The sequence below is a fragment of the Nyctereutes procyonoides genome, unplaced genomic scaffold, assembly GCF_905146905.1.
Source record: "Nyctereutes procyonoides isolate TBG_1078 unplaced genomic scaffold, NYPRO_anot_genome, whole genome shotgun sequence".
Taxonomy (NCBI): domain Eukaryota; kingdom Metazoa; phylum Chordata; class Mammalia; order Carnivora; family Canidae; genus Nyctereutes; species Nyctereutes procyonoides.
In genome coordinates, this window is record NW_026575125.1 from 75,536,973 (window position 1) to 75,609,061 (window position 72,089).

Below are 72,089 nucleotides of genomic sequence, written 5' to 3' on the forward strand. Positions count from 1 at the left end.
TCCCGGGGTCCTGGGATTGAGTCCCACATCAGGCTCCTTGCAGGGAGCCTGCTTTTCCCCCTGCCTATGTCTCTGCCTCTCTCTGTCTCTCATGAATAAATAAATAAAATATTTTTAAATGACCAGATTTTTAAAATTTACATTTGCAGAGATGCAAATTCCATAACATCTGGCATCTTGTTCATTTTATTTCTAATATCTATATCTATAGATATAGATATAGATATATCTCCTATTAAGTATCCCTTGTATAGCCACCAATGCCGACTAAATCCACTCTACTGGCTTAAAAAAAAAGTCCCAAGACAGTAATTTTCACTGGAATTATCTTCACAATTAACTTCCACCTAAATTAGGACCCAAATGTGTGTGAAAACCATTATCTGTGTATATTTGAATACATTCCTTTCGGTGTGACTTCTCATAATTAATTCCCTTTTATTTATTATTTTTATTTATATACATATATCTATATATAATTTATTATTTTAATTATTTTTCATTTTTTATTTAGCAAGATATATTGATCATGTCTTCACTCTAAAAAGTTTAAATTATGGAGGATCTTTTAAATGGTTGCCTTTGATTTGGTAACTGAAATAAACATCCCATTTTGTAAGTAGAAAATCACTAATTAAAAATTTCTACTGATCTGAGAAATGTTTGTCGTTTCTGAAAAGCAATTTCTACATTAGTTTAATAAATCTCAATATTTATAGGTCTTGTATAATACTTTAGTTGTGTGGAAGATTTGCAATATAGCATAGGAAAGAATGCTACACTTAACTTTCTTAACTGACATATATTGAGGAGGAGATGTGACAATTATATGTGAGCAACTATGTAAATATTATTATTATAGTCCCTTTGTGGGTATTTCTCAAAATATTTCTGACCATTAAATCTTAAGGGTTTCCATGATTGCATATGATTAATATTACATCATCCATTTCTTTTTTTTAATAAAAATTGAATAAATTTATTTTTATTGGTGTTCAATTTGTCAATATACAGAATAACACCCAGTGCTCATCCCGTCAAGTGCCCACCTCAGTGCCTGCCACCCAGTTACCCCCACCCCCCACCCACCTCCCCTTCCACCACCCCTAGTTCGTTTCCCAGGGTTAGGAGTCTTTCATGTTCTGTCTCCCTTTTTGATATTTCCCACTTATTTTTTCTCCTTTCTTCTTTATTCCCTTTCATTATTTTTTATATTCCCCAAATGAATGAGACCATTTAGGACCTCATTGTGCAATGGTAGCGCATCTGACTCCATTTCTTTTTTTTTTAATATTTATTTATTTATTTTAGAGAAAGTGAGAATGTGGGGTTGAGGGGAGAAGGAAAGGGAGGGAGAGGGAAAGAATCTCAAGGAGACTCCACACTGAGCACAGAGCCTGATTTGGGGCTCAATCTCACGGCCCTGAGATCATGACCTGAGCCAAAACTAAGAGTTGGCCACTTAACCAACTGAGAGCCACCCAGGTACTCTTCACATTATCCGTCTTTAATCAAAATGTTTTCTAAGTCTATGATCTATCTTTCCAAATTCACCAGTTTCACCACAGAAATGATAATGAATTTCATTGTCACACTGTTTTATTTAAAATTCCCACCTTGGGGGGCCTGGATGCACAGCTATTCATATTCTAAAAGCCTAGGCCAAATATTACTACTTCTGCAAAGCCCTTCCCTATCTCCTCTCTCCCAGATAGAATTCATCCTTTCATTAAATGTGCGTTCATAAGTCCTTATAGATTCCTCTTTCAGATCTTATATTCTAAGGTATTACATGTTACATCAGTTAGGAATTATGTTTGGCTGTCATTGAGAAACCCATTATTTTTCTATATCATAAAAGAAATCCAAAGGTAGGCAGTTCAATGTTGTTATGGTGGCTGCTTTCATCTTTCTTCTCTATTTTCCAAGCTCAAGCTGTCCCTTCATAGCTTGAGGTTTCCTCAATGTAACAAAATGGTTGCTCTATCGCCAGCCATCAAATCCATGTCCTAGGCAAAGATGAGTAAGAAGGTAATGCAAATTGGCCTCCCACCTCAGCAGCCTCAAGACCACCATCACTCTTCCTCTCCAACCCCAGTGCATGCATATGCACACACACACACACACGGAGAAAATTATTAATCTTTATCAAAAGCCCTGAAAAATATCTTCAACTTCCATACCATTGGCCTGTATGTAGTTACATTGGGCACCCCTGTCTGAAAGGAAGGCTGAGAAATTATATTTTTTCCCCATTTTGAGTACATTGCTACTCCCAACAAATCAAGTTTTGTCATTTAGAATGAGGAGATAGGTTATGTGATAAACAACTAGCAATCTCTGTAACATTTTCCCACTTTTTAAAAACTGTATCTGTTTATTTACCTAGATTGTAAAATCTTGAAAGGTTTAGAGTATGTCACATTCATTTTCTATTCCTGGGGCCTAGCACAGTACAAGACACTCAGTGGTTTACTGTTTTTTCCTTCACCTACAATATGAAGGGTTATTTTGTGTAATCTTCCTAGATAGAAAAGATTCCATGTTTTACCAGAATAATTTTTTGTGCTTTATGTTGACTTTATTATGTCCTCAATTATTTAAGAAAACAAAGCTTCCTTACTTATGTAAGGGCCAAGATTCTTGATAATCATGTTACATTCTATATTTATCTTTAAATATTTTATTGTTCCCTTCATATGAATAGCCAAATATTCTTTCTTAGCACCAACTATCCTATTTTAAGTGTTCAAATCTCTTGATAACTTTTGGTTTTTTTCTTCCTAAAATTGAATCTGAAATAAAATAACTTTCAGGATATCTTTTGCACCTTATAATTATCTTTGACATTTTCCAGAGGGTCCCTGGACAATCAAAAACATGTTCCTTCACCTTATAAAAAGAGAGGTGCTAGAAACTGTTATGTTTATTCAGTGTTACTATTGATGAGTTGCATGGGAAGAGTTGTCCAATTAGAAGAAATGCTCAGAATTACCCAAGTTAAATTTAAATGGAGAAAATGTTATTAATATAAAAATTTCAGAAATTATATTCTTTATGGGAAGTACCTAGAGATTTCTCAATGCCCCTAGTCTCCATAATGTTTCTATTTATCAGAGTCCTGGTAGTGTTTTGCCTGAGAATATTAGGCAACAGCAATATAGTGTTATAATTTCAGTTATTATTATAAATGTTTACTTGGCCACATCTTACTTCCCATGAATTTAGCATTTTAAGGCCAGTGGTTTTCTTTAAAGATTTTATTTCGTTGAAAGAAAAAGAGCCGAGACAGAGCATGAGGGGCGGGGGTGGTGGTGGTGGTGGTGGTGGTGGTGGTGGTGGTGCAGGCAGCAGGAGAAGGAGAAGCAGGCTCCCAGATGAGCAGGGAGACCAAATACATGGGGCATGATCTCAGAACCCAGGATCCTGATGTGAGCTGAAGGCAGAAGCTTAATCGATTGAGCTGCCCTAGGTGCCCCGGAAGGCCAGTGGTTTTTAAATTTTTATTTTATTATTTTATTTTTATTTATTTATGATAGTTACAGAGAGAGAGAGAGAGAGAGAGAGAGAGAGAGAGAGAGATGCAGAGACATAGGCAGAGGGAGAAGCAGGCTCCATGCACCGGGAGCTCGATGTGGGATTCGATCCCGGGTCTCCAGGATCGCGCCCCGGGCCAAAGGCAGGCGCCAAACCGCTGCGCCACCCAGGGATCCCAGGCCAGTGGTTTTTAATTAAAGATTCACATCAGACAGTTATGGATTGTCCATTAAATCCATTAAAATATAGATTTTTGTACCTACTCCAGACTTACTGAATCTCTTTGATATTTTTCATATTCTACCAATATATATTCTTCTGTATGTTTGGTATATTCTTAGTATAGAAGGTACATTATATGTCTGTATTATTATATGTTATATCTTGTTTTTTCTTTTTTTAAAGATTCATTTTAATGAGCAAGAGAGCAGAAGTGGGAGGAGCAGAGGGAGAGGGAGAGAGAATCTGAAGCAGAGTCCAAGCAAAGTATGAAGCTGGACAAAAGGGCTCTATCCCACAACCCTGAGATTATAACCTCAGAAGAAACCAAGAGTCTGATGCTTAATAACCTGTGCCACCCAGACATCTCAAGTTTTTTCCTTTAAAAAAGTTGTTTTCATTAATTTTTTGTAAATCAGAGGTAATACTATCTTTGCTGAAAATAGGTTCAGTAATTAACCTTCTAGATATTTTGTCTAAACTTTGAGAATTGGCTTTATTACTGGGATTGTTTCTGATATCATATATTTGGGCCCACTGATTTTGTCCTCCAGCAAAAAGGATCAGCAAATAATTTGATTCAAGAAAGGAAAAGAAGTTAGGGGTCTCTGATTTGAGAATTGAAACCCTAACTACTTTAGAGGAATTGTCGATTTCTTTTTTCTCTCCTCAGCCTTCTTAATTTCATGTTTTATAAGAGGTCCAGAAAGCAGAGCAAATGCTACATGCTGTGGTTCAGAGCATAGCAAGCAGTTCAGACAATGCTACTGTGACAGGCTCAATGTTAGTCGCCTAATGATATTTCCACTTCCTCATCCCTGGAACATGTAACTATTATTTAATATGGCAAAATAGTGTCTGTAACTATATATGGCAAAAACAAAAAAAATGCGAATAAATTAAGGATTCTGAGAGAAGGACCTTATCCTGGATTACCTGAGTGGGCCCTATGTCCAAAGACAACTGTCCTTATAAATCAGAGCCTGGGTAATTTGGAGAACAACCTCATACCTGGTTACAGGCTCTTTGGATTGGGGCTGAGATCTATTATTCCCTTGGTTTAACATGGGCACATGGTTCCTGGCTGAAATGTGGACCACAAACTGATGAATAATACACTGAGGCATTGTTTTATCAGTAGGTTGTGTTGGTGATCTTTGGGGAGCTAATTTTATATATATAATAAGTATATTATATACAATAGACATATATTTCAACATAACTTTTATATATGAAATTTTATATATCTAGATGTAGATATAGCTACATACACACATCAATCACATGAAAAAATTAACAGAGGTTAGATCATTGGGTCAAGTCTAATATATTTCTATCCAATAGTAACCAAAATGACGAAGACTGTTTACCACCTCTTGTAGCCCATCACCATTCTGGGAGGTAAATTATGCATCAGAAGAAGGCAGATCATCCCAATGATTCTTTCCAGGCCCAGACCCTCAGAGAAGGTAGGGAACTACTATATCCATGTTTTCAGAGATAAAAATTAGGAAAGATCTTGGTGGAGAATGGAAGGGAGGGATAAATTGGGGAAATGCATTCAGAATAGGTATACTCAAGGGACAAACCAAACAAAGTGGGGCAAGGAAGAAGGATGTACAAAAGTCATCAACTCCTAGTGGCAAAGAGCTTGGTAAAAATGCATTAGTACATTATTACCTTATATTTAAGTGAACATACATACAGTGCACATACCCTGTTTACTGCTCTCAGTATCTAATTAGTGTTTCTCAACTGAGAAATATATTGGAGGGATCTCTCTTAAAGGAAAACAGTCTCTTAGGCTCAAGCATTTATGTAAATTCTTTTAATAATATTTCTTAAACGTAAACAAACATGAGACTAAATAGAAACTCTGCTGTTCATAAGGCTCTGTAGAAACTTAACATCAAAGTAAATTTACAAATTGTGCACAAATATTAATTTAATGTGGTACACGTTTGCTGAGACAAAACTACCCTTAGAAACCTGAACATACTACTGACTGGCCAGCATGTGTTCTTGGTTTTCAACATACTTGCTTGTATGTGAATCTTGTGAGGATCTTGGTTTCCCATCACTTTCCCTTTCCAAACTATTAGACAATATTCATCTGTACTAAGCCATGAAGTAGGAGGTACACCTAATTTATTTTTTTACCAGCTCATGACAATTAAAGTAGTATTGTTGCCAACTTGATTTTTAAAACAGGTTCAAATACATGTCCTAATTATGTGGCAGCTGTTAGTTACCATTGTCATCCAGATACTCCAGGATATGCTTAAAATTAAATGTCAAAGTAAAACATACCTGTAAAAAAGCTTGCAGATGCTGTCATTAGACTCCAGTTTGAACAACACTGTCCTGTTACAGTATGTGTAAATATATATATGTATATATGTACAGTATGTGTAAATACATATATATTTAATTATTATTAATTATATTTAAATTAGACTATTTTGTTAGCTTCTTACTAATAGTTTCTGGTGCAATTACCTGAGTACCTACATTATTATGTAGCACTTGACTTTTGTTTTGGGGACTAAGCCATTGCCCATTCAGGCTCACTGGGAATGGTGCATTGGGGACCACAAATCAAACCATCATCAACCTTACATCCATGATTTTTAAGTTAAATGAAAGAAGACAGGCACACTCAACAGTCAGGTCATCGAATAACTAAATTGAGATAATATATAAATTTTAAAGGAGTGGTTGAGTTGTTTTCATTATAAGTTGCATTGGTAGGACATATCACAGAGATTAAAACTGGGGCTTGTGTGTTCCCACTGTCCATTTCTCCCAACCTCCTTTCTCCTTCCCTTCCTCCTAGGTTCTTTCACTTTTCCTTTTTTCTACACCTACTTTAGTTTTATGTTTCTCTCAAAGTTTAATGTAGTGTGTTTTTCCATAAAGCTAAATGTATTTAATTTTTAATTAAGAGATTATTCCCTTATTTTATATGAAAATGTGCTTCATTTTATAAGTTGTAGCAGTTTAAAAAATTATCTTCATTTGGCAAAGTAAGAAATTGGAAATCTTGTGTTTTACTCCAAATATAAAAAAAGTGGGATCCCTGCGTGGAGCAACGGTTTGGCGCCTGTCTTTGGCCCAGGGCGCGATCCTGGAGACCCGGGATCGAATCCCACGTCGGGCTCCCGGTGCATGGAGCCTGCTTCTCCCTCTGCCTGTGTCTCTACTTCTCTCTCTCTCTCCCTGTGTGTGACTATCATAAATAAATAAAAATAAAAAAAAATCAATCATCCTCCTTCACTTTAAAAAAATATATATAAAAAAAGTGTTTATACGTGAAAGGTCTGCAACCACTTGTCTGTAAAACAGAGAAAAGAGAAAGAGGAGGAAATAATGGTGGTATTTGACACGTAGCAAGTTGACTTAAGTTGAACAAGTTAAAAGCGCTATAATATACTTTCCACTGGAGCACTGGTAGGAATACATAAGACTCATTCGGGAGTCAGGGAAGGCTTCACAGAGGAGGTAACATTTGAGCTGGGGCTTTAAGAATTAGCAGGGGAGAAAACCAGCAAGGCATTCTAAGCAGAATGAATAATGCAAGCAAGAGCACAGAGCACAAAAGAGCACTACGTGTCCAGCAGCTCTGAGTAGCCTGTTGGCTTTTGTGTAGAGTTCTCAGGGTTAGAAGATCAAGGGTAAAGCAGGGACTATTTTTTTCCTACTTGGCCCATCTTCCCTACAGCTCATTGCACAGTGCTGGGCACACACACTGCAGGGATCATTTAATTGGGACAGGGTGGTCTAGTACAGTGGGAACCAGGGCATCTGGACTCTTTCTCACGCACTCGCAGTGTGACCTTAGCCAAGTCCCTTTTCTCAGGGCTGCCGCTTCCTGCTTATTAATCAGCCCTGGGTGAGAAAACAGAGGTGGTTGGCCTGAAGCGCAGGGCCTTTCCAGCGCCAGAAATCCCACGCTCACGCGTGGAGGGCGGTTGGGCGGAGGTTCAGTTCCTCCTCCGCTCCAGCAGGGGGCATAGAGAGCAGCTTCCCACCGCCTTTTTCCTCCCGGCGGGCGTCGGCGGACTGCAGCAGTCGCAAGTGGCGAGCGCAGTGGGCGGGCCGGGCGCGGCAGCGGCGGTGGCGCTGCGGTCAGCGGCGCTGCGCTGCGCTGACTGGGCTGGGCCGGGCAGCGGCGGCGACGGAGACGGCTGCCGAGGCCACTGAGGCGCTGACTGGGTGGCCAGTGGGCTGCTGTGGCCTCTAGCAGCCTCTTAGCGCGGTCGGCATTCACCGAGCGGCATCTGGCTGTGGAGCTCAGCCTGCTGGTGAGCTGCGGTGGGCACACCCCGGCTCAGCAGAGGCGGACAGGTTAGAGTGGGGGAAGGGGCAGGCACAGAAGCAGCCCGGGCCAGGGAGGGAGCCCAAAGCCAGGCCATCTCCAGCCATGTCCGACGAGACGTCGGCCACCACTTCGTATGAGAAGTTTCTAACCCCCGAGGAGCCCTTCCCGCTCCTGGGACCCCCTCGCGGGGTGGGCACCTGCCCGAGCGAGGAGCCAGGCTGCCTGGACATCAGCGACTTCGGCTGCCAGCTGTCCTCTTGTCATCGCACGGATCCACTCCACCGTTTCCACACCAACAGGTACGAACTGCTGCTGAGGGCAGGGGCTAACTGCCCACACCCCTGACTCAAACTGGAGAACGCTGGCTCACTCCCGAACCTGGCGCTCCTCCTCGGGTCTGCGCTTCCATTCGTCCCCTCCCCCATCTTCTTGCGACCAGAGCTCCTTCCCTGTTCCCTCTCCCTATTTTCATCCTAGCCCTCCCGATTTTCCTTTGGTCTGGCATTTTACTTGCTCTCCTTTCCCCATTTATCATCTGATCATAGCGATTCCTCCCTTTCCCCTCCCACCCCATCTGTGCCCAGAGAATCCCAAATCTCCACCCTCAATTTTAAGATGCATCCCTACTCCATCGACCCCAAAAAGTTTAACCCCTTCCATCTCCCATACGCTCTAGAGTAGACTTTGGATGGCTCAAAACCAATCTATGTATGGATCTTTTGAAAGATGGCACTTTTATTTATTTATTTATTTATTTATTTTTAAGATGGCACTTTTAAAGGTAGAATCTTCCTTTTCCCGATTTTTAATCTGCCTCCCGGCCCAATTTACACTGCCCACCCCATTTTTTTTTTTTTGGTGAAGGTATAGGAAACAAGACCTCCTTATGAACTCTTTGCTTTACCATTTTAGGCCCTGCCAAAATGTATAACCTTAAATCTCGAAGATTCCTTCATGTAGCATATCCCTTGGTTTGCCCCCCCAGTGGAAGGACGAAGCTAAGCTTAGAATGGGCTTATACAAATTTACTCAGAGGGCACATTTCCTAACTGATTTTATTGGAAGCTAGAGTGTTCTGGAGAATTCTCTCATGTAAGCATTTAAGTGTTAATACCAAATGTGAAGATTGCGAAGATGGTGTACACGTAGCCCCAACCTGTACACAGAAGCCCCAAAGTGGATATTTGATAGATACATACCAAGGCTTGGGAGGGTGTATGTAGAACAAGGGAGGAGATGGGTTCAGCTATGGAAAGAAAATACTGGAATTGAATTAAGGAGTCTAGTTCTGATTTCTAGTTCACAATATCAGCATGAACAAATCCTTCCATCTTATAATGTCTTTTGCATGCCCTCCACCACCTCTTAAATCACTCTACAGATTTACTGAGCTTCTACCAGATGCAAAGAATGTATAAAACATGATTCTTACCTGAAAGAAAGAGTCTGGAAATGACATGTTAAACGGTCATGCAGAACATCAGTATAACACATTGGAAAAGGAAGTGGTAGTAAATTTATTACCACTTTTCCAATCGTCATTGCAAAAATGAGGAAACTGAGGCCCAGAGAGGAAAGACTGAGTTCAAGGTCATAAAACAGTAGGCAAAGCCAAGATTACTTCATTGGAGCCAGTGATGAAACTTGGAACAGAACTAATGGCACAAATGTTTTAAACGGTTGTTATAGTTTCTTAGACTGACTCACAGAAGCTTATTTAACCCATGATGTGATTATAACATGAGTGTAATGGATTTATGATATCAAGTGTGTTTAGGATTGTTTGCATTGGAAAACAATGTAAAAGAATACTTTTGCACATATTTGGTATTTAAGGTTTGCAACATTGGAGCAAGTCCTATACACAGGAAAGTTGAATGATTTCAGAATTAGCCTGCACTGATGATGATGGCAAGGGAGTGGGGAAGGAGGCTGAGGGTAAGCACTGCCAAAACTGTTGGGGTGATGAGTGAAGCAAGGAGAAGAATACATTTCTTACGGCTCATTTTGTTCTTTTTCTTCCTCTCCATTTTTCTCTTGTGTTTTCCTACTCCTTTTCTTAGAGACAGAGGTAAGGTCAAGGTTGTTTTCCAGAATGGAGCAGTTAATATAGACAGGGAGGGGATCCCTGGGTGGCTCAGCGGTTTAGCGCCTGCCTTTGGCCTAGGGCGCGATCCTGGAGTCCCGGGCATGGAGCCTGCTTCTCTCCTCCTGTGTCTCTGCCTCTCTCTCTCTCTCTCTCTCTCTCTCTCTCTCTCATAAATAAATAAATAAATAAATCTTAAAAAATTAAAAAAAATATGGACAGGGAGGTTCCTGTTCATCCCCAGTTTTCCCAAGTCAAACATTTTGCCTGCTTTTTAAAAACCTCTCTCTCCTGCCCTACTTTTCTCAAGGCTTGGGATGACAGTAGGAGATCTAATGTATTTTGCTTTGTACCCTTTTCAACAGAGATTAGGGCAAGCAGAAGTTGCAGTATTTACATTGGATGATGTTTCTGCCCTAGACCACCTAGGCTTTTTAAATGTTCTCTCATTCTGGAATGTTCTGCCTTCCTAGCCCTCCTCAAGATGGCATTTGAGAGGACCATATAAAAATAAAGTCTTTTTTAAAAAACAAAATTTTTTAGAGATTTTTTAATTTATTCATTTGAGAGAAAGAGAGCATGAGTATGAGGAACAGAGGGAGAGGGAGAAGCAGACTCCCCTCTGAACAGGGAGCCCTGGCATAACCTGAGCCGAAGGCAGACGCTTAACTGACTGAACCACCCAGGTGCCCTGAAAATAAATTTCAATAAACCAAGAAACTTGATTATTTTTTAATGGTTTATTTATTTATTAGAGCATGCACATGAGAGGGGGAAGGAGCAGAAGGAGAGGGAGAGAAAGAATCTCAAGCAGGCTCAGTACTGAAACTGATACGGGACTCGATTTTACCACCCTGAGGTCATGACCCGAGGTGAAACCATGGTCAGACAGTTAACTGACTGAGACACCCCAATTATTATTTTTTTTAAATTTATTTATGATAGTCACAGAGAAAGAGAGAGAGGCAGAGACACAGGCAGAGGGAGAAGCAGGCTCCATGCACCGGGAGCCCGATGTGGGACTCGATCCCGGGTCTCCAGGATCGCGCCCTGAGCCAAAGGCAGGCGCCAAACCGCTGCGCCACCCAGGGATCCCCACCCCAATTATTTTTTAACTTAAATGTTAATATGGACTATATGTGGTGTTTAAGGCATTTTTCTTTGGTTTTGGGACAGGATATTTATGATATAATTGTGAGTTTTTTCTTAGCATTTGTCCATGGCAACCTCCACCATTATCAAAAAGGGAAGTCATTTACCAAATTGAAAAAAAAATTACTATGATACTGGTAAGTTCTGTAATTAAATTGTTTTTTTTTAAGATTATTTATTTATTTATTCATAGAGACACAGAGAGAGAATGAGAGGCAGAGACACAGGCAGAGGGAGAAGCAGGCTCCATGCAGAGAGCCTGACGTGGGACTTGATCCAGGGTCTCCAGGATCACGCCCTGAGCTGTAAGCGGCGCTAAACCGCTGTGCCACCAGGGCTGCCCTGTAATTAAATTGTGAGATGAAGGAGGTTAATATGAACTACTTGATGTGTTATTCTTTTCATCTTTAATAGTAGTACATCAGTACTTTGAACAATTGTGAAAAGCATGTGGGAGGACAGTGCCTCACTTTTGTACACCCTATTGGCAGGATAGGAAATGAACTATTGTATAAAGCAGTTACTCAGTTATTTGATTTTAGAGCCCTGTTTCAATGACCTTAACCAGAAGAGCCTCAAGACTACTGTGTATCTTTTGTACTACCCACAGGCTTCCTATCAATATAGAATTAACAGTTGCAGAAGAGCTGTGATTTGCAGGTGGGGGAACCATGCTCCATGAAGTAACAGATTATAAAGGCAGGAGGAATTTGGTTTAGGGATTTGTTGAGGCAAACTGAGAATAGGGATCAGACTTGGGAGAATTATCCAGGCTAGAAATACGGATTTGAGAGCATTTGGAATAGAAAGAACAGTAGAACAGTAATGTGTTAGGAGTAGAACTGTGCCTTAGAAAGGTTGAGAGAAGAAGAAACTTTTCAATAAATTTAGCAGGGAAAGGAAGGAGAGGAGATGTGGTAATCTGAAAAAAAAAGTTGAATGTTTCATTGTTGTTTGTTTGCCTTGTTTAGTTTTTCTTTTCTAAGAATAGAGATTTTTAGCTCCTTAGAAGCAGCCCACAGGAAAGGGAGAAACTGAAAGTAAGAGGAGAGTGTGGGATGACAGGAGATGACTGGGATGAACTCAGAACATGAATGGAATAATTAGTCTTAGAAATGACATGGCATTTTTTTTCCTTCCAAGACTACAGAGAGGGTAGGAGGGATGGATAATGATATGAAGACAATTGAGATCTCTAGGAGAGTTGGGCATTTGAGTAGCGTGGGGGGGGGGGTTGTGTCATCTGCTCTAACTTGGGACCTTGATGGCCTTCTGTGCTCCAGAGTTGTAGCAGAGGTAGGGGGTGGCTATATGGGGGTTTTGACAGATAAGCTTTGTAGATAAATTTTCTCAGCTTTAGTTTTTTTTAAACTGAAATTTGGGCAGCAAGCCTAGTTATTGAATTAAACTCCATTTCATTCGGATTCTTTTTTTTTAAGATTTTATTTATTCTTTTGAGGGGGAACACTAGAGAAAGAGCACAAGCGGTGGGAGGAGGGGTAGAGGGAGAAGGGGAGAGAGAAGCAGGCTCCCTACTGAGCAGCGAGCCCAATATGGGGCTCAATCCCAGGACCTTGAGATCATGACTTGAGCCAAAGGCAGACACTTAACCGAGAGAGCCACCCAGGTGCCCTCATTAGGAGTCTTCTCAATATTTTCTTTTAAGGTAGAAAGTCTACTTTGTGAATAATTTTATGGTTATAACTAGAATCTTAGGTAGCTTTCTCCTACTGGAATAAGATATAAGAACTTTGCAGATTTGAATAGTTCAGCACTAAGCACATGCGCACAGTGGTCATTCATGACATGTTTGAAACCAACAGAATAGTCTAAAAGAATCACACTTAAATTTTTATTATAAAAGCTCACTTTAGAAAATTGGCATATACAAAACTCTAAAGATCACTCATGATCCCTTTCAGTAAAGATAACAACTGTCAGCATTTTGATGTTGTTACTTGTAATATTCTTTTTTTATTTAAAGATTTTATTTATTTATTCATGAGAGACACAAAAAGAAAGGTAGAGACATAGGCAGAGGGAGAAGTAAGCTCCCTGTGAGGAGCCCAATGAGGAACTCGATCCCAGGACCCTGGGATCAGGACCTGAGTGACAGGCAGATGCTTAATCACTGAGCCACCCAGGTGCCCTTAATATTCTTTTTATGTTCATATATAATTCAAAAAATCAGGATCAGGTTATATATGATTTGTGACCAGGTTTTTATACTTACATTGTGAGCATTTTTGTTTTCAAAAAATAGGCTGAAAATACAATATTTTTAAAAAAGATTTTATTTATTTATTTGGATGAGAGAGTGTGTGAGCAGGGGGAGGGGCAGAGAGAGAGACAACCACAAGCACACCCTGCAAGGAGTATACAGAGCCCTACATGAGGCTCCATCTCACAATCCTGAGATCATGGCTTGAGCTGAAATCAAGAGTCGAGGGCTCAACTGAGCCGACCAGGTGTTTCCTGAAAATATAATTTTTAATGATTATAAAACACCATTATTTAGATATATTATTTATTCCCCATATTTGGGGGACATTTCTTTTTCCTTTGTTGGTTATTATAAATGAGACTATTTGGACATGTTTGGTCTTAAATCTTTTTCCCAATTTCAATTTGAGGAAGTGATCAATTCCTAGAAGGGCAATTACTGGGTCCAAAGGAATGAACTTTTTGAAGCTTTTGATGTATATACAGTACCAAGTACCAGTCTTCCTGTTTTTCAGAAAGATTATGCCAATTTAACACTAACACTACTAACAGCAGTGGATAAACGTACTACTGCCTACTTTGTTTTTGTTCACATTGCCTTAAGGTAATAATAAAAATAATATTTGGAAATTAGAAGATAATAGAATTAAAAAATATATATCTCTTGGAGTGGGGCACCTGCTAATGGTTCAGCACTTGCCTTTTGCTCAGGTCCTGATCCCGGGATCCTGGGATCAAGATCCACATCAGGCTCACCACAGAGGAGCTTCTCCCTCTGCCTATATCTCTGCCTCTCTTTCTGTGTCTCTCATGAATAAATAAATCTTTAAAAAAATGTCTAGTAGTAAAAATGTTTCTATTTTGTAAATGATTGGTTTCGAATATGAACCTTTTTTAAGTCACTGTAAAAAAAAATAGCAAAAGCTCCTAAGAATAGCCAGAATCCTATTAAATCTCTTATAAAGACATGGACCTGGAAAACTGAGAAAGATACTGATTTTGCCCTACATTAAGAGCACAAAACTTGGGGGGGGGCTCTTGGGTGGCTCAGTCATTTGAGCGTCTGCCTTTGGTTCAGGTCATGATCCCAGGGTCCTGGGATTGAGCCTCACATCAGGCTCCCTGCAGGGAACCTGCTTTTCCCTGTCTCTGCCTGCTGCTCCCTCTGCTTGTGTTCTCTCTCTCTGTCAAATAAATAAATAAATAAAATCTTTAAAACACACATACACAAAACCAAGCAAATAACTGTCCTGTCAGTGATTTAAACATTAGATTATCAAATCTAGCATAGTTTTCTGAAAAGGAAAGTCATAATTATAGAAGGAAACACATTTCTACTGAATTTTTGCAAGCTCAAAAATTTTTATTGAAAACAATTACCTAACAGCTTTTCCTACCACATAACATGATACTTGGTACATAGAAGATCCTAACTAAATGGTTGTTGAGTGGCTGAATGAATAAAGGTTGAAAAAGCCACTAGCATTTCTTTTTTGCCACTAGCATTTTGAAGACAAAAAAAGAAAAAAATAATTTGCCCAGAATACAGCATAGGTAATGGTTTACTAGATCTAAGAGAGTGTTTGTCATTTTTTAGCTTTTATATTGCCTTATTGTACATCCTGAACAATTTGGTTAGTTCTAAGTTTGATTTTTTAAAAAATGAGGATACTGCCTGCCTAGGAAGCATATGGTGAAACTAGGTAATATTACAAGGTATTCTAAGATGTTAGATGAATTTGAGATTTTTGCCTATTTATAAAAGCTTGTTGATATCTGTGTTTATAGTTATTGAACCATAATAGTTTAGAGAGTGTCATGTGTGTGTTTTGAACCTTTAAAATATTCTACCTTTAGCTCAAAGGAAAAATGACATAAAATTGTCGGATTGCCCAAATTTTGCAAACCAAGAACTTTGAAATTAAGATTAGTAATACAAAATAAGGGAGGGAGAGTTAAAAAATGAAAAACAGTTCAAGAAAAAAATAGATTTAATGAAAGATGAGAAACAACCTAATAATAGATAAGTAACAGGCTTTTCTTCAGGAAGCCATTATTTCAGTATTTTATTAGTATCCAATGTATTAAATAATTACCTTAAGGATTAATTATGTAGGCTACTGCCTAAGCAATGAAGATTATCTTGTTAATGTATGAAGCTAGTGGAAATTTACATAAGAAAGATATGTAGATTTAAAGACAAAAGTAGGGATCCCTGGGTGGCGCAGCAGTTTGGCGCCTGCCTTTGGCCCAGGGCGCGATTCTGGAGACCCTGGATGAATCCCACGTCGGGCTCCTGGTGCATGGAGCCTGCTTCTCCCTCTGCCTATGTCTCTGCCTCTTTCTCTCTCTGTGTGTGTGACTATCATAAAATAAATAAAAATTAAAAAAAAATTAAATAAAGACAAAAGTAACGCTGCAACAGATACCACAGGCAAAATGTTAATATTCTTTTATTTATTTATTTATTTATTTATTTATTTATTTATTTATTTATTTATTTATTTATTTATTTATGATAGTCATACAGAGAGAGCGAGAGAGGCAGAGACACAGGCAGAGGGAGAAGCAGGCTCCATACACTGGGAGCCTGACGTGGGATTCGATCCCGGGTCTCCAGGATCGCGCCCTGGGCCAAAGGCAGGCGCCAAACCACTGCGCCACCCAGGGATCCCAAAATGTTAATATTCTTAATACACTAAGAACTTATAAAATCAGTAAGGAAAACATTACCACATAGAAAAACACTAGAGCAAAATAGCAAATATTTTAAAATTTGATCTTGCTAGTAATTGAAGAAATGAAAATTGACGTAAAAATGGTTTTTCCTACCAGATAGGTGAAACTTTAAAAATGAAAATTCCAGTGCTGGGGCGCCAGGGAGACTCAGCAGCTCAGCGTCAGCCTTTGGCTCAGGCCATGATCCCAAATCCCATATCCCTGGTCTAGGGATCCAGCCCCACTGACTCCCTGCAAGGAATCTGCTTCTCCCTCTGCCTCTCTCTCTCTGCGTCTCTCATGAATAAATAAATAAAATCTTTAAAGAAAAGAAAGAAAATTCCAGTGCTGTTAAGGTTGTGGTGAATGAGCATGCTTTATATACTGTTTCAGGGAGTGTAAATTAATGCAGCCTTACAGAAAGGCACTTGACTAAGTATGATATGACCTTTAGAAGTGTTGATATTCTTTGACTCAGTACTTTCCTTTCAAGAAATCTATCCTGAGAGATTATATGTTTTTTTTTTGTATTTTTTTGTATATTTTTTTTATTGGAGTTCAATTTGCCAACATATTATAATACTCAGTGCTCATCCCGTGAAGTGCTCCCCTCAGTGCCTGTCACCCAGTCACCCCATCCCCCCATCCACCTTCCCTTCCACTACCTCTTGTTTGTTTCCCAGAGTTAGGAGTCTCTCATGTTCTGTCACCCTCTCTGATATTTCCCACTCATTTTCTCTCCTTAACCCTATAATCCCTTTCACTATTTTTTATTATATATGTTGATAAATAATTATAAACAAAACGGTTCATCTCAGTATTATTTGTAATACCAAAAAAAAATGGAAACAGCCTAAGTATTATTGAAGGAATAAGGTTAAATAAATTATGAGACTTTTTAATCAGTGGAATATTATATAGGCATTAAAATGTTTTCAAGTAATATACATAGGGAAATGCTTAATATATGATAAGTGAAGAATGGATACTAAAACTATATATATGTGTGTATATATGTGCAGAATGATGATTCTGCAAAAAATATATATGTACTAAAATATTGTGGATTAGTTATTATTGAGTAATGGAACTCTTGGTCATTTTAATATTCTTTATTACTCCTTTCTTATTCCAACATCTTTGCAATGATCTTTTATAGCACTGGTAAGTAAAAGTTATTTAAACACTTCTTGAACTTCTGTGTACTTTTTGTGCTTTTCTCTGCCCTGCAATGGCTACCCTCTTCTTTTAATAATAATAGCTACCATGTATTGAGCACTTTTTATGTCTGCTAAGAGTTCTGTATGCATTCTTGTATAATCTTCATAATAACTCCTTAAAATGAGAACACAGGCTGAAGAGGGTGTGTTTTGCTTAAGATCAAGCAGCAGTCAAATTACAAGAGTGAGAATTTGAACTCAATCTGACTTCAAAATATATTTATAACCACTATCCTATGTTTTATTTATAGATGAAGGTTTTACTTTATTCTTAATTTAGATACAATTTTCTTTTAAAATATTTTATTATAAAAATTTTCAGACAAATATAAAAGGAAAGGGAATAGTGTAATGAACTTCATATATCCATCATCCAGCTTCAACAATTATTCACATATGGCAATATGCTTTATATCACTACTCATTACTCAAACCCTTATTATTTTCAGAAAAATCCCAGATATATATCATTCATAAATGTTTTAGTATACATCTTTAAAAGGTAAGGGCTCTTTTGAAAATAATCACAGTATCATTGTCATACCTAAAAATATACTTATATTCTTCATAAATATCTTGAATGTATCTTCTATTAATATCTTAAGATTGTGGGGATTCTGGAGTTCCTGTTATGATTTCTTTTGTGTTGTGTTTTTAAGGTGGAACTTAACTTCTTGTGGAACAAGTGTTGCCAGCTCAGAATGCAGTGAGGAGCTATTTTCTTCAGTTTCTGTTGGAGATCAAGATGATTGCTATTCCCTGTTAGATGATCAAGACTTCACTTCTTTTGATTTATTCCCTGAGGGGAGTGTCTGCAGTGATGTCTCTTCTTCTATTAGCACATACTGGGATTGGTCAGATAGTGAGTTTGAATGGCAGGTAGGTTTTTTTTTTCTTGTATTACCATCATTACTCCATAAATAGAAGAAATTTTGATATTTTTATCTCTGACAATATAAAGAATTAGATGGAACATGTATCCTTTGTTTTTACTAATGTACCATTTAGGCCTCTGATGTTACAGGTATCCTTCTGTGGATTTTCATATAATTTAATACTTGTATAATGTTCTCGTTATTATATATCATCAGTATTTTTTTATGCATAAATCCAAGCAAGTATATTCTTCCTAATTATAGGAAATAGCCTTTGTGTCTTTATAGGCACAATATCCTTGCATCCGGGTCATGTTCTATATATCTAATATCACAAACCACTATTATAAAAACATAATTTTTGGTTCTCATCAGAAATATAATTTCCCATTTTGCATTCTCTTCATATGTAGGGATGTTTTTTGCCCTATAGTGATTTTTTTGTGGCATATATAGCATGTAAAATGGCTTTGTGGAAAATTTTTTGGAAATTCTGCCTTATAATGAGTGCAGTCTATCAGAAAATGTAAATCATGTTATCGCAAGATCCATTTTCTGATTGTAAAAGACAGTAACATTTGAAGAATCTTTCCTTGCATATAGGAGATGTTATATTCAGCAGATACTTGAATGCCTGCTATCTTTGAAAGCCATCCAAATTTTTGAAGTTGTATTCCAAGAGAGGAATCAAATATTATTTTATTTCAAACATTTTCTTATTGAAGTGTGAAAACAGACTGGCATGAAATTAAAAGTAATTCTCTAGGTCCCACTCTGCTGTGGTTACCACTGTTGAGAGCTTGTGCAGATACAAGTATGTTTGCACAATGTGAAAAACACAAATGGGATCATACTTGAGCCACTGTTTGGCCCTTTGCTTTTTTTTCAATTAACATCTCATTCTTTTTGAAGGCTGAATCATAATTTATTTAATCTGTTTCCTAATAATGGATATTTAGATTGGTTTAAGTTTCTTGTTATAAAAATGCTACCCTGAAAATTAAGAGTTTTTAAAGAGAAAAAATAATCCAAAACTCTATATTTTATATTTCAGATGTTTCTGTTTTATATACAGTTTTTTTTTTAAAGATTTTATTTATTTATTTATGATAGTCACAGAGAGAGAGAGAGAGAGAGAGAGAGAGAGAGGCAGAGACACAGGCAGAGGGAGAAGCAGGCTCCATGCAGGGAGCCCGACGTGGGATTCGATCCTGGGTCTCCAGGATCGTGCCCCGGGCCAAAGGCAGGCACTAAACCGCTGCACCACCCAGGGATCCCTTCTGTTTTATATACAGTTGTAAATATGATTTAGATAAAAATCATAAAAAAAATTTTTATCCTTTAAAATATTGAGATAAATTTCACCATTTTAATAATTTTAAGTATATAATTCAGTGATTTTTAATATATTCACAGTGGTGTACAGCCATCACCACTATCTAATTCAGGGGCATTTCTCTAAAAAGAATTCCATACCTGTTAGCAGATACTCCCAATTCCCCCCTGCCCCCATCACCTGGCATCTACTAATTTACTTTCTCTATGGATGTGCCTTCCTGGATGGACATTTCATATAATATGTGGCCTTTGTGTCTGGCTTCTTTCACTTGGCATGTTTTCAGGGTTCATCCATGTTATAGTGTGTCACAGTACTTCATTTCTGTCTTAGCTCAGACTGCTATAACAAATACCATAAACTGGATGGCTTAAACAACAGACATTTCTTTCACACAGTTCTAGAGGCTGAAAAGTCCAAGGTCAGAATGCCATAATGGTTGGGTTCTGGTGTGGGTCCTGTTTCTGACTTGTATATGGCTGCCTTTTGCTTTATCTTCACATGGAGAGGGGAGAGAGAGCTGTGATCTCCTCATCCTCTTGTAATTATAGTCACATCCCATCATGTATCCTCTATCCTCATGTAAACATAATTATCATCCAAAGCCCTACCTCCAAATATTGAATTGGGGATTAGGGCTTCAAGATAGGGACTTGGTGGTGGTGGTGAAAGGAGGGGGCACACATTCAGTCCATACCAATTCCTTTTCATTGCTGAATAGATAGGGCCAAATCACATTTTGTTTGTTTATTCATCTGCTGATGAGTGTTTTCCCCTTTGGGGCTATTAGGAATAATACTGCTGTTAACATTCAGATATAAGTTTTTATATGGATGTATCTTTTTTATTACTGAGTATAGTTGACATACTATGTATTTGTAATTCTCTTGGATATACACTTCGGAGTGGAATTGCTGGGTCATATGATAACTTTATGTTTAACTTTTTGAAGAACTGCCAAAATGTTTTCCAAAATGGTTGCACCACTTTATATTTCCACCAACAATATATGAAACTTCCAATTTCTCCATATCCTTGCCAAAACTTGCTATTGTCTTTTTGATTATAACCATCCTACTGTGTGTACAACAATATTTCATTTTGGTTTTGATTTGCATTTCCCTAATGACAAATGATGTCAAGCATCTTTTCATGTGCTTATTGGCCATTGGTATTCTTTTTTTGGAAAAATGTCTATTCAAATCCTTTGTCCATTTTTAAATTGTTTTGTCTTTTATTGTTGAATTGTAAGAGTTCTTTATATGTTATGGCTACTAGACCCTTATACATGATTTGCAAAAGATCTTTCCCTTCCTGTGGGTTGTGTTTTTACTTGATAACTCCTTTGACACACAAAAGGTTTTAATTTTAATAAAGTTCAATTTATTTTTTCTTTGAATTCTGTGCTTATGATGTCATATTTTAAAAAACATTGCTTAATCCAAGGTCATGCAGATTTTCACCTGTTTCTTAAAGTTTTAGTTTTTATATTTAGATCTTTGATCCATTTTGAGTTACTTTTTTGTATGTGGTGTAAGATAGGGGTCCAAATTCATTCTTTTGCATGTAGACATTCAGTTGTCCCAACACCATTTGGTGATAAGGCTATATTCTTTTCTTATTGAATGGTCTTGGTACCCTTGTGGAAATGAATTGGTCATAGATGTATAGGTTTAGTTCTGGGCTGTTGATTCTATTCCATTAATATGTATGTCAAAAAAAATATGTATGTCTATCCTTATGCTGGTACCACACTGTTTTAATTGCTCTAGCTTTGTGGTAAAGTTTGAAATCAGGAAGTGTTAGGTCTCCCAATTTGTTGTTCTTTATTAAGATTGTTTTGGCTGTTGGGGATCCCTTCTGCAATTCCACATAAATTTTAGGATAGAGTTGTCCATTTCTGCAAAAAGGGCAAATGGCATTTTGATGGGGATTGCATTGAATCTGTTGTTATTTTTAGTGTCCAAGCCTTGTACTTCCTTGGTTCAATTTATTCCTACATATTCTATTCCTTTGATGCTGTTGTAAGTGGAATTGTTTTCTTAATTTCATTTTTGCATTGTTCATTGCTAGTGTATAGAAATAAAACTGATTTTTGTATATTGATTTTATATCCTACCACTTTGCTGAACTCATTTGTTAACTTAAATGATTATTTTTCTCTGTGTAGATTTTATAGAGTTCCTTTGTATAAGATCTTGTCACTTGTGAATAGAGATAGGTTTTCTTCTTCCTTTCTAGTCTGGGTAGCTCTTTTTTCCTTGCTTAATTGCCCTGGCTAGATCGCCAGGGCAGTGTTGAATAGAAGTTGCAAAAACAGGCATCCTTGTCTTTTCTGATCTTAAGAGAGAAGCATTCGATCTTTCACTATTGAGCATAGTGGTAGCTGTAGGTTTTCCATAAATGCCTTTATCATATTGAGGAATTTCCCTTCTATTCTAGTTTGTTTGGTGTTTTTATCTAAAAAACTATTTAGGTTTTGCAAAATGCTTTTTCTGAACTTACTGAGTTGATCATATAGTTTCTTTCCTTCATTCTATTAGTATGATGTATTCCATTGATTTTTGTATGTTGACTCACCCTTGCATCCCTGAATAAATCCTAATTGGTCATGGTATATATGCCTTTTAATATGCTGCTGGATTTCATTTGTTAGTATTTTTTTAAATTTTTATTTATTGGGATCCCTGGGTGGCGCAGCGGTTTGGCGCCTGCCTTTGGCCCAGGGCGCGATCCTGGAGACCCGGGATCGAATCCCACGTCGGGCTCCCGGTGCATGGAGCCTGCTTCTCCCTCTGCCTGTGTCTCTGCCTCTCTCTCCCTCTCTCTCTGTGTGACTATCATAAATAAATAAAAATTAAAAAAAAAATTTTATTTATTTATGATGGAGAGAGAGAGAGATGCAGAGACATAGGCAGAGGGAGAAGCAGGCTCCATGCACCGGGAGCCCGATGTGGGATTTGATCCTGGGTCTCCAGGATCGCGCCCCGGGCCAAAGGCAGGCGCCAAACCGCTGCGCCACCCAGGGATCCCCATTTGTTAGTATTTTTTTGAGGATTTTTGCATCTGCCTTCATAAGGGATATTAGTTTGTAGTTTTCTTGTGGTATCTTGTATTGCTTTAGCCTCATAGAATGGGTTAGGAAGTATTCCCTTTTCTTCTGGATAACGAACTGTAATACACTTCTCATTTAACATATAAACTTTTTCATGGTATTCATAATGACTCTTAATGACTATATAATATTCCTGGTACTAGATGTGCCAGAACTTGTGAGACCATTCCCTTTTTACATCTGTTCAAAAATTTTTTTCTATTATTGGTAACATGGCAGTGAAAATCTTTGTGTGGGTACCCTTTTATTCTGTGCCTCATTTTTAAAGTGCATACTTTGTATTTAAAATCAGACTCCTGTAAGGATACTTAATAAAGTATAATTGGATGGAGTTCTGATAATTCTGAGAATTATTTTTTCTGATTATTTAACTTAGAGTTCATAGCCATAATGTTGCAAAGTGGCAGGCGTTTTTTAAATTTTAGTTTCTGAATTCTTCACTCATTTCATAAGAAGTTAGAGTGGAAAACTATTCCCAACTACTCACTATTAATGTATAGGACTGACTATAACATTTGAACAAAAATAAGGCCTGCCTTAGTAATGTGTTTCCCAACTTCTGAAATTGGAGTGTAGTTACTCTGTCACCATGTATATTTAAATATTATTTAAATAATATTATTATTTATTATTTGATCTATTATTTAAATATTCTGAAAGATTTAACATGCTCTCTTGTCTCTATGGGGCCTTGTGTAATGATGAGCAGTGAATTATCCAAGAAGATAATTACAAATTAGCTGTTAGGATTAATATATAGATTAAAATTGTTAACTAAAAAATTCTGATTACCTCTGTTGTGATTAAAAACTACATCCATTTAAATCTTTTAACATGTTTCAGTTACTACTAAAGTAAATATAAAGGATTTATAGATTCTCTGGGAAGAGAAATACTAACTACTTGATAATGCAGGGTTTTAACCTTATAGTGAAGTAGCACCAAAGCATTTTCCTTTTCTGATAGTTTTCTTTGCTTGCAGTCCTTTTATTATTAAAGATATATTTGACTAGTCTTAGAGCTTGAGAAATTACTGTTGAGCAGGGAACCATAGAAAATTTAAAGAGTTAATTCAGCTGTCACACTTGAAACCTAAAGGTGCAATTTGAAATTACACATCAGCTGTTCCAGAAATGAGCGTATAAAATTTTGCTGCATACTGCAGAAAATACGGCAGAGATTTGATTTAATTGTCCCTACTTTCACAATAACTGATTATAATATATACTAAATATTATTGTCCATGAAAAATATGGGATAAGAATTATTAAGCATTTTCAGTTTGAGATATAAAATGGAAAATTGCTGATCTAATAAAATATACAGGAGCCCATACAGTTGATTCTAATGTATATCTACAATTATAATCCCGTATCTCCAATTGACTACTTGACATTTCCACTTCGATAACCTTATTATTTAATGTACCTATTATCTGATGCTGAATCCTTGATCAGTAATGTAACTTCCAATTACAGTGTTTCCATGGGAAAAAAAAATAGACTCCATTTTGTGACATGTCTTACAGTGTAGTGAAAAATGACTATTGTTATTTTGAAGGATATTTGCATTTCTTTCATTATGGCTACAAACTCTTCATATGCCAATTGCATTCTTCTCTCATTCCAAACTACCTGCAAGGCAAGACAGCCCAGCATAGTTGTGAACACTGGACTTGTATCCTGCTTTGGATACTGACACTAGCTATATGACATCAGGATGTCTCCTTAGACATGGTTTTTCCTTATTTATAAAATGAGTGTGTTGGACTAGAAGATCTGTAACATTGCCTTAGGTCTCTTGCTATTTTTTTAAAAAAATCGAGCTCTTTAAGTGCACTAACCTTGGAGGGTTGTATGACTGTAAAATGTGGCCAGTTTTCTTCTGGTTTCAACGGAGTCACCTGACTATTATCCATTCAGTTATCAAATAGCCTTGTTAGGGACACTTGGCTGGCTCAGTCAGAAGAGCATGTGACTCTTGATCTGAGGGTTTTGAGTTTGGGCACCATGTTGGGTGTAGAGATAACTTAAAAATAAAATCTTAAAAAACCAGCCTTGTACATTGTTTTTCATTTGAAATTTTCCCTATTTATTCCCGTTTTTCTTTGCATTGTTGTTTATCATAGTCCAAATCTAGATCAAATAAGAACTTCCTGTCTGATTCCAGTCTTTCTTCACTCTGTTTTGTCCCCATACTGCTTTTTAACTCATCTTCCCTCAAGACTAGTTCCATCAAGTTACTTCTACTTAGAAAATGTTACTGGCCTACATCTGCATATCATATAACAGCTTGTTCATCCATTGAGCTTTCAAATCCCTAGCATTGACTTTCTGTTTTAATTATATTGGTCTCCTTATCCTCATCCTATTTTCTTTAAATCTGTGGTTTTACCAAGTTATTCTCCTTATTTGAATGCCTTCTCCTTTTCCCCATTCTGTAATTCTGAGACTACCTTTTGAAACTTCACCCACTTTAGCAGCATGTGGCATTCTCTGATGGCTTTTGCTACCATTTAAAGGATACAAAATTATGGAAAGAGATGGAAAACACATGCTTATTGAGTGTTGCCTTGTGCCAGGCCTATCACCTCATTTAAATTTCTCAACAATCCTTTGAGATAGGTGGCATTAACCATAACTCTGGGGCTCAAAGAAGAAAACTAACTTCCATAAGATCACCTGGCTAGTGAGCAGTAGAACTGGGATTTAACTCTGGCATCCTTTTACTTCTCCCTGAAGAAAATGGCCAAAGAACCACTGTTGCTTTATTTGCCATCCCCCAACCCCAGCAAACGCATAAACAGAACCAAAGGCACAAATTAAATGCTTAACATATAGTCTGTTACCTAGCAGATGTTCACTAAAGATTTAGATAAACATTTTTCTTAAATTTTGAGAGTCTACATATTTTGATAGTTCCTTTACCTAATACATCAAAGGAGCTTGAAGTAGAGGAGGCCTTTCATCTGATATGGACTGTTTCATTTTGTTTTAGGAACCCCAGGGAGATCTTTAATGTAAGTAGTGTTGTGATTTGAAATCTTTCAAAGGGAAAGTAGCAAAACATTTTCATTTTTGACATTAAAGCCTGAAAGATGACCTTCATCTATTCAGCAATCATTCTCTCATGACACTGACTAGATAACATCAGGGCTAAGGGTGAATGAACAATTCCAGCAATGTTAATGAGATTTTAATGGAAGTCATACAAATTGTTGGTAGTCATTTATGTACTTGGACTTATCAGTGACTATTAAAATGAAAATGTGGTTTTTAACATTAGTAGCTAACTTAAGAGAATTTCATTCTAAGCATCATGGTCACCTTGCATAGTGATCAACCCTATTTCTGTGTCTTCGTTAGTCTCTTCTATGCAGTTGACTCCCCATTGCCTGTCACCTTATAGCTCTTCTAAGTTTTAATCCTGCAGCTTTAACTCACTGCTAGATATTTTTGTTGATGATCTGTCATTTCAAATCTAGCATTTGTCATTTGCTATTTTGTATAATTGAATGTTTGTGTTATAATATTATCTTCCCCAGTAGGAGTTTTTGTATAAGGACCATGACTTAAAATCCTTTGAATCCCCTGTACCTATTAGAATGATACAGGTATGGTAGGAGGCCAGGTGTGTGAGTGTAATAATCTTCATGGCTAAAGTAGCTTTTATCTTTTGGTAACTTCAAAAGCCTAGTAAATCATCCAGAGTTGAGATGCAATTGCAAAGGACAACAACAAAAAGGTGGTATTTTGTACCTTGTAAAAATGAAAGCATTTATCTTTTAAAATTATGTACTACTTGTAGAAGAAATTATTTTTTGGATGAATGACTTAAATTTACTTGTTTATTTTAAAAAGTTTATTTATTTAAGTATATCTCTACACACAACATGGGGCTCAAACTTATGACCCTCAGATCAAGTGTTGCATGCTCCTCCAACTGAGCCAGCCAGGTGTCTCTAAACACATTTATTTAAAATTAAATCCATTCTGGCTTGTGGAGGTGACAAATATGTTTATTACCCTGATTGTGGTGATAGTTTCATGGGCATATGCATATGTCCAAAGTTCTCAAATTATATATATTAGATATGTACTATTCTTTGTATCCCTTTGGACTCAAGATAATTGCTAAAAAATTAAATCCGTTCTAACTGGCTTATAATAGACAATATAAAAATTATAACACTTATTTTTGGTGTTCATCTCACTTTAAACTGATTTTCTGTGTATTAGTCTTTCTCACTTTTCTCCTTTGTCTATCCATTGTCTCAGTATTTTTTCTAATTTTTCTGTCATAAAACTCTGATCTTTAAAGTGTTTTTGCTCTATATTAACAGCATATTTTAAATTATTTTAATTGCCTTGAGGTTGTTAATACTGACTTGAGCACAAGGACCATGGCTTATTTGTCTTTATATTGGCAGTATTTCCAGCATAGTGTTGAGCAAAATGCCAAGTCATGGCAGATCCTTCCCATCTCCTGAGATGGAATCCAATGTTCCTTATTCATCATGCTGTATAACCCCTAGCCTACATTCACATTGTGAAATAAAAACCCTAATGATGATTGACTCTTAAGTTCGCATTTTATTAACAAGTCTTGATTATGAATTTAAGATTTTGGGAAATATCTCATTCAACAAGTGACTGTATAGAAAGAATATGTTGATGTTGCTGCTTTGTCTAAAATAGGAGTGAATCAGAATTAATGTCTCGTTATTCTGTATTTGTCATTAAAATGTAATTTTTAATCAATATGTAATATGTTGTGCTATTTAAAGTGTATTTTTGAAAAATTTTGCTTTTCCTACCCCCTTCTTATTTTTATAAAGTTACCAGGCAGTGACATTGCTAGTGGGAGTGATGTACTTTCTGATGTCATACCCAGTATTCCGAGTTCACCTTGCCTGCTTCCTAAAAAGAAAAATAAGCACCGGAATTTAGATGAACTTCCTTGGAGTGCAATGACAAATGATGAGCAGGTAGGGATCTTGACATTTTTTTTAAAGATTTTATTTTTTTATTTGTTTATTCATGAGGGACACACACACACAGGCAGAGACACAGGCAGAGGGAGAAGCAGGCTCCATGCAGGGAGCCCGACGTGGAACCTGATCCCAGGTCCTCAGGATCACGCCCTGGGCTGAAGGCGGCACTAATCTGCTGAGCCACCCGGGCTGCCTGGATCTTGACATTCTTAATTGAAAGCATATATGTAGAGATTACATGAAGCTCAGTGTATTACCTATTTAAAGCTACTAGGTAAATGTGGATTGCCTAGTAAAATCTGAGTGAGGGCTTTAACTGTTTTTGCAGGGAACAAATATCATAAGTGCTTTTGATGTTTGAAACACATTATAAATGACATTAAAATATCAGAAGTTTTGGCATTGATCTTGTTTATTATAATTTTTCATCACATAGGTGGAATATATTGAGTATCTGAGTCGTAAAGTCAGTACGGAGATGGGTCTTCGGGAGCAACTTGATATTATAAAAATAATTGATCCTTCGGCTCAAATTTCCCCTACGGACAGTGAGTTTATTATTGAACTTAACTGTCTCACAGATGAAAAACTGAAGCAGGTATGTAAAGAAAATACAGATTGTATAGCTATTAACAAAACCATTATTTTATAAAATGTAGACTTGGATAATCGTATGTTAAAATACACAAATAATTAAGGTCTAAATCACTGCTGTGAGATGTAATATTAGAAAAAATGATGGCAATATTTGAGAGCACATGGTTGTAAGGTTTTAGGTACATCTCACCTGGCAATACCTTTCTGGGATCATGTGGATCTAGGACCTGCTGTTTAGTTGTGTAGGCTTTGAAACTTAATTTTACCACTTAAGGGATGGTTATGCTATTTATTTTAACTCACCTTTAAAAAGAGTGATTGACAGAATCAAAACACTGATTATTGAGAGCTATCTATACTCGAGTGAACATCTGAATTGGGAGATTTGAGTAATCTTATGGAGTAATTGAGCCTGTGTAGGGTAAAATGTAATTTTCATTCAGCTATTTTGAAATACACATTTCTTTATCTCCATTTTTCTTTGGTACATAGGTGAATGAATACTTATGTTCTATTTTCGTTTTTTAAAAGCTTTTTTTTTTTGCATTTATCATCGCTTGTAAAAATGTTTTTATTCAGTATTTCTCTCAACAGACATACTATAATTTTTACATTCCAGCTCATTTTCTATTAGTATTGAAATTGATGCCCTGCATTTGAAGACAGGTACCATGGGCCCCTAGCTAAGATTTAGGAAACACCCTAATCTTAGATATAATCAGGAGCTTACTTAAATCATATTGAGACCTTTAAAAAATGCCTAATCTGATTTGTTCTGTTGTTAGTTTCTCTGAGTGTTATTTTCTTTTTTTTTTAGGATTTATTTTTTAGAGCAAGCGAGCAGTGGGAGGGGCAGAGGGAAAGAGAGAAACTTCAGCAAATTCCATGCTCAGTGCAGAGCCCAGCGCAGGGCTTGATTTCATGACCCTGAGATCAGGACCTGAGCTGAAATCAAGAGCTGAACACCTAACCGATTATGCCACCCAGCACCCTGAGTGTTATTTTCTTAGAATCCTAAATTCTGGAGGCTAGTAGCCTTCCATTTGCTGATTATTTTATATGTTTTAAAAATATAGCTCCATAATATATATCCTAGAATTTTGAACAATGTCAATTTTTCTAGTACTTGTTTGTACATTTAGAGATTTCTTTCATCCTTATAGTCTACTTATGTACATCTGTAGCAGTTTTTTATTTGATTTATTTAACAATGTTAAGTGTCTGTTATGTATTAAATATTAGGATACAAAAGAGTTTAAAAAATGATCCTTGTCTTCACAGTGTCTACAACTCAAGAAAGAGCCAAAGAAATCAATGTAGGTTATAATCCAAGATCATAAATCTGTATTATAATACAGATACAATCATATTATAAAACAATAAATGTTATTTTTATTTCTTTATAATTACTGTCTTTTACTCGATTTGTTAAACATCTGTTACAATCCAAGTTCTTTTTTTGGGGGTATACTCCTCAAAAGCAAGAACATAGATACAGTACTATTAAATAATCTATAGGCTGTATTCAGGTTATACTCGATTTTCAACCAATGTCTTGTTTTATCTCAAGATCCAATCTTTTTTTTTTAAAGTTTTTATTTAAATTCCAATTAGTTAACATACAGTGTAATATTAGTTTCAGATGTACAATTTAGTGATTCAGCACTTAGGTATAATAGCCAGTACTCATCACAAGTGCATTGTTTAATCCCCATCACCTATTCAACTCATCCCCTCACCCTCCTTCCCTCTGGTAACCATCAGTGTGTTCTCCGTATTTAAGAGTCTGTTTCTTGGTTTCTCTTCACTCTTTTCCCCCTATGCTCATTTGTTTGGCTTTTTAAATTCCACATATGAGTGAAATCATATGATATTTGTCATTCTCTGACTAACTTATTTTACCCAGGATTAATACTGTCTAGCTCCATCCACATTGCTGCAGATGGCAAGATTTCATTCTTTTTTATGTCTGAGTAATATTCCACTATGTGTGTATATATATATACACACACACACACACACACACACCATCTTCTTTATGCATTCATAAGTTGATTGACATTTGGGCTCTTTCCATAATTTACTGTTGTTGATAATGCTGGTACAAACCTAGGGGAAGCGTGTGTCCCTTTGAATTAGTTTTGTATTCTTCAGGTAAATACCTAGTAGTGCAATTTCTGGATCGTGGGATAGTACTATTTTTCACTTTTTGAGAAGCCTTCTTACTGTTATCTGGAGTGGCTGCACCAGTTTCCATTCCTACCAACAGTGCAGGAGGGTTCCTCTTCCTCCCCATCCTTGTCAATACTTGGTGTTTCTTGTGTTGTTGATTTTAGCCGTTCTGATGGGTGTGAGGGGTATCTCATTATAGTTTTGATTTGTATTTCCCTGCTGATGAGCATATCTGTAGCACTTTTGATAATGTTTTACATTATGTACAATATTCTTTTCTCCAGTATTTTCAGGTAGAATGTCAGGGAACAACACTAACCAGTGTTTGTGTGTTCCAAGGTCAGAAACTATATCAAGGAGCATAGCCCTCGCCAAAGGCCTGCAAGAGAGGCCTGGAAGAGAAGCAACTTTAGTTGTGCAAGCACCAGTGGAGTGAGCGGTGCCAGTGCCAGCGCCAGCAGCAGCAGTGCCAGCATGGTCAGTTCTGCAAGCAGCAGTGGGTCCAGTGTTGGAAACTCTGCTTCAAACTCCAGTGCCAACATGAGTCGAGCACACAGTGACAGCAACTTGTCTGCAAGTGCAGCAGAACGGATTCGGGATTCAAAAGTAAAATGTCTAATCAATACAAAACTTTACCTTTCAATATTAACATTAGTACTTCTTCATATAAATTTCTTGAAGAGTTAAAATTATCTTGCTTTCTAGATGCCTGTGGGTTTTGGCTTTAGTTGAACAAGCAGGATACTCTGCTTGAGTAAAGCCCTTCAGGCTGAGTGCTTTGAAATACTGTTTTGACCCACACCCATATCACATTCAATTTTATCTGATTTTTGTGTCTGTTTTAAGTAAATAAATTGATGGAAATAGTGAGTCTCAAGATTGCAATATTGACTAACTCACTACTGAGCAGGTCTCACTATGTTGCTGATGTTGCTGTCTATTAGCTCCTAGCAATGTTCTGCATGTCGTGTGTATGTGTTAAATGTTTTCTTAATGTTTTAATCTTGAATGTTTATTAGATCTTTTAAAAATATAAGAACACCTTCTCTAATTTCTGTCTATTTACAGTTGAAGAATTCTTTGTGATAATATTGGGCACGTAAAAAAATAGGGAGGTGTAGTGTATTTAGAATGTTTTTGTGATGCTTTAGGTAAGTTCAGTTCCTTGCAGTGGTGACAGTTTGGAGCCAACTTAAAGATAAAAAGGGTATCTCATAAGTCTTTGGGAACCCAGTAGTGACTAGAAGATACACAGTGATTCCTTCCCTGGCTTGTACCAAAGTAGAAACATAGCCATCTTTGTTGGTTGCCAGGGTATTCCTCTAGATATTCTTCATTCTTTTTTTCTTGCATCAGTTCACCAGTGACAAGGAAGAGCACCCACTGGGTTTCTAATGGGCTTTTAAGATGGTGTTTGCCTAATATGGAGAAGACGTTATTCTTTCCTGCCATTGTAAGTTGCTAGAGCTTTTGAATGAAAGATACCTTAAAAGCATAAGCATTAGAGATTTTGGCAATGTTCTCTATGTTGGCATTCAGTATTGTTTATTATGTGTTCACTCTGCAGTGACACCCATGTACCTTAATTTGGTTAAAAAAGGCTTTGGAATGATTGATTATCTATAACTAATCAAAATGATCAAATTTCAGTCCTTCCTAAGATTCACTGGTCAAATACCATAAAAATAGAATCTTGAGGCATCATTTCCCTCAGTTCATTCCAGTGGCTCACTTACTGGAACCAGGATCATACTGCAGAGGAATTTGAACATCTCCAAATATTCTGAAAATACAGAATTTGATCCCTAAAAAATTCTGAGATGGGTATGTCAGAACTGAACCTTACTGATTTAGAAATTTTTATTTTGACAGAAGCGATCCAAGCAGCGGAAGTTACAGCAGAAGGCTTTGCGCAAGAGGCAGCTGAAAGAGCAGAGGCAGGCTCGAAAGGAGAGGCTCAGTGGGCTCTTCCTTAATGAAGAAGTGCTGTCCTTGAAAGTGACTGAGGAAGACCATGAAGCAGATGTAGATGTTTTGATGTAATAAGGATGAATTTATTGGCATTCTTTTTAGGCGTTAAAGTGTTCTATCCTTTTATTTGTTTACATGCATTTTGACCAAACTTTTGGTTAGGGCTGTGCTGATGTACCATTAATATTTAAGTCCAGTGGTTCTCAGCAGGTGGTCCCCAGACCAGCAGCTTCAGCATCACCTGAGAAGTTGTTAGAAATGCATACTACCAGGCCCCATTCCAGATGCAGTGAATCAGAAACCCCGGGGGAGGGGCCCAGCATTGTGTTTTAACAACCACCAGATTATTTTGCTGCACGCAGCTCTAGTTTTAAGAACCACTAATTTAGTAAATGTTTTGACTGTTTAGACATTAGGGTGGTTAAGTGGGCTTTTTCAAGAGCTAGTACGTTTACAGTTCGGAAGATTTCAAGCTACTGCTGACAAGTAGTTTATTATGTCAGTATAGGTATATCTGTAGCGATCATAATTCAGCTTCCTTCTTAATGTTACAGTTCCTCAGTTTGCTTTTTCTAAAGGCCATAGCATAATTCTTAATTCTTAGTAGACATCTTTTTTTGAGGTTGTGGGGGGTGGGGTGTGGATTGCTGTTTACAATAGTGCCTTCATTAGCTTTAGTTCTGTTTTCATTTGTTAACTCAAATGTGTAAAAATAGGCACTAATGTCTTTCCTGTTAGATTTGTTTTTCACTTTCTGTAAATTCAGAATCCTTTTGTAAGTGATTACTACTGAGGAAATGTTACTAGTAGCTGAACTTTAGACTTGATGCTATATTGATTAATACTCAAATGGAGGAAGCAATTAAGCAAAACATCCAATTCTGCTTTTCTGCTGCTTCCTGAAATTTTAGGGTGTGAATCTGTCTCAAAGGCAGGAACTGTATCTTAAGTTCTTTTGTAGGTCATTTTTTCCAGCACAGCTCTGATTTTTAAATATTTGGTATAACAGCTTCTGGCATGTAAACCGGTAAATGTTCAAAGTTAACTAAAGAAAACCCTTACAGTTCTCCGAAACTTCTCTTTAAAGCACCAGAAATACACAGAACAGTGAGATAATAGGAAAAAAAATCCTGAGCTTGTTGGCTCTTAATAGAAGTCTAATTGTAGATGTGAAATCATGGAGTTTCTTTAAATGTTTTCATAGAGTTATCATGAACACTAGAAGTAGTGTGATTCCTTTTCTTCTACCACATGTCTTTAAACACTCATATGGGTTAAAGAAGATGGAAACTGGTACTACTGACAATCAAGCTGCTTTCTGATTTTCATGATTTTCTTTTTATTGTGGATAACTTTTGGGAGGTAATCATAATTCTGTAGGAGGAGTTGTGATCAATATTTTTTTAAACTCTAGAGTCAGAGGATGATAGGATTTTTACTTTTTTAAACTATCATATCAAATAACTCATTAAGAAAGAGATTGACTTAAATCGTTAATTCTCAGTTGATAAAAACCTTTGCTTGCAATCGTGTTTTGAAAACCTGATTTTACTTTACTTCCTTGAAGGTTAAAGAATTGAAACTGAGGATGAAAAGTGATGTATTTTGCAGCTTTGCTGAGATCTGTGGTATGGTTATGAGATTTTGAAGACTACTAAATTTATACTTTAAAATTTTACTAAGATGAAAGTATGTATATATGGTTATCAGTTGGAGTACTCCCTCTGACTTTCCTTTTACCCTTTCTTAGATGCTCCTAACCAGCTTAGAGGGCCCAAAGAAAGCTTGAGGTAGGACCCGAAAATACTTTGAGGAAAGTGGAAAGGGTCAACCTCATTGTGTTTTCCCTTCCAAGTAAGAAGGAGAGAAGAGCAAATACAGCTGAATTTTCTGCCTGCTCTTAGCAAAAGCAAAATCTGGAGAATGATTTATCTGTTCTCTTTACCTACTCTTCCAGGAAAACAGGCCACTTTTGGAGACCATAGAGCAGCATTTATCTGTTAAATACTTGGAAACAATTGACCAGTAAAAGAAAATCCTAACATGGTCATGATATAATAAGATCAATTTTTCTACTCTCCCAACAGTCACATAGTCTTATTACCTTAGATTTAACTTAAGTCGCTATGAAACAAGTTTACCAAAGTACCGCAAAGCCAATTTTAAAAGTTTATAAGGATTTGAGTTTTTATAGTAAAGTATGCCATGAAATTTTATGTAAATCTGTATGCACTGTCTTTACTATAAATTAGAGATTGCCCATAAAGTTGGTTTAGAGGAGATTGAAAATAATTCTTTTAATTAAAAGAAAAAATTAAAACAACTTGGGTTTGCTTATGATGTGGGAGAGGGAGATTATCAAGTCTTTCTCCATCTCTCCTGACATTAGAAAAAAAACCCAGCAGTAAAAGACAAAAAGTTTTGTTTTTGTTAATGGGCTATACTGTGTTTTTTTCTTTTTTAATATCTCATGTAGATAATTCAAGTTTGAATTCTTTCTTGGAATAAGTAATAATTTATTTAGTCTGGTATATCTGAGTTTAAGACCAATCCAACTCACTATTTTTTCTTTTTAAAAATAAATCTAACCTATTAATAAAAATGTGAGACTCATTTGCTCCAGTGTAGAGCATCTGTAGAGAACTGACACTGGAGCAAATAAGTTTCTTCCCCTTTAAACACAACCCTTGTTAACTTAGGGCATAATAATTTCCCTCAGATTCTTTGTAGAACATTTTATTAGAGATCTTATATGTATGTTTAATTATATATCAATAAAACTGGAAAAAAGAGCTCTTGTAGAAGTCTGTCAGTCCCTACCATAGGTATGAACCTTGAATTAAATAAGATGGCATGTCTTTTTCTACAATTTTACAACTGAATTAAAGTAGTATACTGTTAGGTGGTATATAAAGGGTAGTTCATTCTGCCCGAACAAGAACTTAGAATAAAATGACACTTTTTCTCATGAGACTTATCTTTTTTGTTTTTAAAGATTTTATTTATTCATGAGAGACACAGAGAGAGAAAGGCAGAGACACAGGCAGAGGGAGAATCAGGCTCCATGCAGGGAGCCTGATGTGAAACTTTATCCGAGGACTCCTGGATAACACCCTGAGCTGAAGGCAGATGCTTAACCGGTGAGCGACCCAGGCGTCCCTCATGAGACTTGTATCTTTTGTTAGGCTGGGGCAGTTTTGTCCATTTCCTTAGCCCTTTGGATTAACTAGATAGATACTGCTGAATTAATCCCAGAAACTGACTTGTAATTTAATGACTCTATGGATTGGGTGGACATCTCATTTTATTTAACTCTTATAAGTGTTAATTCCCTCTTAAAGGAAAAATTCCTAGAAACTACTGTATAAAGGTATCCAGATTCTGATGAGCTTTAAAATTAGTGAAGTTTTCAAATATCTTCATATTTAAAGCCAAAAATGTTATTAGTACATGACAAATAGAGAAGTCCTGTTTCCAGATTCTCTAGCAGAGATTTTCGTTCATGGCTTACTTTTTAATAGCCTCATGTGCCTTAAAGGTGAATTCTATACTTTTTCTCAATATCAGGCTTTTTCAAACTCAAAAAAAATCTAAACATTGTAATTTGTTTTCTAAAATGTCCTTGCTGTTGGATATCAGTAAGCAAAACCGTTAAATTGAACCAGTCAGTGACAATAGAGCGTATTAACAAAACACTAATCTTTCAGATATTAAATTTCATTAACATGACTTTATTTGTGGCCCACCTTGATCACTGAAGAACATTGAAAGTTATCTAAAGTATAGCTTAATGTACTCTCTCATTTTTTTCCCCTGAAAAAGGTCATAAGCCAGAATGCTTTTTTTAAAACCAGATAATTCTTAGTGTCTGGAGAGATAATATTCAAGACAAAAGCACTTCAAGAACAGAGATAATATAGCAGCTTGATTCCCTTGTTATAACTTTAGGGATTCTTTGCATTCATTTGTGTAATAGCTGGAATGCTCCCCTCCCCTTTAACAAATTACCTATTAGCTCTTCTGTCTTCAAGAAATGTTTGCTTAGAATCGGGAGGGGATTACTGAAAGTCAGTTTATAGTTTGAGACAGTTGATAGGAGAATTCCCAGTCCTATTCAAATATGGTATTGATGGTGAGCACACTGCCATTCAACATTTCTAAACTTAGAGGTAAATCTAATCCTTAAAAGGACTATTAGTTAGAAAATAAGTATTTGTATACACATGTATCATGGTAACTTTAGATTCATTTTAAGTCTGACAAAGTAAGATAAATTCTATCTTTACAATGGAATTATGCTAAGTGGGTGAGAAACTTCTGAAAGATATTTAGACCTAGGCATCTCTGTCAGTATAGTATCTGGAACATAGCTCCTTCGAATTCTAGCTTAAATCTCATTTCTGTGGAAAATAATTGACTTATTCCTAAGGCTCAGAAGGAACTCCAAAGAGTCCTCTAATTAACCGGCTATTAATAGAGTACAGAAGTTGCATGCTATTGCTGCATATCAGAGTTGACTCACTAAAATTTTATTTTCATATTTTTTCTAATATTAAAATTATTTATTTTCAGCCCCCCTCACAATTTTATTTTAAATTAAGTTTATTAATGTTTTAACCTAGATCACATGGTGGTAAGTTAATTTTTAATTTGGCATTCATACTGAACTCTGAAAACCTGGTTTAGTCTTCTTTGATTTTAATATATAGTATTTTTTTCTTTATTGTCAAGTTTGTTACATCTTTGTGGTCAGTGGAATCTGTGGAAATCTGTGGGTTTTTTTGTGGTGAGGGGTAGGGGTAGAAAAGAGAATTGCTCCAATTATACATATGCATTTTGACTATATAAAGGTAGTTGTAGAATTAATATGTATAAATGACAAGTTAACACTTACCTATTCTGACTTGTTCTAAGGAACAGTAGCCTGAAGCCATGGCTTGTTTTCTGGAGCTGCTTGCTCTTCAATAGTAGCTGACCAATTAGATTTAAGTTTGGACTTTGGGGTTAGGTTATCTAGCTGAGGCTTTTAGGAATGGAGCAGACTATTTCTGTTCGTATAGTGGATCAATTTTATTTCCTCTTTGAGAACTCTAATTTAGGTATAGGTATTATCCATTCTGAATCTTTGTGTTGGGAGTTTAATAGGACTGTTGTCAAAAGCTATTAAAGATAATTACAAGTATATGTAAAACATTTGACAGATGGTTAAAAATTTCATTTTTTTTAGTTTCAAAGGTTAGTTTTGTAGCATCAATATCATAACCAAAGCAAGTAGGAAGTTGGCTGGTTTGGAGAATCTTCAAGTAGTCTTAAATACTGTAACGTATCAGATTGTTAACCAGGATTTTTTTCCTGTATTTCTGCTAAATGTATTACTATATTAATGCACTTTTGTATATATAACTGTCTTCTGTACATTCTGTACTTACTACAGTGTATATAAAGGCTGTTTTTCCTGAAAAGTGTAAGGAAATACAATAGCTGTAACACAAGTCGTTTCTATTTTGAGTTCCTTCTTGTACTTGAAAGTAGTAGTTCTGTAGTTAAATCTAAATGTGTACGTATGGTTGTACTTAAAATGGGAAATGTGGCAGAATTGTCTTTTGAAGCTGAATATCAGACTGAACAGTGTTGTTTTGGGTATTAAAAACTCTTGTAATATTTTAATTGTTTCTTTTGATGTACCATGGGCTTTTTCAAACCCCACTGCTGCTTACCACTTTATACTTCAGAATCCACTCCTCTACATGTTCCATCCCAGAACATTTATCAACAGAAAAGAATTAGGTCTCCTCTCTTTTGCTCACAGTTTGGTTAAGGATCCATAAACTTTTGTTTTGTGAAAGCCAGAATTTCCCAAATGTCCTTGGCAAATCATTTTTCTGGAGAGATCAGATTTCTAGGGAGAGTAGCATTCATTGTATGTGAAAATTAGGTCTGTCTTTTGTTTACAAAAATGAGATCTATTTTCCTTATATATTAATCTAGAGTCTTTTTAGGTTGTAATTCTAGAAAAATGTGAGCAGTTTTCTGTAGTTTCAGAAGCAATTCAACTTTCAGCAGCAACTCTATCTCTTGCCACTAGAGGGAGGTCTGTGGTTGCTCTCCTGAAAACGTCTTAGCTGCTTTTCTTTTAATTTCAGAGGTTGAAATCAACCTTATTTCAAAGTTCCTTTTGTGATATTAAATACTTTCATTTATTAGTGGAAGGTAAATTAATTGAGCTTGTTTAATAAAGCAAATCTTATGCTTTTCTGTAATCTTCAATTTTTAATAAATGTGAGTTAGCTATTAAGTGAAGTGTGTGTGTATGTGTGTGTGTGTGTGTGTGTGTGTGTGTGTGTGTGTGTAGTTCTTCTCTTAGGTACTTTAGAACTGCACTGTCCACTGTGGTAGCCACTAGCCACATGTGGCTATTTAAATGAATTAAATAAAATTTGAAATTTAGTTCCTTGGTCCCATTAGCAATACTTCGAGTACCCAGTAGCCACATATAACAAGAGGAACACCACCATCACAGGAAATTCCACTGAACAATCTAGAGATTTGATGTTTTATGTAGTGGTCACTATCCTCATCTTACCAGTGAACAGTAACCAGTGATTCCAAATTGCTGCCCACAGTTAACTATTGTAGGTGATTGGTGTGAGAGGGAGAACAAGCTGTGTTTCACTTTTCTACTTTAATAAAGCCACTACCAAAGTTGGGACTTTGGTGGTTTAATGGAGAAACTTCTCAAATATTGAGTATTTCATTGGACTATGAATAAGATTTCTTAAAGACTCCATTTTTCAAAACTGCTTAGTGTGTTTCTTTACTCTTGTGATGTGGGAGCCTTAATAGAGTCACTGTTACTTGAGACTGACAATCCTCTGCCCTTTCCCAATTAGTTTGAATCTCCTGGTTAAGTGGTGTTTTTATATTACATTATCTGTGTTTCTTAGTAATAGGTTGATAGATACTAGATTTAGGTACAATGTTATTTCCCTTTGTAATGGTTAAATAACATTTTTAACACTTCAGTTTGTTCATCTGGTTGCCAGGATCTCATATGCTTGTTTTTCTTTTAAAAACAGCAGATAACTGAATTTATGTATTTTCACGTTTGTCTTATAAAAATCATCAAGTAAGGGATCCCTGGGTGGCGCAGCGGTTTGGCGCCTGCCTTTGGCCCAGGGCGCGATCCTGGAGACCCAGGATCGAATCCCATATCGGGCTCCCGGTGCATGGAGCCTGCTTCTCCCTCTGCCTCTCTCTCTCTCTCTCTCTCTCTCTCTCTCTTTCTCTCTCTCATAAATAAATAAAAAAAAATAAAAAAAATCATCAAGTAAGACCGTAAAATGAATCCCCACATCTACTTCCACTCTTCCCTCATGGCCATTCTTGTTTCTTTTAGCTTCCACCTCCAGACACCTTAGCTGAACTCCTAATGATACCCTGGATGGTAATTTCATTTTTAATTGTTTCAGTGTCAGATTTTAAAAGGACACTCTTCTTTTATATATAAATATGAGCATATACCTCCACAAATAAAAAAATTCCTTAATGTCAAATAACTGGTTTACTTGCTTGAAATCAAAACCATAACCATTAGTCTTTTTTCTTTCTTTCTTTCTTTTTTTTCTTTTTTTTATTTTTTTTATGACAGTCACAGAGAGAGAGAGAGAGGCAGAGACACAGGCAGAGGGAGAAGCAGGCTCCATGCACCGGGAGCCTGACGTGGGATTCGATCCTGGATCTCCAGGATCGCGCCCCGGGCCAAAGACAGGCGCCAAACCACTGCACCACCCAGGGATCCCTCTTTCTTTTTTTTTAAAGATTTTATTTATTTATTCATAGAGACACAGAGAGAGAATGAGAGGCAGAGACACTGGCAGAGGGAGAAGCAGGCTCCATGCAGAGAGCCCGATGCAGGACTCCATCCAGGTTCTCCAGGATCACGCCCTGGGCTGCAGGCGGTGCTAAACCGCTGTGCCACCAGGGCTGCCCAGTCTTTTTTCTTTCAAAATCATTCTGCATTTTGTTAGCACTGAGGTAGAAGAATTATTTTTATTATTGCTTGGGTAAGTCCTGATAGTATATCTTGAGCACATTTTTTATTAAAAGTGAGATATCTATTGCTTTTAGATAAAAACAAAACCCAGCTGTTTTCCTTACTGTTTTGTTTCTTAATGAAGCCATGAAATAATTTGGGTAGCAGGAAGGAAGGAGGGAAATAACTGTGAAAGATGAATTGAACGGGGGTATCTAGGTGGATCAGTGGTTGAGCATCTGCCTTTGGCTCAGGTCATGACCCTAGCATCCTAGGATTGAGTTCCACGTACCTCTCCTCACAAGGAGCCTGCTTCTCCCTCTGCCTGTGTCTCTGCCTCTCTCTGTGTCTCTCATTAAATAAATAAAATCTTAATAAAATAGATGAACAGTTATTTTTCTGTCTCACCTACCTATGAGTTCAAGAATGCTCTTTGTTAGCCAAAATTGACACACATGGTAAAGATCTGAATACCCACTATTTATAAAGAGTTTTGCAAGGATGCTCTGGGGGACATAAGGAAAAATAGAGATTCTTATAATCCTTAGAAATTTTTTCAGGAACTCTTTTTAAAGCTGTGACAGGCTATTGGTTTTGGTTTTGCATTTTAACTTACTGTAGTTTAGATTTTCCAAATTGTAGAATATCAGAGCTTGAAGGGATTTGGGGGATTATTTAGCTTGGTGATTCTTAAACTTGAGTGTGCATCAGAATCCCCTGGAGGACTTGTTGAAACACAGATGGCCAGACGCCACTCCCAGAGTTTCTGACTCAGTAGGTCTTGACTGGGCCCTGAGAATTTTTATGATTTCCTTGGTAATGCTGCTGGTCCAGTGAACACAGAGAAGCTTTGATGTAGCTCAGTCCCTTTTTCTCTTGCCTTTATTTTTGCAAATGAGGAAATATACACTAAATGGAAAGTGACTTCTTAACCCCAAACTGGTTTGTGACATGGCCAAATCAGAATCCAAATCTTGAGGTGCCTTATTCACACTGGGAAAGTCCAGTGCTTTTCCTGTTGTGCAGTTGTTTCCTTCGTAGCAGTTGCCTCCAAATGCTTCCTTCCAAGTCTTTTCTTTTTTTTTTTCTTCCAAGTCTTTTCTGAACATTGGGGTTTTCTTTTTTTTTTTTATTTATGATAGTCACACAGTGAGAGAGAGAGAGGCAGAGACATAGGCAGAGGGAGAAGCAGGCTCCATGCACCAGGAGCCCGACGTGGGATTCGATCCCGGGTCTCCAGGATCGCGCCCTGGGCCAAAGGCAAGCGCCAAACCGCTGCGCCACCCAGGGATCCCAACATTGGGGTTTTCTGATAAAGATTTATATCTTTACCCAGATCAGGAGTTTCTTTTCTTTTTTCGTTTTTAAAGATTTTATTTATTTATTCGAGAGAGAGCGAGCGCACAAGCAGGGGGAGGGAGAGGGAGAAGTGACCCCTCACTGAGCAGGGAGTCCAATGCGGAGCTTGATTCCAGGATGCTGTGATCATGACCCAAGCTGAAGGCAGATGTTTAACTGACTGAGTCACCCAGGCGCCCCTTAAGAGTTTATAAATTGATGTCATGATTAAAATTGTTGGCAATTTCTTTTTATATGCCAATGTATTTTTCTGAGGAGGGTTCCATATCTTTTATCAAGTTCTCAAATGAATTTTCTTCCCCTTAATGGCTAAGATTCTGTCCTTTGAAGGCAATTTTAGTTTTTGGAAATAATCAAGGGTCATTTGGGAGGCTATCTGGTGGTTTATGTGTGTGAGAATCCTGAAAATTGCTACACTTGGTCAATGAGGTATGATTTTAAAAGTAATAAGACTTTTTTTCTCATGGCCTAAAAACTAGGGCTTTGATGTATATTAAAGAGTTCTAGAAATATTTTGGGCAATGACAGCATCATTGGTTTAGGTGTATGGCGATGACATGGAATGGAGATATTAGCTTGGATGTATTAGCTCTGGTTTGTTGATTAAAATAGTCATCTCTTCATAATCATAACTTGTATTCTAGAGAAAAATCTTCCACTAATGTTTTAGAAAGACCGTGTTAATTTCACAGACTTGTTCATCAAATAACAGAACGAGATGGTAATTTAAAAACTTGAAAGACATATATATAGCCTTTTGGACATATAGACTTTTGGTCCTATAGCTGAATGATAACAAATTAAGGACTAGAATTCAAGTCTCTTGAGCTGTAGACTAGTGCTCTTTCCACTGTATCACACTGCTTTGTATCATGCTACTACTTTTCACAGTGTTTCAGGAAAAACACCTTAAGATTTTAGTATAGAACAGTGAGTTAAAGTGTGGATCACACACCAGCAAAATCAGCATCACCTGAGAACTAAGAGGTGCAAATTCTCAGGCCCCACCCCAGACCTATGGGATCAGAAACTCTGGAAGTCTGTGTTTTAACACGCTCTCTCAGGATTCTGATGCACACTCAAGTTTGAGAACCATTAGTTTGGAGTAATGATTCTCTGGCCGAACATCAGAATTATCTGGGGGAACTTTTAGACGGTGCTGGGACACCTGGGTAGCTCAGTGATTGAGCGTCTGCCTTAGGCTCAGGGCATGATCCTGGGTGGGGGTATCGAGTCCCACATCAGGCTCCCTGTGAGGAGTCTGCTTCTCCATATTTCTATGTCTCTGCCTCTCTCTCTGTGTCTCTCATGAATAAATAAATAAGTAAATCTTAAAAAGAAAATAATGGTGCTTAATCATTACTACCTTCCTTACCCAGACAAATCAATCTCAAAGGTGAGGCCTGGGCATCTATAGTTTTATAATAAACATTGTATTTTGGAATAATTTTAGGTTTAAAGAAAAATTGTAAAGACAGTGTAGAGAGTTCCTCTGTATCTGTTACTAAGTCCTCTAATATTAACATCTTACATAACTATGGTACATTTGTCAAAACTAAGAAATTGATATCGATACATTACTGTTAACTACAGATTTATTCAGATTTCCTTATTCTTTATTCAGATTTCACTAATTTTACCACTAATACCATTTTTCTTTTTTTTTTAAGATTTTTTTCATTCATGAGAGACAGAGAGAGAAAGAGAGAGAGAGAGAGAGAGAGAGAGGCAGAGATATAGGCAGAGGGAGAAGCAGGCTCCCGGCGGGAAGCCTGATGTGGGACTCGATCCCAGGACCCCAAGATCACAACCCGAGCCAAAGGCAGATGCTCAACCACTGAGCCACCCAGGTGCCCCACTAATGTCCTTTCCCTATGCCAGAATCCAGGCCAAGATTCCTCACTGTATTTAATCATCATGTCTCCTTAGCCTCCTCTAGTCTGTGATATTGTCTCAGTCTCTCCTTGGTTTTCATGATCTTGACAAATATAAGAATTGGTCAGTTATTTTGTGGAATGTCATCCTCAATCTGGGTTTACCCGATGTTTTTTCTCACAATTAGATTGCAGTTTTGAGATTTAGTGAGGGTTACCAGAAAGGTGTGGTGCCATTCTTATCACATCATCTTAAAGGTATATACTATCAACATGACTTAACCCTAGTTAACTTAACCCTAGTTAAGCTACCATTTTTCCCTTTCCAAACTCTGCTCTTTAGGAGCAAGTGGTGCAGTCCAGCTCACGCTCAAGGAGGAGAGAGAAAAGAGACTCTGCTTCCTGGAGAGAAGTATCTACATATGTTATTGGGATTTATATATGGAAGATTTGTATCTTCTCCATGTATTTATCTACCTGGTCATTGATATCAGTATGTATTCATGGACATTTATTTTATACTTTGGCCTATAACCGTATACTAAGCTATTTTGCTCAAAATTTTCCAGATTTGGACATTGGGAACTCTTTTTTAAAAACATTTTGTTAATTTATTCATGAGAGACACACACAGAGAGAGGCAGAGACACAGGCAGAGGGAGAAGCAGGCTCCATGCAGGGAGCCCCATGTGGGACTCAATCCCGGGTCTCCAGGATCACACCCTGGGCTGAAGGTGGCGCTAAACCGCTGAGCCACCTGGGCTACCCTCATTGGGAACTCTTGAAGGACACTCTAGTGTCCCTTTGACCTACCCATTTCCATTTGTATTTTGAACGCTTTATTTTCTGGCACTACACAATGCTTCAGCCCTAGTATCAGCATTTCTTCAAGGAGCTGGACACTTCTTTTTAAAAGCTCCTCAGGTGATTCTAATGCAGAATAAGTGTGGGAACCACTGATGTTGAGACTGAACCATATTCTTCTGTAAATCTCCTGATGCTTTGATCAGGCCAGATCCTATCTTGTATCCTCATAAAATGTAGTCCTTTTTGATTCATTTCTCCTCCTTTTCTTTTCATGTTCAGTCTTTTCACCAAAGCTGTTTTCGTTTCAGCAACCAGAGCAGCACTTTTTAAACTTTAATGTACATAGGATCTTGTTAAAATGCAGATTCTGATGCAACAGGTCTAGGGTAGAGGCTTGAGTTTTTGTATTTCTAGCAGGTATCTAGTTGATATGAGTGCTCCTGATCCATGAACTACATTTTGAGTAGCGACTGTCAGAACAAAATGCAGACAACTTAGGACATTTCAAGAACCTCCACGGTCTGCCTGACCCCAGTCTGCTTTTCAGCTTAATCTTCTGTACATTTCTCCATTTACCTTATATTCAAACCAACCAGTCTACTCAGCATTTGTAGTAGTCACCTTCTGATGTGGCCCCCAGAGATTATGGTGATTCACTTCTTTAATTCCTTTCCCCTGGATGTGGGATGGACCTAGAGACTTGTTTCTGATAGGATACAGCAAAAGTGATGGGATGTCACTTCTGTGATTACATTACAGAAGACTGTGACTTCTGACTCACTTGTACTCTTGTCCTCTCGGGTGCTCACTCTGATGAAGCAAGCTGCCAGGTTGTGAAATGCTCTGTGACAGGCCCACATGGCAAAGAACAGAGGGACTGAGGCCTTTGTATAACAGCCCATGAGGAACTGAATTCTGCCAACAATCATGAGTGAGCTGGGAAGGAGCCTGCTTCTCTGTCTGCCTATGTCTCTTCCTCTCTCTGTCTCTCTCATGAATAAGTAAATAAAATCTTTTTAAAAATCTACCAAAATAATTCAGATTGAGTAAATACAGTATTTTTTTAAAATTTTTTTTAATTTATTTATGGTAGTCACACAGAGAGAGAGAGGCAGAGACATAGGCAGAGGGAGAAGCAGGCTCCATGCACCGGGAGCCCGACGTGGGATTCATCGATCCCGGGTCTCCAGGATCGCGCCCTGGGCCAAAGGCAGGCGCCAAACCGCTGCGCCACCCAGGGATCCCTAAATACAGTATTATAAAATTAAAAAAATCATTTTGTAGCGAAGGAGTTTGACACCTAACTTTTCCTAAATTTTTGAAAGGAATATGTTTTTCAGCTAAAAATTTCAAATTCTCCATCTACCTTTCCCCATGTTAATGCATATGTTTCTTTAAAAATTTGATGTCATGGGACACCTGAGTGGCTCAGTGGTTGAGTGTCTGCCTTTGGCTCAGGTCGTGATCCCAGGATCCTGGGATCAAGTCCCACATTGGGCTCCCCACAGGGAGCCTGCTTCTCCCTCTGCCTATGTCTCTGCCTCTCTCTGTGTGTCTCTCATGAATAAATAAATAAAATCTTTACCAAAAAATAAATAAAAATTTGATTTTATCCTCCCTCACTTTTAAAATTATATACCAGTTTTATCTATACCTGATCTTTTGTTTAAATTTTGTTGGCTATTTCCAAAAGCAAAACATATGAGTAAGTCTAAAATACTATAACAGTATAAGATTAGAATAATATCTACTTTGTAGTATTAAAAATATAAAAAACTCAAACAGATTAAAAATAGCATATATCCAACTGTGGGCAAGGCAGTGGAGGGACCAGAACTCTGTAAAACTGTTTGGCAGTATCTACTACAGAGAACATATACTTACCTAACTCTCAGCAATTTCAGTCTTAGATATATAGTCTATGGAAGATGTATGTTTACCAAAAGATATACTGGAATATTTACAGGAATATTATAATATCCCCCAGACTGGAAACTACCCAAATGACCAACAGGTGAATGGATAAACAAATTGGGGCATATTCACCTAATGAAATACCATGCAATCTTAATCATAAATGATCCGTAAGTACACCCAGTGATATGGATGGATTTCACAAACATGATGTCAAGCAAAATAAACCAAATACAAAAAAGTACATTCTATATGTTGTAAAAAAAATACACGTGAAACTAATGTATGTTGCTAGGACTAGGATAGTGCTTACTCTTATGGGTCTGGAGTGTCTATAATGACTAGAAGGGTATTTGAAGGGGCCTTCTGGGGCACTGGTAATATTCTGTTTCTTGATAGGGTTGCGGGCTGGTTAAGTAATGTATTAAATTTGTAGAAATCCAGTGATCCATTCACCAATGTGCAATGTTTTGAGGTATGTTATATCTGAACAAAATGCTTTAAAATTAGCATTTAGGCTATCAGGAGATGACTGGAGTCAAATAGTCTATGGAGGTTGTATAGAATTTAAGTTTGAACTTCAATATTAAAAACAAATTTAGAGGCCATAACTTACAAATCTGTAAAGGGAAAAATGGTGTCAGAAAAAAGAATCTAATTCAAAAGAAGGCAAGAAAGAAGACACAGAAAGTAGGAGAAATGGAAGGCACAATATGGCTGAAAAAAAACTCAAATATATTTTTAAAAAGTACAACAAATGTAAAACAACTACTGTTAAAAGATGAACAAATGTATGACTAGGTTTTTTTTTATCAAGTGTTCTGTGTAAGAAACACCTCTATGATATGAAAACCCATAAAAGTTGAAAGTCAAACAGTGGAGATAGATCAGGCAAACACTAACCAAAAGAAAGGTGGCATAATCATCTTAATATCAAACAAAATACACTGGAGGGCAAATATCATTATTACAAATAAAGAAGATTATAACTATATAATGATAAAAATTCCAAGCCATGAGAAGAATAATGCAATTCTTTTTTTAAAAAATATTTAATTTATTTATTGAGAGGCAGAGACACAGGCAGAGAGAGAAGCAGGCTCCATGCAGGGAGCCCGATGTGGGGACTCCATCCAGGGACGCCAGGATCATGCCCCGAGCTGAAGGCAGGGGCTCAACGGCTGAGCCACCCAGGTGTCCCAAATAATGCAATTCTAAACTTGAATATGCCCTAACAACATAGCTTCAAACGACGTAAGGCAAAATTTACAGTACTACAAGGAGAAATTGACAAATTCACATCATGTGGGAATTTTAAACAATTTTCGCTGTATTTTTGAGATCAGGCGGATAAAAATTCAATAAGAATATAGATTTTAAAAACATAATTAACCTAATTGAATATATAGAACACTAGGTACAATTATCACAGAATTCTCAGTAAGTCAACACAATATTTATATGAAATTTGACCAAAAAAAAATTTGACCACATGCCAGGCCTAAAAACCTATCTGAACACATTTAAAAAAATATCTTGCAGGCCATTTTTTCTGACCACAATGCAGAGAAATTAGAAGTCAATTTAAAAAGTAATTACAAAATAAAATAAAATAAAATAAATAAAAGTAATTACAAAAAAAACCCATGTCTTTGGAAGACTGAAATGCACTTCAAAGCAACTCATAGGTCAATGAAGAAAAACTGAAATTAAAAAATACTTACACACTGAATGATAATGAAAATACTGTGTAACAAAACTTATGGTATGCAGGTAATTATTACTCATGGAAATTTATAGCTTCAAATGCTTATATTACAAAAGAAGGATAGCTTAAAAATCAATTCAGGTGTATAAGTTAAGAATTCAGAGAGAATCTTTTTGTCTTTTTTTCATTGTTTTGTTTCTGAAATTCCACATATGAGTAAAATCATATGGTATTTGTCTTTCTCAGACTTATTTTTTATTTTTATTTTTAAAGATTTTATTTATTTATTTATTTATTTATTTATTTATTTATTTATTTATGAGAGACAGAGAGAGAGAGAGAGACAGAGAGAGAGGCAGAGACACAGGCAGCGGGAGAAGCAGGCTCCACGCAGGGAGCCTGATGTGGGACTCAATCCCAGGACCCCGGGATCACACCCTGGGCCGAAGGCAGGCGCTAAACCGCTGAGCCACCCAGGGATCCCCAGACTTACTTTACTTAGCATTATATCCTCTAGGTCCATCAATGTTGTTGCAAATGGCTGGATCTCATTCTTTTTTTATGGTACAGTAATACCAATTTTTCTTTATCCATTCATCTATCAATGGACACTTGGGTTGCTTCAATATCTTGGTTATTGTAAATAATGCTGCAATAAACATAAGGGTGCATATATCTTCTTGGATTCATTTATTTGTTTCCTTTGGGCAAATATACAGTAGTGGAATTACTGGGTCATATGGTAATTCTATTTTTAATTTTTTGAGGAACTACCATACTGTTTTCCATAGTGACTACATCATTTGCATTCCTACTAACAGTGCATGAGAGTTCCTTTTTCTCAACATCCTTGCCAACACTTATTTCTCGTTTTTGATTTTACCCATTCTGACAGATATTAATGTGATTATCTTGTTGTGGTTTTGGTTTGCATTTCCCTGATGGCTAGTGATGTTGAGCATCTTTCATGTGCATTTAGGTCATCTGTTATGTCTTCTTTGGAAAAACATCTATTCAGGTTCTCTGCCCATTTTTATTAGAAATTTTTTTTATAATTTTTTTTATTTATGATAGTCACAGAGAGAAAGAGAGAGGGGCAGAGACACAGGCAGAGGGAGAAGCAGGCTCCATGCACCGGGAGCCCGATGTGGGATTCGATCCCGGTTCTCCAGGATCGCGCCCTGGGCCAAAGGCAGGCGCCAAACCGTTGCGCCACCCAGGGATCCCTATTAGAAATTTTTTTGTTGTACAATTTCTTTATATATTTTGGGTATTAACCCCTTATTGGAGATATCATTTGCAAATATCTTCTCCCATTCAGTAATTGCCTTTCTGTTTTGTTGATGGTTTTGTGCAAAAGTTTTCAGGGAGGTGGGCAGGGGGATGGGTGAAATATATAAAGGCTATCAAGAGAACACTTATCTTGATGAGCACTGAGTAATGTAAAGAATTGCTGAATCGTTATATTGTATACCTGAAACTAATGTATGTCAACTTTAATAAAATAAGAGAAAAAGACAAAAAAAGAATTCAGAGCTAGAACAACAAAATAAAACTAAAGAGAATAGAAGGCAAGTAATAATAAAAATAGCAGAAATGAATGAACTAGAAAACAAAGATATACTAGATAGAATCATCTATGACATCGTCCCTGAAATCTTTCTTTAGCTTACAACTTATACTCAATCTATTTGAGAACTCTGTTGGCTCTACCTGCAGAATTTGACCACTTTGCACCACCACCATTGCTACTACTGAGGTCTATGGTGCCATTACATCACTTGTTTAAACTATGATGCAGATCTGACACCTGTGAAAGCAAAAAGGGAAGGAAGGAGGATTGGGGAGGAAGTCTCAGATCACAGTGCAGCTTTGAAAAAATCTTGGCCAGCTGAATGGAGAACTCTGCAAAGATGATTTTAGGCTGGCCATAACATGCTCAGTCATAGGCTGAAAACTGCCTGGGAACACATGGCTTCAATTCAAAAACAGCAGGTTGTAAAGGAACCTGTGCCTGGAACCTGTCAGATAATTGCACTCCTTGAGGCAGATTCTCTCTGGAAGGGAGATCTGAGGGGTGTGCTTTCATGTCTACCACAATATCCATTTCTGTTTGATGTTGTTAGGATGACACTTAGGACAAGGCTCAGCAAAGTTTGGCCCATTGGTCAAGCTGAACCTGGCACCTGCTTTTGTAAATAAGGTTTTATTGGAACTTAACCACATGTATTTATTTCTCGTTCATGGCTGCTTTTACACTTCAATGGCAGAGATGAGTATTTATGATAAGACTACACTGCCTATAAAGTCTAAAAAATAGCCCTTTACAGAAAACGTTTGCAGATCCATGACTTAGTATATATTTAGTAATATGCAAGGCACAATGGAGTCTTTCAAGTTTTATAAGTTAGCCATCTTTCAGGAAGAGTAAGACAGATATGCACAAATACTTGTGATGGGGATCCCTGGGTGGTGCAGCGGTTTGGCGCCTGCCTTTGGCCCAGGGCGCGATCCTGGAGACCCGGGATCGAATCCCACATCAGGCTCCCGGTGCATGGAGCCTGCTTCTCCCTCTGCCTGTGTCTCTGCCTCTCTCTCTCTCTGTGACTATCATAAAAATTAAAAAAAATACTTGTGATGCTAGGGATGTCTTACAATTTCTATTCCTCATACTACATGTAAACAGTTTGGGTGTGTAGAAAGGTTTATTCTGGCTTCTCTGTGGAAACTTTATTATAGAAATGCAAAGATAAAAGCAGGAATACCTGTCAGGAAGCAGCTGGTATAGTCTAGGCAAGAAATGATGGTAGTTTGCATAGGATTATAGTGGTAGAAAGGCAAAGGTGCATTTCCTGAGATGAAAACTGGAGAGGGATTGAGTAGTGTGACAATCAATGTTTTGCTTTTGATGTTGAACTTGAGGTATCTAAGTGGAAATATCAATTAAAATTTTAGCTAAATGAAGCTAAAGTTCAGAAATGGTCTGGTTGATGTGAATTTGGAAAATAGTATTTAGGTAATATTTCAAGCTAGGACTAGATGAAATCATATAGGGAGAGAATATAGATAGCTGTTTCTTACAACCAAGACTTGAGACACCAACATTTAGATATTGAGGAGAGGAAGAGAAGCCAGAAGAGGAGTCTAGTATAGTGTTTCTACAAACAGGCAGTGGACGACCATGTGGAATGCTGCTGCAACTAAGATGAGGGAGGAAGATAGTACATTAAATTTGGCAACATGGAGATCACTGGTGACCTAAAAATAAGCAGAATTTTTTTTAATATTCAGGAGCAGAAGCTAGGATGGAATGGGTATAAGAGAATGGGAAGTAAGGAAATGAAGGTAGCTAGTATAGAGACAACTGTTTTGAGGCACATTACTGTGAAGAGGAGCAGAGAAATGGGCGTTAGTCGGAGGAGATGTGGGGTCAAGGGAAATAGTAGAGCCTGTCTGAAGGTTTTAAAGCAGAGTGGTGATGTCATTAGTGCTTTAGGAAGACTGGTCATCCTTATCTTCTGTTGCAGAATAAAACTTACAGGGAGAGATACAAATAAGTGACAATTATAGTCTCAACTAAGGTAATGGTAATGAGAATGGAAAGGTGGGACAAATGCATTCTCCACTGTGTAGAATTGTTACCTGGACTTATTTCTTCCGAGATTTATAGATATTACCACCCTTATCTTGATGCATTTTTCTCAAATATGTAACTACTTAAAGAGATTTTTGTCTTTTCTCCTGTGATACTTGAATTAACAATAAATGTTTAGAGATGGAATGAAACTAATAAAACTAGTCAGTTCTAATCACATACCACACAGGCCACTACATTGCCATTTGCTTTGTTATTTATGCTCTGGAATCAGAGAGACCAGGTTACTCTTGTCTCTCCTACTTTTTTTTTTTTTTTTTTTTAGCTGTGTGATGATGAGAAAATCATTACTATGAGGACTATTTGAGGTAATTTTTTTAAAAAAAAGTTTTAAGCAGGATTTCTATTCTGGGAATGATGAAAACTAGAACATTCCTCCTGTTGAGGAAAATTATGAAGTGTGTGTGTAAAATATTCTTGCTTCAAAGCAATGAAGAATTTTGGAAGTCAAGATCTAAAGGGTCAAGAAAAATTAGAAACTCAGAGAGGTGAGTCTGGCATTTGGGGTCAGTTTTTCCTATAAGGCTTTTGTTGATTCCAGAAGAAGATACTTCTGAATGTCGGAGAAGCCAAGCAGTGCTTTAATAGCTTCAAGGGACAAGGGAATTAAAAACTGCAGTCCAGAGCCTGGCAACTCCACCCAAAACTCTTAGTTGGCAATCCAAAAGGCTACATCCAGAATAACAGAAAACTAGAAATAGACTGACCTATGCAAGATTTGAAGCCCAGCTTCCAATAATCTCAGTCCCTGAAATTGGATTAAGATAATACAAGAAGGATCTCTTGTCAGGGAAACTTCATGCTAGGTCTCAAATTATCTTTTGTAATTGTTTACCACTCATTCAAAAATAACCACATATAAAAGAAAACAAAATATTGTGAACAAAAACCAAGAAAAGCAACAGAAAATAGAAACAGGCCCACAAGTACTTTATATAATGGAATTATATGAAGGCTTTATTTATTTTTTTAAAAGATTTTATTTATTTATTAATGATAGACATACAGAGAGAGGCAGAGACACAGACAGAGGGAGAAGCAGGCTCCATGCAGGGAGCCTGATGTAGGACTCGATCCCTGGACCCAGGGGTCACACCCTGGGCCGAAGGCAGGTGCTAAACCACTGAGCCACCCAGGGATCCCTATATGAAGGCTTTAAATAACTATCCTTGGGGCACCTGGCTGGCTCAGTTGGTGGAGCATGCAATTCTTGATCTAGGAGTTGTAAGTTCAAGCCCCATGCTGGGTTAGAGATTACTTAAAAATAAAATCTTTGAAAAAAAAAAAAAAACGTCCTTGGGACACCTGGGTGGCTCAGCAGTTAAGCGTTTGCCTTTGGCTCAGGGCGTGATTCCGGGGATCAAGTTCCATGTTGGGCTCCCTGCAGGGAGCCTGCTTCTGTCTCTGCCTGTGTCTCTGCCTCTCTCTGTCATGAATAAATAAATAAAAATATTTAATAAAAAAACTATCCTTAATATGTGGAAATAGATAAATGGCAAAATCCAGAATTTAGGATAAAGACGAGAAATTGAGCAAGAGACTTGAACAGGTGCTTCACTGGATCTCCACATGGTCAGTGGAGATCCTGACCTTTTAATATGATATTAAAAGGTGCTCTACTTCATTTGTAATTAGAAAAATGTAAATTAAAACGATAAGTTACTACCACGTACTCTTCCAAAGAGGTAAAATTAAGAAACTGGCAAAACCAAGTGTTTGTGAAGAATGTGGAGCAATAGGAACTCCCGCATACTGCTTGTGAAAGGATATTTTCATGTGAACACTTTGAAGAAGAGCTTGGCATTATCTACTACAGGTGAACATATACGTGCCCTGTGACACAGAAACCTTACCTGCAGGTTTATATCAACAGATTTGTTTGCATATGTGTAGCAAGAATATTCAGAGCCACATTATTTGCAACAACCCCAATTGAACACAGTCTAAATCTCCATTAACAACAGAATGGAAAAATGACAAAATAATAGTATATACTATACCATGTAGTATGCAGTGAACTACATGGATCAATCACACATTTACAATGTGGAACCAAAGAATTGGACACAAAAAGAGCACCCATTTGTTGAAGAGACTGTCCTCTTTCCAGTGGATAGTCTTTCCTGCTTTGTCGAATATTAGTTGACCATAGAGTTGAAGGCCCATTTCTGGGTTCTCTATTCTGTTCCATTGATCTATGTGTCTGTTTTTGTGCCAGTGCCACACTGTCTTGGTGATCACAGCTTTGTAGTATGACTTGAAATCCGGCATTGTGATGGTTTTCTTTTTCAATGTTCCCCTAGCTTTTCGGGGTCTTTTTTGGTTACACACAAATCTTAAGATGATTTGTTCTAACTCTCTGAAGAAAGTCCATGGTATTTTGATAGGGATTGCATTTAATGTGTAAATTGCCCTGGGTAGCATTAACATTTTCACAATATTACTTCTTCCAAGCCATGAGCATGGAATATTTTTCCATCTCTTTGTGTCTTCCTCATTTTCATTCACAGTCTGATATAAAAAACGAGTTGAACTGGAAAAAGGAAGAAAAAATAGGAGGGGTACCCTCTGGTTCTATATACGGTAAATCCCTCGACTTCCCCTGGAGCTTTCCAGCGCTGCTTGGTCAAGAACTTGCTCTTCTCCCGTTCTTTTTATTTATTTATTTATATTTTTAAAAAGATTTTATTTGTTTATTCATGAGAGACACACACACAGAGAGAGAGGCAGAGACACAGGCAGAGGGAGAAGCAGGCTCCATGCATGGAGGATGATGCGGGACTTGATCCCGGTACTCCATGATCATGCCCTGGGCTGAAGGCAGGCACTAAACCGCTGAGCCACAGATCCCCTTCCCCTGTTCTTCCAGCTGGTCTTCTGGGGGCGGGGCCTGCTGTGCTGATTCTCAGGTGTGTGCACCTGGGGGAGCAACCCCCCGCGCCCCCTGCAGAGTGCCGGGCTCCGTGGGAGCTGTTTACCCCGGTGAGGCCTCTGTTCCCTGGCGGCCCCGCCCCTCCCAGGCACACAGTGAGACAAGGAAGGAACAACACTGGTGGCGGCCAGGTCTCCAGGCTTGGAGTCAGCTCCTGGCTAGTAACTAACGCAGCTCCCAGTCCGCACTGGCCTAGATGCTCCAGGGGCGGCGCGGGTGCGCCGATCTGCACAGCTTGGGGGCGCCCAGTGGCAAGAGAGTCCTCGCTGTCCTGTGCCCTCCTCGCCTCCACCTGTCCCGGGGGGAGCGCAGGATCCCCAGCTGTGTCCGCCCAGCGCCCTGGGATCCGGGGCCTGTGCTGCTGGAATCACGCTCCCCGGCCGTGGCTCCCGAAGGCAGCGGGGCGCAGCCCCCTCCGCCCGGAGCCCCCGCCTGACCGACTGGCTTCTCTCGGATGGCCCGCCGGTGCGCGCTCCAGCCCTTTACCGAGATCAGTCCACAGTCTGTGGTGCGCTTTATCCCTGGGGCGCACTTCCTCTGTTAGTGACCCAGGAAACTGGAGGCTCCACTGCCCCTCCTGCGATTTCGCCCGGTTTCTCTGCTAAGCGCTTTTCCGTCCAGGAAGAATCCGGTGCCGATTAGAAATGTGTGGGAAATATCAGAAAGGGACACAGAACATAAAGACTCCTAACTCTGGGAAACGAACTAGGGGTGGTGGAAGGGGAGGAGGGCGGGGGGTGGGGGTGAATGGGTGACGGGCACTGAGGGGGACACTTGACGGGATGAGCACTGGGTGTTATTCTCTATGTTGGCAAAGTGAACACCAATAAAAAATACATTTGTTATAAAAAAAAAAATAAAGTTCCCGCTTCTCCCGGGCCTGGGCTTCCCTATCCAGGCCCCGCTCGGCTTTAGCCCGGCTCCTCACAGGGCTCCTCCCCCACTGGATTCTTTTTATCCCCCCGCCCCGCCTCCCCCCGCCTTCCTACCTTGTTAGAACCGAAACCCTCCTCTCTGTAGCGTTCCAGCTGTTCTCTCTTTAAATCTCAAGTCGAATTCGTAGGTTTTCAGGATGGTTTGAAAGTAATCTAGGTAAGTTGGTGGGGCCAGGTGATTTGAGGACCCCTTCTCCTCCACAATCTTCTCAGCTCCTATATCCCTCAATTTCTTTCAGAAGTGTTCTGTAGTTGAACAGAATAGAGAAACCAGAAACGAACAAGGAGTAGTGGAAGGGGAGGTGAGGGGGGATGGGATGACTGGGTGACGGGCACTGAGGGGGCACTTGATGGGATGAGCACTGGGTGTTATTCTGTATGTTGGCAAATTGAACTCCAATAAAAAATATACAAAAAAAGTTACCCATTGTATGGTTCTGTTTACGTGAAGTTTGAAATCAGGCAAAGGTAATCTCTGATGTTAAAAGTGAAGGTGATGGTAGCCTTTGGAGAAGGAGGAAGTGGTAATAGGGAGAGGGCATGGAGGAGCACCTGGGTGCTGGTGAGGTGATATTTTCTTGACCTGTGTTGTGTGGTAGTTATACATTTATAGTGACTTTGTGAAAATACATTGAGCTATACATTTACTTCCTGTGCACTTTTCTGTATGTTATACTTTATAATAAAAATTAAATCTCTATGCATCATTTTCCATTTCTAACCTTTTACTCATTGTTCATTTTGACTAGAATCTAGAATATATCCGATTCAGCTCTCACAACTTGCTCATCTTCTCTATGAAGCCTTTCCTAACTCCTCCACATAGAGTTGTAGACTCCTTTCTTTGGGTCCTTACTGTAACATAATACTTCTTTTTTATTTTATTTTATTTTTTAAATTAATTAATTAATTAATTAATTAATTTATGATAGTCACAGAGAGAGAGAGAGAGAGAGAGAGAGAGAGGCAGAGACACAGGCAGAGGAAGAAGCAGGCTCCTCGCCTAGAGCCTGATGCAGGACTCAATCCCAGGATCCTGGGATCATGACCTGAGCAAAAGGCAGACGCTCAACCACTGATCCACCCAGGGGACTCTAATGTAATCCTAATAATATATTATTCTTATGTTTGTTGTCTCCTATTACAAAGTTGTAAACCCCTTAAGGGCAAAGATTATTCATTTTTTAAATGACAAACTGAATGGAGCACCTAATATCACAGACATTTAATACATATTTGTTGAGGGGTGTCTGGATGGTACAATCTGTTAAGCACCTGACTCATGGTTTCAGGTCGTGATCTCATGGGTCATGAGATCAAGCCCTGCATGGGGCTCTATGCTTAGCACAGTCTCCTTGAGTTTCTCTCTCTGTCTCTCTCTGCTTCTCACACCCTCAGCAAGCTGTCACCCCCGCCCTCCACCCGCCACTGCTCGCATGCTTGCACTCCTTCTCTCTGAAATAAATAAATAAATAACTTAAAAATACATATTTGTTACAAGTGTGAGTTGTAAATACTATCTTTCCCATTTTACACATATGGAAACCAGTACACAGAAAGGTAAAGTAATCTGCCCAAGGTCACACAGCTACTAGATTGATGGGCTAGCTTTGCACCCAGGTCTATCTTATCCTAAAGCTGGTGCTTCTGTTCTTTGCAGTGGAAGGTTTCCACTGCACTTAATTCACTTACTTAATCTTTACTACATCTTCATGACTTCAGTACTCATATTATTCCCTTTTTATAGATGAAGCAACTGAAGCTCAGAGGGGCGCAGTAACCTGTTCAAGATCATACCCCTCGGAAATAGTCAAGCTGTGATTCAAGTTGAGGTGTCCCCAATTCTTAAAGTACTTGCTCTTAACACTACATCATAATACATTTAGAGTACACAGTATTTCATAATCATTTAGATTGCTTCCTGTCAGAGAAGAGTACAAATATTTGCATTTCAGGGTTTGGTGTCCACAAAACTCCTCTTCTAATTTTATTTTTGCCTTTTTAAGGTGGTATCTTTTCCCAATAAGTATACAAATGGATTTTTTTGTCTTCAAAATCTCCATGTTACAGATGGCGGTTAATAGAATTCTGGATCAGATCTGGGTTTTAACTTGGTTTCTAATTATTTCATCTCCCCTCCAAAACTCTATTTCTTCATCTCTAAAATGGGGCTAATGTTAGTACTTACCTCCTAAGGCTGTTGTATGGATTAGTGCCTGACAATAGAATTGTTATTGTATCATTATTACTGATGATGTTGCTCAAGTTCCTATTTTACAAAAAGGAAAAGAGAAGCATAGGAGGGGTAAGTCATTTATCTGTTCCAGGTTGTATTCTCCAACAGGGTTTTACTTCAAGATAAAGTTCGCTTATGGAACATGACTGGATTTTGCTCTAGTTTGTCCTTTTAGGATAAAGTGTTGAGCACTGTTTTCATCATTTCTTCCTACTCAGTAGCCAAACAGTTTTTTTTCTCACTGCTTTTTGGATCATGTACATTCTCATCCTGGCAACTGTGGCTTTGCAGCCTATCTGCTATTTCATATTCCCTCCAAAGCTTCCCATTCCTCCAATGACAGCACTCATTGCTCCCTTACCTGGTCCCTTGGCTATGAGCTGGCTGCTCCCTTCTGGCCATCAGTTAACTCAGGCCACTGAGTTAACTCACTGATCCTTCTGCTCTAGTTTCCTTACCTGGAAAGCTGATTTCCTTTCTTATCCATGGCCAAGTCCTTTAAGACCTTGGCCAAAGATTCCTATTTTCCAACTATCTCACTCATTTATTCAACAAGTATGATTTAAATGGCTACTCACTGGAGATACTGAAATGAGAGAGACAGCCAAGACCTGCTTTCTTTCCTGGAGCTTACATTCTAGGGAGTGAAGGAGAAAGGGAGTGGGGGGGGGCAGGAAGGAGGGAGAGAGGCAGAGAAACACAGGGAGAAAGGAAACAGGACCATTTCAGGTACTCAAGAGCACTCTGAAGAAGATAAAATCAGGCAATGTGATGCAGAGTGACTGGTGAATGGGTCACTTAGGACTGGGGAAGCCTAAGGAGGAAAAATGTAAGTTTTGTGTTAAAAGTCAAGATTAGGAGGCTGCTATGCATTCCTGGCAAAGAGACATGCTCGGGCAAAGAGACAGCACTGCACAATACTACCTACAAAATAGGTGCTTTGCAGATTCCTGTTGAACAAATAAGGACAGATGCCTTTTACCATTGCTTTTTAAGTTAAAATGTAATGACTCTTTCTTTAGGCAAAGCAGTTCATGGTTTTAAAAAAAAATCCTTTCCATACAAACACCATAACTTTTCACTGTAGATTTAATACTCACCTAGACAAGAAAAGGGAGAACTACTGCTAAGGCCCCCTAATAGATCTGGCCAGCCACCAGCTACTTTTGCTAACTGAGCCTTGTGGCTCTGCCAAAATCCAGCTGGATTCCTGGAGGCACAATCATATGCACAATGCATTTTACAGGGGCACCCACTACCTAGGGCTGACATACTCTTTAGGACAGGGGTTTCAGGCTAAACAAGAATGCTACCCAGTGGCACCCAGTGATTCCCTAAAAGCATTGTTTCCAGGGAGCTACATAGAAAATGAGTTCCTTTTTTGAGTTAGTTGCCAACAGGACATGGCAGCAGAATGGCTCCAATTCTCTTTATCCTCTCTGCCTTTATCTCCACCTTTCAGTAGCTCCCTCTCTTTCTAACAGTCTGTGGCAGGGTTGAAATCCAATCATAGGGCCATTCCTGCATTTAGGATTTATTTCTTAGAATCAGGGCACCTGGGTGGCTCAGTGGTTGAGTGTCTGCTTTTGGCTCAGCTCATGATCCCGGGGTTCTGGGATCGAGTCCTCCATTGGGTTCCCCTCGGGACGCTTGCTTCTCCCTCTGCCTATGTCTCTGCCTCTTTCTCTGTGTCTCTCATAAATCAATAAAATCTTTAAAAAATGTTATTTCCTAGAATCCCTGTTAATAAAGCATATAGTCCTAGGAAAGGAAACATGCCATCCCATTACTTTCTCTTAAGAGTACTATAACTCGATTAGCCCAATTATCCTAAGATTATGCAACCTGGGCACAGGACCATACTTCCCATGCCCAGGTTGGTAAGCTCTGGAGTGCAGAGCCAGAACAACCAGCAACACTTCTGCCACTACCTAAGCTCTGCCCTTCATGACTGAGGGGGAAAAGAAGAATAATAAATAAAAAAGAGTGAGATAAGCAACTGTTTTCTTTGACATTACCGCCTTCTTATTCTATAGACTCCTTCATGTTCTCATTACCTTTCCTTCCATTCCCAAGCAAACGAGCAATGGAGAGAAGAAAAAGGAAAAAAAAAGATTCCCCAGGCTCCTTGCCTGAAGATTATGATCCAGCAGGTCTAGGTAGGAGCTAGGAATCTATATTTTAACCCTCCAAGTGACTCTGATTCTTGTCTTCCTCAGATCACACCGAGAACTCCTGATTTAAGGTCAGACAAATAACTGGGGGGCAATTAGGCCTGGGATCTGGATAAATCATCTGTAACAAAATACACCAAACTGGACACGCACTGGTCAGAGCAATGATTTCAACAACTTGGCAACCATATTTGAAAAAGAGTACTGAAAGTCCTGCCCTGACAGGGAGGAAAGTAAGACAAAATGGCTGTCACTAGACAATGGCACATATGTAGAAGGGGGAGATATGTATGCAGGGATGGTTGCCAGTCTTACAGGGGCTTTTCCTGCTTGGGGATAAAGGAGCATAGGTATGTACCTGAGTAGGTGTAGCAACTAAAGTAGTGTTATAGAGCAGAAAAGACTAGAAGCATGCTGGGATCAGGTCTAAAAAGGGCAGGACTAGAGTGTGAACCTATGACCCTCCCATCCTCAAATTCTATACTTTGAATTTCTCACAGGAAGTCACATCTTTGCTGAAACTCTTGTCTCTTTCTGTCGTCTCTGACTGAGGAAATCCTGTCCATTTCAAATGCAGCCATCTCTGTGAAGCCTTCCCTGATTTCATGTCCCCCATCTCTAACAGATGTCAGCCCTCCTGTTGCTATGAGATGGGGAATATGGGAGAACCAGGCCTCAGATGGGTCAGAGCAGTGAATTTAGAATTCCATCGTGTTTGGAAGGAAGGGGGTTGAGTGCAGGCAAGAATACCCCACTGAACAGAAAAGAGGTCTTTTGTGTCTAGAGACCAAGGACAATAGGCCACTCTCTGAGCATATGCAGTTGGAAGACTATTGTTATATGACATAGTAGCTGGAGAGCTGTGTGTCTGGGGACAGGTGGCAAGAATACCAGAAAGGCAAAATCATGGGAGAAACTTGTTATAAACGTAGTCTGATGGCTCATACTCCCAGATATTGTTGATTGATGCTTGCAATAGAGCCTCGGAATCTGCCTTTTAAACAAGTGCCTCCAATATTTCTGATACAAGTGGTCTGGGGAACACTCTGAGAAAAGGGTTCAAAGTAAGGTGATCTGAGTTATCATGGCTGCACATCACCTGGAAGTTTCAAAATTAACAATGGCCCAGCCCGACCCAAGAGCAATGAAATCAGAATCACTGGGGAGTGGACCCAGGTAACAGATTTTAATACTCCTCAGGTGATTCTAATATGCAGCCAAGGTTGATAAGCAGTAATCTGAGTGATAGCAGGTTCTTTTCCCTGGGGCCAGAGAGACATGTAGAGCATTTGAGAGGCCGAAAATAAATACATTAAAATGATAAATACATTTCATTGTGATTTTGTACTTTAATACACCTCATATATTCAGGCTAATTTTTTTAAGCATTACTTCTTTTTTATTTTTTAAAATTTATTCATAAGACACACACACACACACACACACACAGAAAGGCAGAGGGAGAAGCAGGCTCCATGCAGGGAGCCTGACCTGGGACTTGATTCCGGGTCTCCAGGATCAGGCCCTGGGCTGAAGGCAGCGCTAAACCGCTGAGCCACCAGGGCTGCCCTAAGCATTACTCTTTAATCCCCTTTCTATTTGAGGAACTCTGAGCAGAATTCAGTTAAATTCAAGAAATACATATTAGTTGGCAACCACTGATGCTTTCTGGACCCTGTAGTACTACAAAAATGATGATAGTAATAATGACACTTGTGTGCTAAGCTACATGCCGTAAAGCTCTCTACTCACATTTTCTCATTTAATCTTCATTTCAATCCTATGAGGTAGGTAATTTTATTGTTTCCATTTTACAGATACTGACACTGAGGCACAGAGGGGTTAAGCATTTAGCCCAGATCACACGGTTATAAGCCAAAGAGCTGGAATTTGAACCCTGGAAACAAGACATCAGAATTTCACGGTTCAATGTAATAGCTACTAGCCATATGGGGCTATTGAGCACTGGAAATGAAATGTACCTAGTCCAAATTGAGAGGTGCTGTAAATTTAAAATACATACCTGGTTTCAAAGACGTAGTATGAAAGAAGAATATAAAATATCTCAATAATATGTCTATATTGCTACATGTTGAAATGCTAATATTTTATATGAATTAAAATATATGATTATAATTAATTTTACCTGTGTTTTTTATTTTTATTTTTTATTTAAAAACATTTTTTTAATTTATTTATGATAGTCACACAGAAAGAGAGAGGCAGAGACACAGGCAGGCTCCATGCACCGGGAGCCCAACGTGGGATTCGATCCCGGGTCTCCAGGATCGCGCCCTGGGCCAAAGGCAGGCGCTAAACCGCTGCGCCACCCAGGGATCCCTGTTTTTTATTTTTAAAATATGGCTCCTAGAGAATTAAAGATCACATATGTGGTTCACATATTTTCATTGCATGGATCTGCTCCAGTGGCTGCATGCTAAACCATGACTTTTCTTGAACCAGAGATTAAGCAGATGTTTCACACTGTCAGGAAGCATGTAGTTTGAGTAGGAAGGATATAAGAATCAAATATTTCTTTCTAAAAACATATTGTAATCAAATGCTTTGAAAGAGAATGAAGACTTTCTAGTGTGCTCTATGTCAAGGGGAACATTTAACCTGGTCCTTTGGAAGATTAGTAGTGAAGGTGAGAAAAGAGAAAACATGGGCACATTTGGAAACAGGCTAGTAGTTTAGTTTGGAGAATATAACAGCAAGGAGAGTAAAAGAGGCTGGATAATTAAGTGAAGACCAATTTTGACAGGCCTTGAATACCAAGCCAAGGAGTTGGGATTTCTTGTTGTTTATTCTAGGGAGACAGTAACAGGTTTCAAGGAAAGATGTCATAAAATGTTAGCCTTCCAGCTATATGAAGTGGAGCTGGGGTTGGAGTGGAGATGAGATCGGAGCCAGAGAAACTGTAGTTTCTGAGTTAGGCGGTTTGTGGCAATAATTCAGGGGAGAGGCAATGATCACCTGAACTTGATTGTTGGCAGTAGGAATTAGGAAGGAATGGGTTTAATTTGGATACTACTACTTAAGTAGAATCACTAGATTAGGCAGTAGGTTTGTGCAAGTCCTAGAGAATGAGCCAAGTATGATTCAGTAAATGCAAACAAGTGGGGTTCCCCAGTTTTATGGACTGATAAAGCTGGTCAAATAGGTTGGGGCTCCTGGGTTCTAGATATAACATCACTTAAATGACTAACCTTAGAGTCCAGGCTGGTCCAGAGACAAGTGAAGGCCAGTGGTAAGGAAGAAGAGAGGGAAGAAGAAAGGTAATGCTTGAATCTTTGGGACCTGGGGAACTCACTTCCCTCTTTGGTTTTAATTTTCCTATCTGAAAAGGGGAGATTGAACCAGATGGTCCTTAAGTGTCCTTCCAAGACAAATATTCATTCTAAGATATATGTTGATAGTAAAGGATGTCAATAGGGCATAATAAAATTACCTTAGGTACCAGCCCTGTTTTGTTCTTGAGATCTGTTTCTGTTAGCTGTGTTTTCCCCCTTGAGTTTCTAATCAGCTCTCTCCAAAGTTTCCTATCATGACAAATGTATGGAAGCTAAATTTGATGAAAGAGATGGGAAAGAACAGAGAAATTGTGAAAGATTTAAAGATCATTTAAATATTTTGTTACCCAAAAGGTGCAATGACTGATACAAAGGGAAAAATATATAACTTAACTACAAGGAATTACCAAACCAAAGGTGATTAGCATCAGCTTAAAGCTTTCAGGGCTTTCCTTTTTATTGAATCTAAACAGAATAAATCTGTAAATAATAATAGTGCTCAATTTAAATTACTTTCAGCAATTGCCACTTTTCAGAGCTTGTCAGACATCACGCTGCTCTTTCAACTGCACTTTGCGTGTACAAAGCAAATTAATGCAGGTAGAAACAGTTGTAATTTAGGACAATTTACCAGTGTATCTTTTCACCACATACAATTGCTTTCGACTTAAATGGTGTTAATTGGTTTATGGTTTTCTACACAGGTAGAAATAATATAAAAAATAAAAATGCTGGAAAATTAAAAAAAGATGATACCAACAGCAGGTGCCACTCTGTCAGACTTCTTCAGAAGTTGAGGAGAGAAGTTATAGGCCAAGAAGGTGGAGAAGCAGAAGCAAATATGGATTCGGCAGGGAGTGTTTCACAAAATGTCTCTTCCTCTGGGAATTTTTTTTTTCTGGGAATTTCACAGGTCTCAATAGAGAAGCAGTCCTTATCAAAACTGTCAAGTGGGCAGCCAGAGAAAAGGGAGAAAGCCTAGGATAGAGTGTTGTCTTGGAGGCAGAGGCAGGGAAAGTTTGAGGAAGTCTGTTTTTGTGGCCCAGGATGTTGTAAACAAATGACCCTAAAGCTGAAGCACTAGGATACAGCATTGTCATCCAACGCCCTTCCAGCAAAATTGGGTTGCCATACTCATGATTTCTTATAATCCTTACTGCAGTATTTATTTATCCAATGGAGTCTAGGAACCACCTGTGTTAGTATCAGGGATTGGGAGAAAATATTTTTTTTTAAAGATTTTATTTAGTGACTGCTAAAGAATACAAGATTTTTTTCTGGAGTGTTGAAAATATCCTAAAATTGATTATGGTGATCATTACACAACTGTTTTCCAAACACCATTAAATTAATTGAATTGTATACTTTACATGGGTGAATTGTACATCATGTGCATTATATCTCAATAAAAAGTGTATACACACACACACACACGCATTACTTTTTAAAGTCTAGGCTCTAAACTGGCACACTATCACTTCTATATTCCACTGGCCAAAGCAAGTCATATTGCCCAAAGTCAAGAGGTATGGAAGTACACTCGGCCTTTACTCAGAGGAACTGCAAAATCACATAGCAAAGGACATGGATGCAAGGTGGAGTAAAGAGTTTGTGTCAATAATTTAATCTACTACACTTCCCTAAACTTTCCTCCTTTTCTTCTTATTCATATTTATTCATATCCTAGGGCTAATTCAAAAATTGGAACAACTGGCCATTACTGTTAGCCTACTGTGATATTCAATACAGATACCTGAAAACAACACTTAGATAACTTGACATCCTTTATCTTTCCTTTTAAAGATTGCACAAGGATTTATGCTCCTTTAAAATTTTTTAGTTAGACATTATTTTCCTACACTTGGATTTTCTGCAACATCTGGCTGGAGATGTAAAATTTTTATTTTATAAAGAATCATGGGGACACCTGGGTAGCTCAGGGTTGAGCATCTGCCTTCAGCTCAAGGCATGATCCTGGGGTCCTGGAATCGAGTCCCGCATTGGGCTCCCTGCAGGGAGCCTGCTTCTCTTTCTGCCTATGTCTCTGCCTCTCTGTGTCTCTCATGAATAAATATATTTTTTAAAAAGAATCATGTTCTCAAGACATATCCTTCAGTACAACGCCAGTTTTCAAAAAATAAAAACAGGTGGAAGCTACCTGCTATACAGTCCTTAGGACAACTTGACTGACTGCAGTATTTCTCATTGTAATAATTCAATTGAGATTTTTGGCTGATACTTCCAATAAAGAATGTAAATAGCCTGTAAGAGTGGATTTCATGTAAGACTGGATTTACATGTAAGAGTGGATTTCAGAGCGACACAAACCCTTTGATTGCAATAAGATTTTGATGAAAATGGTATTGTTTTGAAATAAGTGTATGAGACTTGAAAGCTTTTCATGAAAGCTTATTTTTACTTTATAAAACATATATACTTTGTTTTTGTCATAGTAAGCTATTGTTCAAATGTTAGATGAATATATCTTACACTAGTTAGTCTGTATTTCTCTCTACAATACCATGAAGAGCCTCTCAGGATAACAAAGAAGAGATGCTTCAGAAATAAAAAGTAATAAGGACCGGGATGCCTGGGTGGCTGAGTGGTTGAGCGTCTGCCTTTGGTTCAGGTCAGGATCTCGGGGTCCTGGGATCAAGTCCCACATTGGGTTCCCCACAGGAAACCTGCTTCTCCCTTTGCCCATGTCTCTACCTCTCTCTGTCTCTCATGAATAAATAAGTAAATAATATTAAGAAAGTAATAATGGTCAATTCTGAATCTAGTAATATGTTTCAAGCTCTTGACATGGGCATATGTTTTGATCCAGTAATTCTATTTCTAGAGATTTATCAAATGAAATAGAGTTTGGCATGGACCCATTGTATTGTATGTATTATGTTGAATAATATCAAATTGCCTATATTTGACCATTTGACCCATAACAATTGCAATTATATGTGTTTCAATGTAATATAAAGATGTTCATCACAGTGTTAATTATGATGAAGATAACTGGGGATACTGAAATGTCCAACAATAAGATATTGGTTAAATAAGTTATGGCAATGCATATCTAGAATTCTTTGAGGCCATTATTTTAATTTATTTTTTTAAAGATTTTATTTATTTATTCATGAAAGACACAGAGAGAAAGAGGCAGAGACACAGGCAGAGGGAGAAGCAGGCTCCACACAGGGAAAACCCGATGTGGGACTTGATCCCAGGACCCCAGGATCACACCCTGAGCTGAAGGCAGATGCCCAACCACTTAGCCACCCAGGCATCCCAAGGCCATTAAAATTATAATTATTTAAATGCATTTTTATTGTCACCAAATGTGTATATTCAAGATATATTAAGAAACAATGATTTTACAAAACAGAACTTATAATATGACTTAATTTTGTTAAAAATTATATATGTGTTTATATATATATATATATATTTAGATGAAGAGACTGGAATAATATACACCAAAATGTTCATAGTCACTATCTCTTGGTTGTAGGATTGTATTGTTATTTTAATTTTTATAGTCTACATTTGGTTATCTGTATTTTATAACTTTTGATGATAGAGTATGATTTTTAAGTTATGTAGAAATAATTCTGTAAGAAAGTCATAAGTCATGATCATCTGTGGTAGGAAAAGATACAAACAATTTTGAAACCTATTTGGTCAAATCCAGCATTATTTTAAAGCATCATGCACAATAAAAAAAAAACTTGCATTTAGGAAACCCTGTTTCAAGCTAGTAGTACTTAAAGCAAGCTGATGATGCACATACAGATTTTATGAGGTATCCCTGATCTCCTTTGCTTGATCTGGTGAAAATATATTTGCCATTATTTTTACAACTGTTGCATTATAGCATAAAGATTAGAGAGCAATTCATTCATGGCGTATTCCACTTTGAGGGAAATATAACATATAGATAATGGATCCAATAAATAACCTAACACCTTCTGAATACAGCCCTTCCATCTACTACCCATATGCACACTCATACCACTCCCCATATTTAAAGAGAGCAAGGGGCACCTGGGTGGCTCAGTTGGTTGGGCATACAACTCTTGATTTGGTGTGAGTCGTGATCTCAGGGTCCTGGGATTGAGTCCCGTGGCCAGCTCCATGATAAGCAGGGAGTTTGCTGGGGGATTCTCTCCCTCTCTGCCCCTTCTCCTGCTCTCTCTAAAATAAATAAATCTTTAAAAAAATAAAGAGAGCAACTAACTTTCTTATCAGGAACTATTATATTTTTATATTTAAATCAGTTCATACATTTGGGGCTGAAAGGGCAAGGTTCTTTTTTTTCAACTGAATTAAATATTATGTTGGATAATGTCACAATAGAAAAAATATTTTAAAACATATTAATTAGCCTTTGACTAATTCCAAAAGAAAAATATTTATTAAATTATTCGAACATTGATCTTAATACATTTTGAAAGGCAGCTATATGGGCAGCCTGGGTGGTTCAGTGGTTTAGCACCGCCTTCAGCCCAGGGCGTGATCCTGGAGACCTGGAATCAAGTCCCACCTCAGGCTCCCTGCATGGAGCCTGCTTCTCCCTCTGCCTGTGTCTCTGCCTCTCTTTCTCTCTGTGTCTCTCATGAATAAATAAATAAATTTTTTTAAAAAGGCAGCTATACTTACTACTATACCACCAATGCCTGCTTTAATACATTTTGACCTGAATTTGACTTGTGAAATTCAAGAAGACCTGAAAAATCCAAAATGGATTCATTATTATCATTAATGACATGTAGCAAATTTTTATCATAGAGAAAAGGCTTATTTGTCAACACAAACTAGAAAATAAATACATTTGCTAATTCTTCCTATACAATCAGCATTCATCACAGTATTGGTTTTAGGTGCATATGTCTTCGTGTATACAAATCTGTATGTTTACATGTTTATGAATATCTACATTTAGATCTATCTGCCTATATGTTTTGTAGACTGTGTGCATATGTACATACATGTATATTGTATGTAGATATGTGTTCATGCATGTGTATTTATATATATTTAAGTATGTCATGTTTATGTGTATGTTGTATACATTTGCATATCAGTCCAGGGTGGAGAATATTTCAGGACCATTCCAAACCAACTTAAATGTCAATATACTCAGAAAGAGTCCTATTAGTAAAGGGAACATAAAATTACTTCTGATTTTTAAGAAGCAGGATAAATAAAATAATGAGCCCATTATAGTTTTTTTTAATAAATTTATTTTTTATTGGTGTTCAATTTGCCAACATATAGAATAACACCCAGTGCTCATCCTGTCAAGTGCCCCCCTCAGTGCCCGTCACCCAGTCACCCCCACCCCCCGCCCACCTCCCCTTCCACCACCCCTAGTTCGTTTCCCAGAGTTAGGAGTCTTTCATGTTCTGTCTCCCTTTCTGATATTTCCCACTCATTTTTTCTCCCTTCCTCTTTATTCCCTTTCACTATTTTTTATATTCCCCAAATGAATGAGACCATATAATGTTTGTCCTTCTCCGACTGACTTATTTCACTCAGCATAATACCCTCCAGTTCCATCCACATCGAAGCAAATGGTGGGTATTTGTCGTTTCTAATGAGCCCATTATAGTTATAGTACACTTGTGAGGCATTAAAGCTTTATTATTATTTTTTGCATTAAAACTTGCTTTGATCACCTTGCTAGACAGAGAAAAGTAGAATTAGTTACTGTTTAAGCTGAAGTGTGTTTATTCTTCATATCTCACATTAGAATTACTAGCTCTAATAGATTTGGGGGCCTTAAGTGTCTTTCTGTCTTCCTTTGGGCAGAACCAAGTCAGCCATTTGTAGATGGGCTTGTCCTGTACAAACCAACAGGTGGATTTCATGTGTTAAGGATGCATGAAAATAATATGAATGAGCATGAATGAAAATAATAACCAGGGGCACCTGCGTGGCTTAGTGGTTGAGCATCTGCCTTTGGCTCAGGGCGTGATCCCAGGCAGGGTTCTAGGATCGAGTCCTGCATCAGGCTTCCCGTGGAAAGTCTGCTTCTCCCTCTGCCTATGTCTCTTCCTTTCTGTATCTCTCATAAAGATAAAAATGAATAAAATACTTTGAAAAAATAAGAATCTGACACTAAATAGGTACATGTTGGCTGGATATCTGCCAGTACCAACAAGAAATTGCCAAAAAGGAAGGTCATAAGTGATCAAGTGGTAGATCAAGTGATCTACCCAGAAGCCTAAGGTAACAAGAATCTGGAGTTATTGTATTGTATGTTTATGGAGCTTCAGGCAAGACTACACTATTCTCCAGGTTAACTTCCTCTGCCAGCGTCTTGCACTGAAGGTAGCTGGACAGGGCCCTGGAGGAATGATCAGGCTTTTGTCCCAGGCATTGATTTACAACAGGAATCAACAATTGCTCCATTGTAGGAACTGTTATCATCTCTCCAGAAACTAGAAAATTGTAGGGGGTTTTCAAACCTAGACCTCCAACCCTTAGGTGAGCTTAGTATGCTAAGGCTAAAAACTTGGAAACAGTCAAATTCTGTGCTACAAGATGCCATCTTTAAAAGGAAGGAGAGCCAGTGGTTTTCTTGTTCTTGACTGTTCTGGAGAACTGGGAGAACAGAGTTGTGTTTCTGGTGGGAGGAGCCCTCCAGGCCTTCTGCTGGCCACATGTGAGCTTGTGGGTTCCTCTCAGGTATGTTGGGTAGGATGCTCCTATCTTTGGTTCCTTTGGGAGCTGGTTTCCTCACTATCAACTCTCTTCCCTCCTCCAGAAGGGCTGTGTTGGCTCAACTCAATTATTGGAAGAGCCTGGCTTCAGTTACCCATTTTTTCCCCAGCATTTGCTCTACTCTGATATCACAGGACTAATTGCCCACTTCACATTCCAAGAGTTGGGAGAGGCCCCTCTGGGATCATTTAACTCCATCGCCCAGCCAGGGCATATGTCCAAGGGAAAAGTCAGGCAGATGATTCTTTTCTGTGACACGAGGTAAAATAAGACTCTCATTCTCTCTTCAGTCTCCCTGCCCCCCTTCAGTCCCCAAATTTCTGTCACTTGTACTGAACAGACTGTGTTCTATCACTATACTTCATTATTTGGAAACCACCTCCCTCCACTTCCCCAAACTGAACTCCCGCAAACAGTCACAAAAAGTATTCTTTTCCCCCAAGATGTCATTAGATCTAGACCTCTTTTGGGTAGTTTTCATTCCCTATTGCTAGCTGTGTTTAGACATTGTTACATTGCTATGAAAGCCCTGAGGCTGTGGCTTCCCTCCATAACCACACTGTAGCCAGAGAGAGTTTCCTAGAACATAGGCCTCCTCTAATCAAAAGGCTTCAGTAGGGACACCTGGGTGGCTCGGTGGTCAAGTGTCTGCCTTTGGCTCAGGCCATGATCCCGGGGTCCTGGGATTGAGTCCCGCATTGGGCTCCCTGCAGGGAGCCTGTTTCTCTGCCTCTCTCTCTGTGTCTGTCATGAATAAATAAAATCTCAAAAAAAAGCCTTCAGGAACTCTACATTATTAACAGAATGAAGACAAAACTACTTTGATAGGCATTCAAGGCCTCCACAAAATTGTATTGTATGAGAGTGTTATTTCTCAAATACTGTTCCCTCCTTCCTTCTCAAAGATGCTCTGAACTGTCCTGCCTCTGTTCCTTTGTGCAGGCTGCTCCCACTGCCAGTAATTCTCTACCATCTTTGTCTTTGTCAGTTGAAATCCCATTTATCCTCCAAGGTGCAAGCAACTGTCCCCTCTACGCTGAAGCCTCCCCCAATCCCTCCATTCAAAGTAATCACTTCCTCCTCAGGATCTTCCAATAATATTCTTTGGCAATTTTGGTAGCACTTGCCTGATATCTTGCTTGATATCTGTCTGCTACTGGAGGGCAGAGACGAAGTCTGCATTGTGTCTGTAGCCTCTATAGTGTCCAGTATGGAGTCATTGAACTCTGGGCTGTCCGTAACAGGCCTGACAAGGCTCTGCACAATCTGGCTTTTGCCTGATACCTTAGCCATATCTCGAGCCACTTTCCTCCTTTCTGCAGGTGGACTGGCTTTCTGTCAATTCTTCAAGAATGACAAGTGCTTTCCTATCTTGGGGCTTTTGCCCACTGTCCTCTGTGCCTGAAATGCTTTTCCATCCATTCTTCATCTAGTTAACTCCTAAGTCATCCTTCTTTTTTCTTAATAATAAATTTATTTTTTATTGGTGTTCAATTTGCCATCATACAGAATAACACCCAGTGCTCATCCTGTCAAGTGCCCCCCTCAGTGCCCGTCACCCATTCACCCCCACCCCCCACTCTCCTCCCCTTCCACCACCCCTAGTTCATTTCCCAGAGTTAGGAGTCTTCATGTTCTGTCTCCCTTTCTGATATTTCCTACCCCTTTCTTCTCCCTTCCCTTCTATTCCCTTTCACTATTTTTTATATTCCCTAAATGAATGAGACCATATAATGTTTGTCCTTCTCTGATTGCTAAGTCATCCTTCTTGCCTCAGCTTAAAACATCACTTCCCAAGGAAGCCTGCCCTGACCTCTCAGAGGAAAAAAACTACACTGATCACCCTGTTAGACATCCCATAAGCTTGTAGTCACAGAAAAAGGAGTGAATGATGGAGAGTGGATGTCTCAGA

The 72,089-nt window shown here is 38.2% G+C and overlaps 1 protein-coding gene across 1 annotated transcript; it reads left to right on the forward strand.

The window, feature by feature from the left end:
- Positions 1-7,894: 7,894 nt before the first annotated feature.
- On the forward strand, positions 7,895-38,202 carry FAM199X (family with sequence similarity 199, X-linked). Its single transcript, XM_055338812.1, has 6 exons — positions 7,895-8,376; positions 18,136-18,355; positions 27,640-27,789; positions 28,232-28,393; positions 30,904-31,170; positions 32,437-38,202. Exons 1-6 carry the CDS (start codon positions 8,180-8,182, stop codon positions 32,605-32,607), a joined length of 1,167 nt encoding a protein of 388 aa, XP_055194787.1. The 5' UTR covers positions 7,895-8,179; the 3' UTR covers positions 32,608-38,202.
- The last annotated feature ends 33,887 nt before the right edge of the window (positions 38,203-72,089 follow it).

Excerpts from the sequence above, each read along its gene's own strand:
- FAM199X (XM_055338812.1), top strand. The coding sequence starts at position 8,180 with ATGTCCGACGAGACGTCGGCCACCACTTCGTATGAGAAGTTTCTAACC. Across the intron at positions 8,377-18,135 it reads CACCGTTTCCACACCAACAG|GTGGAACTTAACTTCTTGTG; the intron begins GTACGAACTGCT and ends TGTGTTTTTAAG. Across the intron at positions 27,790-28,231 it reads CAATGACAAATGATGAGCAG|GTGGAATATATTGAGTATCT; the intron begins GTAGGGATCTTG and ends TTCATCACATAG.